We start from the raw sequence: 68368 nt of genomic DNA on the forward strand, positions 1-68368 counted from the left end.
GGCAGTGCAGTGGTTTGCCAGAATTTTATAGGATTGTCAGTATTTTGGTTGTTGACAACAGTGTATCATTTATCTCTGACAAACATTCATCCTGGTATTTGGAACATTAAAGGTTCTTCGAACTTGTTGAAAACATACATCCAGAGATAGAGATCCTGGATCCTGAATCTTTGAATGATCTTGGCCCACTACAAGCATATAAAGTAGAAGTAAAGATCATGGTATCTCTAAAAGTCTTACTTCTAGCAAGCAAGCAAGTTTTCTAAACAATTCGGTGAATATACAGAAAGCTTTGCAGCTTGCAAAGTTTGACATGTTAAGTTATTATTATGCCATGCGCACATGGAGAAAACTTGTTTATGGTTTCTTGTCCCCTCAGATAATGTTGCTTCGGGTCTTCATCTCACTCCAAAATATTCGGAAGGTCCAACTTCCACAACTGCCTGACTCGGTGGATAATTTAAAAGCAGAACTTAAAACAAATTTGGAGATTCAGGAAGACTTTTTCCTACAATATGAGGACCCTGACTTTGGAAATGAACTGTGCAATTAAACAGACATTTCTGAGCTGCCTGCTGAAAGGGCTGTGTTGAAAATTGTGTGGGACAAAGATTTATCTGTGCTTGAACAGTCCGATACAAAATCTGTTTCCTCTCTTGATACTGCCAGTGTGTCAGCATCTTTGCTCTTAAAGCATACCGACAGCCAGAGGAAATTGAAACTGTTGCTTCTGCACTTGTGTTAAAACATCCTTGCCTTACAGAGCCAGGTAAGGGCAAAGGATTTTATGGGTGGAAAATGAGCATAAAATACAAACTTGGCAATTACAGGTCCAAACTGCGATCAGCTGGTTGCCATGAAGTTGGTATCAACAGGAAAACAGGAGGAGGAGATGGTGAAGACAAGAAAAATAGGAGGAGAGGTTAATTACTCACCAGATTATCCTGCAGGCCAGTCTGATGATACTCTAGAGCAGGAAAGACTCATATTGGTAGAGGAGCTAAAGAAGAAGACAACAAATGAGATCATCAGTCAGAAAATGAGCCTGACGTTTTCACTTCGACGAAAAGAGATTGTGGAAGTGGTGCCAATGGTGTCTGAGGTGCTGGAACGATGGCCTGCTCTGTCTCTTCCTAATGAGGTAAAAGTAATAGTTTTAACAGGTATTTAGCTGTAGTAGTCGTTATAACTGAGCTTATTTTGTGATGTTTTTTTTTTTTTTTAAACAATTTTATAGCTGAAGCCTGTTGTCTCTTACATCAGATAGGTAATGAATTCAAACGCATTACCAATGTGGACCTCCTTAGTACATTCAGATCATCGTTACACCAACATGCACCACAACTTCTGAAGTTGTACAGAGCAAGACAGGGGGCTTTTGGAAAAGAGTTGGAAGACCTTCTTAACAAGCTTGATCTACAGGTAACCATACGCAATCCACACATCCTGGACATGTGGTCTTGTGCAACGCCCACATGTAAAACACAGACACTCCTACCTCCGTAATAAACAGGGAGATGTTAGTCCCGTCCGAATCCATACATGAAATGACAGACTTCGGCTGAAAAAACTCTAACTCGAACGACGTTTGGAAAACTAGTCCCGTCCGAATAGGGCTAATGACAACCATGTGTAACCTCTAAACTGTATGATTTATCAGATCCCTTTTGTGTTTTAATTGCAAAAAATAGCATTGTCTCACTGTTTTCAGGAGATAACTGATTGTGTATTTCTCAAGTGAATATAGGCCGATAAAACAAAATGCTGAATGTAGAATAACACATTGCTACAAAGATTGAAAGGATTTAGTAAATGCCTTTTAAAGGAGTCAATTATTTGACTCATAAGTAGATGTTTTATTGCTTAACATATTAGGCAAAAATGTAAACTCATAAGGTCTTGCGTAAGTTAAGGTGAAATAAATAACACAACATCTCATCATTTTTATTCTGTACCCATTTTTCAGACCTCAAATATCATTAATCACAGAAAGCAAGCAGTTCTGAAGGTCTCCCTTTGTTCCTCTGTGAAGATCCTTCTGCACTGTTTAGAAATGTCTGGTGAGTATGTTTCATTAATTCATCTGCTGATATAAAGCCTTGACAATGTCTTTCCACATAACCTTAGAAGAAATAAAGGGTAGTACATTTTTACATTGTGAAGAAATTGATTATGATTTGATTTAATTTTTTATTTTAGGATGATTTAATTTAGCATTAATCATTAGAATTCAATATACAGATATTCTGTTAAGATCATTATGAAGATTACTGATAGCCTCACTTACAGTCATCATTTACTTATATTCTGTAAATTTAAAAAAATGCAATTAAATGTTAATTAGTATTATTAAATGATATGAAACCTTTTTTTATGTATTTAGCTTTATATTATCTCTAACTCATGTTGTAGTCCAACTAATTTAGAATACAAAGATATGAAGCATGTGTTAGGTGTTTTGTTTATTCAATTGTAGGTCAATAGGATTCCAAACCTTTATAGCATACAAACATGTTGTAACAGGACAGTTTGTATGTACATTGCATTTACATCCACATCTAATTCACATGCAGATTAAGTCAAATGTTTACCATTAAATATTTTAGACTTCATAAACCAAATATTTTAGACTTCATAAACCACTAAAACTATTATATTTGGTTCTTTCATATAATTAGTTGTGTTTTTCAGGGAAAAAAGTTAGAAAACTGAGATCAGCTGATAATGATGTATTTGTTGTTTTATTAGGACACATCTCCAGCAGACCGACAGACCAGAGGGATGAAAATAGGAATTCTTGTTCTAACCGAGGATGATGTCGCTCCTAGCACACTGCCTACCATTACTAACTTTGCTGTTGTTTTGGAGGAGAAAGTTGTTCTGAAAGACCTGCAATCTGCTGTTGCTTACCTGTTTGGCCTTATCTTCGCCTTGGATTTTCAGTACCCAAAAGAACTCAAATATACTTTTGAGGTAATTGAGAAGGTGTTTATGGAAATGGGCACTCGATGCTCTGTAAGTGTACAGTCTTTGAAAACTAAGATCTTCCTGTGAACATTGTTGAACTGTGAATTGTTGAACTATGTTTTAAAATGTTTTAAGGCTGTTTTAAAAATGTTAGTTTTTTGGTGTTATGAAAATGGGGCTTACTGCTCTGCAAAGGTACAGTCAGTGAAAAGTAAACTCTTACTGGGAATGTTGACATTTTGGTGTGAGCATCTTTTGAATTAAACAAATATTAGCATCTTAATGTTAAAATGTTAATTAATAAAAGAAATTGTTAAACTGAGTTGTTAAAATGTGAATATAATGTCTTACAATGTCATTTTTATTTAATTTGTTTTGTTGATTGTGCGTTTATTTTTCATCTTTTCAGATTCTTTATTGTGCCATTTTATTTGAATTTCATTTATATTTGTACTAATTTATTCTATTGTTTGTTTGAAAATTGTCACTGATTGCAGTGTATTTTTTAAGGTACGTGTTGCCATTGTTGACAGTGTTTCATTGTTGAAAGGTAGGCAGACCATCCAGTGTTGAACTTCTATGTTTTAATGTTTTATTTTACATGTTTATTGGTGTTTTAATGTTTTAAGCATCTAAGGAATAGAGTCAAAGCCTTTACACATTAAAAGGTTAAAAGTAAATCTTCAGTTATCTTCAGTTTTTTTTTATTGATTGACATTTTTCCAGGATTTTTATTTTGACTTTTTTTTTTTTTTTCTGTTAGGAGTTATGGCTATTGTTTGACCTTGTTTGTATTCAAGACATTCAAGATAATAAACAAACAAAACTTAAAGTTTGCAGTTATAGTTTTATTTTATAACATTGTGTAAATGCTAACAAAACATCTTTGTCCATAAAACTCATAGAAAAATGTTCATATAATATAATTTATTGGGACACATTGGAAAATAATTACAAGTAATTTTAACTAGAAAAACTGTGTTAGCTGAACAAAAAGAGATATGTGACTTTACTCAGTGATTTGAGTTGAGTAAACAACTACACTGTTAGCTGAACAAAAAAGAGATATGTGACTTTACTCAGTGATTTGAGTTGAGTAAACAACTACACTGTTAGCTGAACAAAAAAGAGATATGTGACTTTACTCAGTGATTTTGGGTTGAATGGACAACTTGGTCCAAAGTTGAGTAAACTCAAAAAAGCTGTGCAGCAAGTTGCCTTGAGTGTCAACTTTTCATTTTTTACAGTGTACTGTTGCCTCATTAATGCTTTAGTGTTTTTACTGCCTGTAATAATTTTTTTTTGTGTGATTTTGATTTCGACAGCAGAGACACCTGGCGCATGTGGCAGGGCATCCAGGTGATCACAAACTAAAGGACAACTTTTAACTGCTTGTGACAGTGACGCCTCCCTCCCAGGTGCGCTGAACGGCTTCTTACACCTGGTTTAAAGTCCAGAACAACATGGCGTTCCTCCCAATGACCAGGTGGTCTGTCCAGTGAGAAAAGTAAGGAAAACTCTATGCAGAGTTAACCCACAAAAGTCTGCTGGACCAGACAACATTCCTGGTAGAGTGCTCAGGAAATGTGCAGAAGAGCTAGTGGATGTCTTCACTGATACAGAGGGGAGGACAAAGCTCTGTACAAGCAGGCCAGGAACCAACTGATAAAGGAGATCAGAATAGCCAAAAGAAGCTACTCTGAAAAGCTGAAAAGCAGGTTTTCAGCTAACGACCCTGCATCAGTGTGGAAAGGCCTGCAAAATATCACAAACTACAGGAGACCACCCCTCCCCACTGAAGCAAACAAAGACCTGGCTGACGACCTTAACACCTTCTACTGCAGGTTTGAGGACAATATCTTCACACCTCTCATCCAACCCAGCCCAATGTCTGCCCCCATCACACCTCTGGATTTCTCTCTTACAACTCCTTCCAGCACTCAAGTTGCGCTCACGATTTGTGAAAAGGATGTGTATCGGCTCTTTCAGAGACAGAAGACAAGGAAGGCTCCGGCCCAGACGGTGTCTCCCCCTCCTGTCTCAAAGCATGTGCTGACCAACTGGCTCCCATTTTCACCTCTATCTTCAACAGATCACTGGAGTTGTGTGAGGTCCCCTCCTGCTTTAAACTCTCCACAATCATCCCAGTCCCCAAGAAACCCTCCATTACTGGACTGAATGACTACAGGCCTGTCGCTCTGACATCTGTCGTCATGAAGACCTTTGAAAAGCTGGTATTGGCCCATCTAAAGAAGGTGACAGAACAGCTGCTGGATCCCCTACAGTTTGCATACCGAGCAAACAGATCGGTGGATGACGCAGTCAACATGGGGCTAAACTACATTCTGCAACACCTTGACTGCCCAGGAACATATGCCCGGATTTTGTTTGTTGACTTTAGTTCGGCTTTCAATACAATAATTCCGGGAATCCTCCACTCCAAACTCCTAAACCTTACTATACCCCCTGCCATCTGTCAATGGATCACCAGCTTCCTGACAGGCAGGAAACAACAGGTGAGACTGGGAGGTGTTACCTCCGGTATTCAGACAGTCAGCACTGGTGCTCCTCAGGGGTGTGTCCTTTCCCCACTGCTATTCTCCCTTTATACGAATGACTGCATATCAAGTGACCCAACTGTCAAACTCCTGAAATTTGCAGATGACACCACGCTCATTGGACTAATCCAAGATGGTGACGAGTCTGCATATAAGCAGGAGGTGAAGCAGCTGGTGCTATGGTGCAGTCAGAACAACCTTGAGCTAAACACACTCAAAACTGTGGAGATGATAGTGGACTTTAGGAAACATCCTTCAACACTACTCCCCCTCACAATATCCAACATTCCTGTGTCACCTGTGGAGAACTTCAAGTTTCTGGGCACTACCATTTCCCAAGACCTGAAATGGGAATCAAACATAAACTCAATTCTGAAAAAGGCCCAGCAGAGGATGTACTTTCTAAGGCAATTAAGGAAGTACAGTCTGCCACAGGAGCTGTTGATACAGTTCTACACTGCAGTCATTGAATCTGTCCTGTGCTCATCAATCACCATCTGGTTTGGAGCAGCAACAAAACAGGACAGAAACAGACTGCAGAAAACTGTTAAAACAGCTGAAAAAATCATTGGTGCCCCCCTGCCCACTCTCCAGGACTTGTACCATACAAGAACCAGAAACCGGGCAGGAAAAATCATTAATGACCCTTCACACCCTGGACACAACATCTTTCAGCTCCTCCCTTCTGGCAGGCACTACAGAACTTTGTTCACTAAGACTGCCAGACACAGGAACAGTTTCTTTCCCCAAGCAATCACCCTCACTAACAACTGACCATAATTAAATTCCATGCTCATATCTATGAGTACCACACAAAACTGTCACTCATCACATTATCTGTATATGTTGCACACACTATTGCTTCTATATACTGTACAAAGTTTTATAGTAACCTCTCTCATCATACCTGGCACACAATACTGTCATTTGCACTACCATGCACTCCCACACTTTATGTACATTACTGGTCTGTATCCCTATTTATTACCCACACTGTCTATACTGTCTCATATTGTCTGTATTCTCTTGTATAGTCTGTTTTTGTCTTGTGTCTGTTTTGTCATGTATAGGTTTTTATTTATGTCTGTACTTTTGAGAGTAACAAACAGCTGGAACCAAATTCCTTGTGTGTGTCAACACACTTGGCCAATAAACCTGATTCTGATTCTGATTCTGATATCTTCAACATCTCCCTGAGCAGTGCCGTTTTTCCTACATGTCTCAAGGCAATGATCTGTGCCAAAAAAAGTCTACAGTCTCCTGCCTCAATGACTATTGTCCCGTTGCACTCACACTCATCATCAGAAGTTTTTTCTGTTTTTGCACAACATTGTTTATAAATACATTTTAACAAATTATTTATAGTTCTCTTTTGTACATTGTACTGTATAAGATACAGTATACAGTAGGTTTACTGGTCAGCACTATGTGTTTGGTGTATATGTCCCACACTGTCCTGTATTGTCTGGTGCATTGTCTTTTGTCTTGCACTGTTTGCACTAGGTTGCACACAATGCAATTTATGTGGCTAGGACAACTTTGTCATTAGCTCTATGTTGTGTGAAAGAAATCGGCCACTTGGGGGCGACATCGAATTTTTTTTTTTTTCCACATAATCTCAATCAAGCCACTGGTACACAATACTCTGGACTCTCTAGTTGAATAATTATCAATTTATTTAGAATTTCGTCCTTTGGTTAGCTATAACGGGAACATTTAATAAAGGGGCATGATCAAATATACCCAAAAGCCTGTAAATCCTAAACAAAAACTCAAAACTTTATGACACTAGGTGAGCATATGTGACAGATTATTCTTAAAAAGCATCAACATTTTATGTAAATTCGACCATTGGTGGCGTTATAACAGTCATATTTATAAATCACAGTCATGTAAATTGTTATAAATCATTATACTTCTATAGTAAAATACTTGGATTTGCCAAAAATAATTCATTTGTGTGATTACAGCAATGTTAACACAATGTCTTAAATTAAGATCTTAAATGTCTTTGTTAGTATTAAGATGGGCCTCACACTAGTTCTATAAATACATTTAGATAATATATTTTTTATTTAGATAATTTGGCAAGATGGAGGGAAACTGTCACATCTAGAAATATTTTCGTAGAGATTCAGATGTTAAGGGTTTCTACCCTGCTCCTGGTTTAGATAACCCATTATGCTCTTCACTGCAACAGGAGGCAGTGCATTTAAACCTTAGAACAAAACTCAAGGAGGAGGTCCTCTAAGAAAGGGGAAGTACATCTATTAGGAAACAGATAGGCTTCCAATTACATGTCCTGTAAATCACCCTTTGCCTGTTGTGACTGACTGGTAGAAGTTTTTTCATAGGTTAACAATAGTTCCGAAGTTGCCTTCTAGGAAGTCAAGTCAAGTCAAGTCAAGTTTATTTGTATAGCGCTTTTCACAACAGACATTGTCTCAAAGCAGCTTTACACAAATCAACAGTGATGGTGAATGGTGTGAATTTGTCCCTGATGAGCAAGCCGTGGCGACTGTGGCAAGGAAAAACTCCCTTAGATGTTATGAGGAAGAAACCTTGAGAGGAACCAGACTCAAAAAGGGAACCCATCCTCATCTGGGTGACATCAAGAGTTTGATCATAAATCTTTCAACAATAAAGAACACTGGACAGTGAGAACTAACATGATTACTGGAGTATAAGATTATAAGTGATGTTCTTTCTGCAGTCTTATACAGTCTATATGGTTAGTAGCTCTGAGTTTTATGAGCTCAGCATTTGTGATCACCACAGATCCAGCATCAGCTTCTCCATGCCAGAGCCTTTAAACACTCCAGGAGGTCCAATGTCAAAACTCCACACATGTAGCGGGATCCAAATGGCACTGGTACGTCTCTAGATGGTTCGGGATGTTTGTGAGTTCGGCATCTACTTCTTCAAAGGTCCGTAATCATCACGAGGTGGGAGGTGACTGGAGCTGGCCAAACCTCAGGGTGTCTCGGGATGGGGAGAGAAAGAGAAGCAGTGGAGAGGAATTAGCGTAGCTGCTGTTCATGATATTAACAGCACAAGTTGATAATGTGCATGTGATCAGATGTTCTGGAGCACAAGGTTATGATGTGAGACGTATGTTATGTGTAGGCTTTGCTAAAAAGATATGTTTTTAATCTACACTTAAACTGGGAGAGTGTGTCTGAGCCCCGAACACGTCAGGAAGACTATTCCAGAGTTTAGGAGCTAAATGTGAAAATGCTCTACCACCTTTAGTGGACTTTGCTATTCTAGGAACTACTAGAAGCCCAGAGTTTTGAGATCTCAGGAAACGTGGCGGATTGTAGCGTGTTAAAAGACTGGATAGTTACATGGGTGCCAAACCATTTAGTGCTTTATAAGTGAGGAGTAATAGTTTGTAGTCTATTCAAAACTTAACAGGAAGCCAATGTAGGGACGATAAGATCGGGGTTATGTGATCATATTTTTTTGACCTTGTAAGAACTCTGGCTGCTGCATTCTGGACTAACTGAAGCTTGTTTATTAATGATGCAGGACATCCACCTAGTAACGCATTACAGTAGTCTATTCTGGAGGTCATGAACGCATGGACGAGCTTCTCTGCATCAGATATAGATAACATGTTTCTTAACTTAGAAATATTTCTAAGGTGAAAGAAGGCTGTTTTTGTAACTTGATTGATGTGATTTTTGAAAGACAAGTCGCTGTCTAAAATAACACCCAGGTCTTTTACCGTTGAACTAGTGGTTACAGAACATCCGTCTAAATGCAGGTTGAGATGCTGGAGCGTCTGTATACTAGTTTTTGGGCCGATGAGCAAAATCTCAGTCTTATCAGAATTTAAAAGTAGAAAGTTATGGGTCATCCAATCTCTTAGTTCCTTAACACACTCAGTTATCCGGGTTAATTGAGCTGTATCGCCTGGTTTAGATGAGGTTTAGGAAGAGATATGATGCATAAAATGGGAATGGAGATAGTGTTTTTTGGAAACCAATGTTTCTATATCTTTTACTTCTGTCTTCATGCTCTCAACTTAGTCACAGCCACATACAAAATATTTCCTCCTCAATAGCACAGAAGTCTTGCCTAATGAACCCAAATCTAAGTGACGTTAAGAGCCTCTCACAAGGATAAGGGAGGTTTAATCCAGGTTCAATTGTATTGTGCACTCATGAAAACACACCATCCAGTTTTTATTAAGCAATATGCATTGTCAGAAGAGAAGAATGCTGGCATTGCTTCAGTTATTGACAATTTATTGTCGCAAGGTGTTTTGATCGAGACACACCATAACAAACCATTTAATCCAGTCTAAAAAGCAGATAGAAAATGCTGGAGGCTAACACAAGATTTGGGAGGGATAAATAAAATACTTATTCTGTTTGGTGCCTTACGTAGTGACTATTAATTCGATACCAGAAACTCACTTTTTTTTTTTTTTACTGTGGTTGATATTTGTTCTGCCTTTTTCAGTATCCATTTGGCCTCAGAGACACAGTTGCTTTTCGCATTTACTTACAGAGGACATCAAATTCACCTGGACCCATCTTCCTCATGTGGGGTTATTGCTGTTTAGCCATAGGCTGTCTTTGGCTATACAATGCCACTAGAGGGGGAACGCCAGAGAAGTGGCGGCCGGTTGTGTTCACGACATGTTGAGGTTTTAATGGAGCAATGTATATAAATGCAGAGTGATTTAAAATTCAAAGAGACAAGATAGTCTATACATGACGTTCACGTATCCATGGCAATCAGTCACTGACTTGTCACGCGCCCTAGTATTGTAGCTCGAGTCGCATCCGTGGTCCCGCGCGCAATCCAACATTCGGTTTCGATGAGCTCAAAGCGGCAAAAACCGCTTCACTCCTTTTTTACAAAAAAGTCAAGCAGCGTAAGTTGGCATATGGTATCCGAATTGTGTTGCACAATGTTTAGTGACTCTGCCTGTTGCTCTTGTTGAATAATTAGCAAGTTTTAAAGGTTTTAAAGGATTATAAGGAAAAATACCTGCTTGGACAAACGTTCACTTTTTTCTGTGTATTTTCCTTAAACTCTTTTATAACGTCTTTTGTTTTAACAAGTGTGTTATCCACACTCTTAAAAGAAGAATAAAGATAATGTTGAAGTGAGATTTTACTGCATGTTTAACTCTGTGTGTCACGGTATGTACACGGAGAGACGAGGACGAAGAATAGTAACATTAAAGATGTGATTTTAATAATAAGGAGCAGATAAATCACACATACATACAACGTAGTGAAGACAGTGGTGATGAGTATAAATAGAGTCCGGGTGAACAGACAGGTGAAGACGGGAAACAAACATGGTGGATGACGGGGTGCAAAGGATGATGGGTAATGTAGTCCGGTGAATGAGGGTAGATGACAGGGGGAAACGTTAGAGTATGCTGATAGGAACGATCTTTATTTTATGGGCTGCTTATTCATTATTGCACAAATTTTACATTTTTATGTAAGAAACAGACAGCCTAGGTTTGTCAGGGCAGATTCAGGATGTTACACAAGAAACTTTACAGGTGAGAACAGATGTGGCTTTTAACACCTGGCTGCTATTGCATTATTTTTTTTTTTACATTTTATAATGTATAATCTATTTATACACAAGTGTTTTAAGGATTATATATGGACCAATCATAAAAAATGTAATTAGTAAAATATAGAAAAAAATATGTAACACATTAGTATGATGAACAACTGCACATTGGCTGTTTATTAGTAGGCTACTTAGAAAGCACATATCAATTCCTTATTCTTTATGACCATATTCTGCATCCCATAATCCTACCTAATACTTAAACTTAGCTACAACGACTACCTTAAAAGCTAATAAGCAGTAAATTAAGAGTTTGAGGTGTATGTCAAAGTTAATAGTGAATACGTGTTCCCCGTACTTAAGTGTTAAACAATTTAGGATACAAATTATTGGTTAATGTCCAGCAGTGTACTTAATTTTTTTTTTTTTTCTGTATGTCACTATTGACACAGTCCCGTCTAAACAGTGTTGCTGTGTGTCACATCCACAGTGACAAAATTGACAATATAAATAGGGAAATGATTGCTCAGCTGTTAGATGAGAAGGAACGTCGCATAAAACACTTTTGGCAGTTTTAAGTAGCTTTATATTTTGAGATATATGTTCGCTTTAACACTGTGTAAAAAACTACTACTTTTAAACAAACCAGCCAGGAAGCTTAAAAGAAGTGACACTAATTCTTTATTTTATCTCATTGTATAATTGATATCGGGTCTTGACATGTTTGTCAGTTGAGTTCAATACATATTTTCTTTCAATAGTTTGTTTTAAATTAATTGTTTTATTCCTGAAACATGGACTGTAGAATAGAACAAAATGAAGTATTATTTGAATGTGCAAGTATCCATTACTGTGTGCCATGTACTGTTCATACACAAAATACAATTTGAAATATGTAAATAATATACTCTTAGTACCATTATAGGGACATCTTTGTACTTTATACTCAAAAAGGTACACATTACTACCTTACTAACTGCATTTCGTTGCCTTGTACTTGTACATGTGTAATGACAATTAAGTTGAATCTAATCTGAATCTAATCTAATCTTAGAGTACCAATGTGTACCTTAATGTACAACTATAATTTGTTGGGGTAAATAAGGTACAAAGATGTCCTTTTAAGGGTACTGTCCCAGTGGCAAGCTGGGATTTCTTCTGTTCTTTCTGTTTTATAATCATATATAATCATAAAGCATATAAAGCAAAAAAGATTAAATAAAGCAAATGATTAAAAATAAAACCTGTCAATTACACAAGGGTTAACTGAAAAAAACAAACAGGTAACACTAGACATTTCATCCCCCCCACTTTTGAAATGATGGCTACGCCCCTGCCTATACATTGTCACATACATTGTCAGCTGTCAGAAGATAAAGCAGTGACTATATACACTGATTGATGATGACAAGTATGCTTATGGTGCTGTGCATGGTTTTGCCAGAATTGGTTTAGTATTTGGTAGAGGTTTGGTTTTCCTAGTGTGACTGAAAGTGACAATGGCACACCTTTTGCTTTAAAGGTATAACAAATATTGGCCAAAATCTTTGCAATTGATTGTTATTTTAATATTCCCTATCACCCAGTCAGCTTGTGTGGTAGAGAGAACAAACTAAACCTTTAAGGCTTAGTCAACCTTTAAACCTTTTAGGCAGAGAAATCGCTAGAATTAGTCATGGTTGAGGCACAAGGCACTGGTGGGACCAATAGCAACAGGGCGTGCAGGCTTTGGCTACTTCCTGGTCATGAGAATTGACAATGGTCAAGGTAAAGAACATCAACATCTTGTTCAGAAGGAAGTACGGGCAGGCGTGGAGGAAGAAAGAGCTAGCTGGATGGTGAGATTGGGACAACAAGGTGCTTGGACTAGATGGGTTAATGTTCGGCAACATAAGATCACCTGCATAAGATCACCATTTGGTAAGCAGATTTCTATCGTATCAGGTTCTTAATTAAAAACTTCTATGATGTCTTACCAAGTTCTGCAAACCTCCACCTCTGTGGTAAAAGCGAGACACCTTCCTGTCCCCTTTGTTTAGGGAAGGGGATCGCTAGAACATCTCCTTAGCAGCTGCCCAAAAGCCCATGGAGTCGGGCATTATCGTTCGTGCCATGACCAAGTGCTTAAGGCAAACAGAGAGCTGAAAGCTTAGCCAAAGCCATTAATGCCAACAAAGGACACCAAGCCAAAGAGCTGGAGAGAAGGCCTACCCACAATCCAGAGTAAAGTTCGGTCTTCTTACTTCTGCTACAGACTGGCAATTGCAGGTGGATCTTGATAAATGGCTGAAGATCCCTATCAGAATAACATCTACACAGCTTCCTCCAGACGTGATCACCGTCTTGGATTCCACCATGCAGTTGATTTTATTGGAGCTCACTGTGCCTTTGGAAGAGCGCATGGAAGAGGCTAATGAGAGGAAGTGGGCTAAGTACCAAGAGTTAGTTAAAGTAGAAGGCAGGGCTGGAAAACTCGTTGTGAGCCACTGGAGGTGGGCTGCATAGGTTTTTAGGGCGTTCACCCTGCAAACACTACTAAGCATCACTGGGTTTTTGTTTTTGTTGTGGCATAATAAAAATATTAGCTAATAATATAATAATATAAAAATAATATAGCTTGCAGCTATTCTTTGTATTTTAAGTATTTAAACCACCCCATGATTTTTTCGCTTTTTTCTTTTTTTAGGAGCTAGGGGGGTGGTAGCCCTATGACCCAATGGCTTTTCCATCAAGTATTAAATACAATTTCAATAAGTGTGTTAAAATTCTTTTTAATTGTCATTCCACTTAATTAGAAAAAAGATTTGCACTCTGGACATAGATGGTCTCCTTCACTACTCTCTCAAACCCTCTGTCTTCTCTGTCCAAGATGTGTACCTTTTCATCTTCAAAAATAAGTACAGTCAATCCCAGATAATTCGCAGTTTGGAACTCACGGCTCAGAAAATTTGCGGGTTCTCATTTGGAACTTAACTAACAGCAAGATGTGTATTATCTTAAAATCCGCGGGAATCCGCAGGACCAAATGTACAGGAACGTTAGGAATAACATTAAAAAAATGTTTTTGCCGTTCTGGGCCACTGTATGTCCTTTGTCCTTCATATGCAGGTGCACGGTTGATTCTGGCTCTGCCTTGTTTCTGATTCTGAAATAGTATTCAGACTCTTTGCAACAACACTTGAAATTTAGTTCAGGCACCTCCCATTTCTCTTGATTATTGTTTCTACACCTTAACTGGAGTCAAGTAACCAAACTGTGGTAACCAAACTGACTGGATATGCAACCTTTGATAACTTAACTGATTGGACATTGAAAAGGCAAACACCGCTCTATAGAAGGCCCTGTGGCTAACATTGCATACCAGAGAATAAACCAAGCCATGAGGTGAAAGGAACTGCCTCGAGCACAAATCTCGGAAGTGGAACAAAAAAATGTCTGCTTCACTGGAGATTCCCAAGAGCACAGTGGCCTCCATAATACTCAAATCGAAGTTTGGAACTAAGAGCTGGTTGCCTATCTAAACTGAGCAATAGGGGAGAAGGTCCTTAATAAGAGAGGTGACTAAGAATCTGATAGTCACTCTGACTGACTCCAGAGATCCTGTGTGGCAATAAGAAAGTTACAAACGGACAACCATTACTGCAACCCTCCACCGATCTGGGATTTACAGACAAACTTATTATTTTATAAAGTACAATCTTATTAATTCATCTTACCACATTATCTGTGTAAAGCTGCCTTAAGACAATATTGATTGCTAAAAGTGGTATACAAATAAAAATTAATTGAATTGAACTTAATGGCAGAGTGGCTGGATGGAAGCCTCTCCCTAGTGCAAAATACATAAAAGCCTGCTTGGTAAAGCCAGCACCTGAAGGACTTTCAGACTGTGAGGAACAAGATCTTCTAGTCTAATGAAACCAAGCTTAAACTGTTTTGCCTCAATTCTAAATTTTATTTCTGAATGAAACCAGGCACCATCATATGGTGGTGGCAGTATTGTGCTGTTGGGATGTTTTTCACCAGAAACTGGAACTGGAAGACTGGTCCGGGTTGAGGGGACGTTAAATGGAGCAAATTACAGAGATATCCTTAATAAAATGTTTGTTCTTCAGACTGGCCATAATATTCACTTTCCAACATGACAACAACACTAAGCACAAGACAACACAGTAGTGGCTTATAGGCAACCCTGGGAATGTCCTAGAGTGGCTCAGCTAGAACCCTGACTTGAACCCCATTGAACATCTCTGGAGAGAAATAAAGAAAAATGGCTGTCCACTGATAGTCCCCATCCAACCTGACAAAGTTTGAGAGGATTTGCAAAGAAAAATGGGCGAAAATCACCCATCCAGGTATGCAAAGCTTGTTTCGTTGTACCCAAAACAACCAAAGGCTGTAAAAGGTGCTTCAACTAAGTACTGATTAAAGGGTCTGTATACTTATATACGTGATATTTCAGTTTTTTCTTTTTAATATATTTACAGACATTTCTAGAATTCTGTTTTTACTTTGTCATTATGGAGTACTGGGTGTAAATTAATGAAGAAAAAAAAAGATTTTAAAAGATATAATAAAATAATAAAATTGATGGTCTGAATACATCCTGAACATGCAGCACATACTTATCAAAACAAAAAACAATAATTCACTGTTTAATTTAAAATATTTCTTTTGTAAATCTTTACTTTTTAATGAATTACTTTTAATGCTGTATTCACCAGTGTTTGCCAGGAATTTTATAGTGAAAATGCTACTGGCTTTGTTATCATGACCTTAAGGTCATTTATATGCTAATGTGCTATTTATAAATGTATATAATTATTACAAACATGTAACTGTAATTTTAACACAATTTACATTCTCTATCTTCCACCAATATGCATTTTACATATTGACTAAATAGTTGTGCATCAACTGTAGGCAATGGGCAGCTCACAATTTAATGAGCTACATGATTGAATCTTCTTCTTCTTCTTCTTCTTTTTCTTCTTCTTCTTCCTGCTTCTCCCATTAGGGGTCGCCACAGCTTTCATCTCCACACCCCCCAATACCCCCTTGTCCTCTACATCTGCCTCTTTCAAACAACTACCTGCATGTCTTCCCTCACCACATCCATTAAACCTCCTCCTTGGCCTTCCTCTTTTCCTCCTTCCTGGCGGCTCCATCCTCAGCATTCTTCTACCGATATTACTTTCTACTACTGACTTTTATTCCCCTTCTCTCCAGCGCATACCTCCATCTCTCCAGGCTCTTCTCAACCCGCTTCCTACTCTTACCACAAATAACAATATCAAATAACAAATAACAACGCCTCAGGGCCGATCCTTGATGCAATCCAACCTCCAACTTGAACCAGTCTGTCATTCCTACTGCACACTTCAATGCTGTCACACTGTCCTCATGCATGTCCTGCACCACCCTCAGATCCTTCTCTGCCACATCTGACTTCCTCATACAATACCATAACTCCTCTCTTGGCACCCTGTCGTACGATTTCTCTAAATCCACAAACACACAATGCAACTCCCTCTGACCTTCTCTATATTTAATTCAATTCAATTTCAATTCATTTTTATTTGTATAGCGCTTTTAACAATGAACATTGTCTCAAAGCAGCTTTACACAGATAATGTGGTGATTAAACGTAAATATGTTCTTTGTAAGTAAGTTTGTCCCTGATGAGCAACTGTGGCAAGGGAAAACTCCCCAAGATGGCATAAGGAAGAAACCTTGAGAGGAACCAGACTCAAGAGGGAACCCATCCTCATCTGGGTTGCACCAAATGTCCATTTGAAGCAGATATACAAAGTTGCGGGGTACAGTGATGACGATCAGAAGCAAACTGCACTCCCGAGTCAGTGCAGCAGACCGCCAAAACCAACTACAGTCCAATCCGTCCTCAAAAGCACCCGTTCTGGATTGGACTGTAGTTGGTTTACGGTCTGCTGCACTCAGTCAGTGCAGCAGACCGCCAAAACCAACTACAGTCCAATCCGTCCTCAAAAGCACCCGTTCTACTCCGGAATTACATGGAACCACCCAAGGTGTTGCTGAGATACCGTCCCAAGCTGCACAGAAGTGTGAAGATCCACGGAGGGGAGAGGGGCAGGAACAGTGGTCACTGGAACCTCAGGAGCATGTTTAACTCGACAGAGAGAGAGAGAGAGAGATGGATTATTAAGTGTCCCTATTGGTGTATGAAAGTTAATGTCACTGTGCAGTTTGGACTCCGGCAAGACTCGCTATGGCAGCATAACTAAAAGGGAGAACCAGAAGGTAACACAGACATGAGGGATCTCTGGGATAAGAGACGACCCACCACACCACCGTCAACAAACCCGAGTGAACGTGTGAATGTGAGGGGACGACAGCATACAAATATACCAGTTCACCAAACACTCTATATCCATGCTCCCTCCAGATCTGAGCCTTTACCTAAGAAAAATCTACTGATCAAAGGCTTGACTAAATAAATAAGTTTTCAACCTCGACTTGATCACTGAGACTGTGTCCGAGTCCCGAACACTGGTTGGAAGGCTGTTCCATAACTGTGGGGCTTTATAAGAGAAAGATCTGCCCCCTGCTGTAGTCTTCATTATTTGAGGAACCAACAGATAGCCAGCACCTTTTGATCTAAGTAGGCGTGGAGGGTCATACTGGTACAGAAGTTCACTCAGATACTGCGGTGCGAGACCGTTAGGTGCTTTATACGTAATTTTATAATCAATGCGAGATTTGATTGGGAGCCAGTGTAGACTGATTAAAACAGGGGTGATGTGGTCGTATTTCCTAGATCTAGTGAGGACCCTTGCTGCTGCATTCTGGACTAACTGAAGCTTATTTATGCACTTACTTGTACACCCAGACAGTAAAGCGTTACAGTAGTCTAATCTAGAAGTAACAAAAGCATGAACTAGTTTTTCTGCATCCTGTAACAACATCATATTTCTAATTTTAGCAATATTTCCAAGGTGAAAGAAGGCGATCCTGGTTATATTATTCACGTGAGACTCAAAGGAAAGACTCGGGTCAATAATCACACCAAGGTCTTTGACAGCCGTACATGCTGAAACAGAAACACCATCTAGAGATGCTACGTAATCGGAAAGTTTACTTCTAGCTGCATGTGGTCCTAGTAAAAGTACTTCCGTCTTATCTGAGTTGAGCAAAATAAAGTTATTAAGCATCCACTGTCTAATGTCCTTTACACACTTCTCAACATTGTTTAGCTGATCTCGCTCATCTGGCTTTGCTGAAATATACAGCTGTGTGTCATCAGCATAGCAATGGAAGCGAACCCCATGTTTATGAATGATTTCACCAAGAGGCAGCATATATAAAGAGAAAAGCAGTGGGCCTAAGACAGATCCTTGAGGAACACCAAACTTTACCTCATAGAGTGTGGAGAACTCACCATTTACATCCACAAACTGATAGCGATCAGTCAAATAAGACCTGAGCCAAGAGAGAGCTGTTCCTTTATTCCAACAACGTTCTCAAGTCTAGCAAGCAGTATAGTGTGATCAATGGTGTCAAAAGCTGCACTAAGGTCGAGCAAAACAAGTAAGGAGACAAAACCCTGATCAGAGGCCAATAACAGGTCATTTACCACCTTAACTAGCGCCGTCTCTGTGCTATGATGAGGCCGAAATCCTGACTGATACATTTCAAAATGTTATTCATAAGCAGGTGTGAGCATAACTGCTGTGCTACAACCTTTTCTAAAATTTTGGATATAAAGGGGAGATTTGATATCGGTCTGTAGTTGGACAACTGACATGGGTCAAGGTCAGGTTTCTTAATAAGGGGGTGGATAACTGCCAGTTTGAAGGATTTAGGTACATAACCAGTGCTAATGGAAGAGTTAATTATTTTTAAAACAGGTTTAATTACCTCTGGAGCTATCTGTTTAAAGAAACTTGTAGGCAAGGGATCAAGAATGCAGGTTGATGATTTTGATGAGGAGATTAATGAAATTAAGTCATTCTCATGAATAGGAGTGAAGCTTTGTAGTTGATTGTCCGTTATAATTACACTGCTGTCTACAGGGTTACTTGTAAAATAGTTTGGATTTATATTAACCGTCTGGATTTCTTGCCTGATGTTTTCAATTTTATTATTAAAAAAGTTCATGAAATCATTACTACCTAATGATGGTGTGCATGTTAGCGCAGTGCTTTTATTCCCTGTTAATTTTGCTACCGTGCTGAATAAAAATCTAGGATTATGCTTGTTATTTTCTATGAGGGTGGAGAAATATGCTGATCTAGCAGCACTAAGAGATTTTCTATAATTTAAGAGGCTCTCCTTCCATGCTATTTGAAATACTGTTAATTTTGTTTGACGCCATTTACGTTCTAATTTTCGAGTGGTCTGTTTTAAGGTGCACGTATAATCATTATACCACTGTGCTAATTTTTTCTCCCTGATCATTTTGGTCTTAAGGGGAGCTACATCATCTAGAGTGTAACGTAACATTGTTTCTAGATGTTCAGTGGCCCAGTCGAGCTCTGCGGGGTCTGACGGAGATCTATCTAATATCGTAATTTCGGGAAGATTATTAATAAAACGCACTGCTGTAGCTGACGTGAAAGTACGCTTAACACGGTAACGTGGTGAGGTAGAAATGCAATGACTTAGGCAAATTTTAAACGAGATTAGATAATGGTCTGAAATAGCTTCAGACTGTGGAATTATGACTAAGTTTTTTATTTTTAATCCAAATGTTAACAACAAATCGAGAGTGTGTCCACCACTATGAGTGGGTCTGATTGATTCCAACTGAATCTAGAATGGACACAACTGCTGCTCTTAAGGAGTCTTCCTGATTATCAAAATGAATATTAAAGTCACCAACAGTTAATGCTTTGTCTAAAGAAGTAGCTAAATTTGTAATGAAATCTGCAAATTCTATCAGAAAATCAGAGTAGGGCCCTGGGGGTCTATAAATAATAATTAGTGGAATTAACTGACTTGACCTGCTTTCGGACACTGAATATTTTATGTTGGTGTAAAGAACTTCAAATGTTTTACATTTTTGTTTAGTCTTTTGTGTGACGTTTAGATTATTATTATAAATAGCTGCTACTCCACCTCCTCTGCCATTTAGACGGGGTTGGTGTATGTAACTATACCCAGGAGGACTCGCCTCATTTAATGCTACATATTCATTTGATTTAATCCATGTTTCTGTCAAACACATTATATTAAACTCCTGGTCGGTAATAATTTTGTTTATAGTAAGCGCTTTTGGCGTGAGAGATCTAATATTCAACTTCTCTACTTCTATACTTCTCTATCAACATTCTGAAAGCAAATATTGCGTCTGTAGTGCTCTTCCTCGGCATAAAACCATACTGTTGCTCACAGATGGTCACCTGTTCTCTCAGCCTGGCTTCCACTAATCTTTCTCATAACTTCATGTTGTCACTGATCAACTTTATTCCCCCGTAGTTGCTGCAGGTCTGCACATCTCTCTTATTCTTAAAAAACCGGTACCAGCACAATCCTTCTTCATTCCTCAGGCATCCTCTTACCTTCCAGAATCTTGTTAAACAATCTGGTTAAAAACTCCACTGCTATCTCTCCTAAACATCTCCATGCTTCTACCAGTATGCCATCTGGTCCTACTGACTTCCACTCTTCATCCTCTTAATTGCTGCTCTAACTTCCTCCTTACTAATCCTATCCAGTTCCTGTTTCACCATCTCCACTCACCTCTTTTTAATCATTCATCAGCTGCTCAAAATACTCTCTCGACTTTCTCAGCACACTCTCCTCGCTGGTCAATACATTTCCATCTCCATCTTTTATTGCTCTAACTTAGCACATCCTTCCCAGCTCGGTCTCTCTGACTGAACAATCAGTACAAATCCATTTTTCCTTCCTAAGTGTTTAAATTCTCATACAGCTCCTCAAATGCCTTTTCCTTGGCTTTTGCTACATCCCTTTTCACCTGCTGACACATCTTCTTGTACTCCTACCTACATTTCTCATCTCTCTGCTGATCCCAATCCTGTTTTGCTAACCTCTTTCTTCTTATGCTTTCCTGTACTTTTTCATTTCACCACCACGTCTCTTTGTCTTCCTTTTTATTTCCACGTACCTTTCTAACTGTCTCCCTTATCACTTCTGCAGTAGTTGCCCAATCATCCAGCACCTCTTCACCATCAGCGAGCCCCTCTCTGACCCCTTCCCTGGATTTTACACTACAGTCTTTTTCCTTCAGTTTCCACTAACTTATTGATATTTCTGTCCTCACTCTCCTCCTCTTCTTCTTCACCTCCAGTCACCCTACAGACCACCATCTAATGCTGTCTAGCTATACTGTCCCCTGCCAACAGCTTACAGTCTCTAATCTTCTTCAGGTTGCATCTCCTGCATAGAACATTTATCATCACCCCTTCAGCTTTCAGCTTCACTTTCATAACTCTATCAGAAGCTCTCTTTACCTCCACTACACTCTTACTGTATTCTTCCTTCAGGATCACCTGATTAACAGTTTAAATCCACCTACAATGTTCCTGGCCTTACTCCCTTTCCACATGGTCTCCTGAAAACACAACATGTCTACTTTTCTCCTCTCCATCATATCAGCTAACTCTCTCCCTTTAACAGTCATAGTACCAACATTTAAAGTGCCCACCCTAACCTCCGCTTTCCTACACTTCTCCTTTCCCTGCTGTGTCTGTAGACATTTTCTTCCTCTCCTTCATCTCTTTCGGCCAACAGTAGCCAAATTTCCACTCTGAGTTACCCTGTTGGCTAACAACCCCACCTCGTGAAGTCAAGTCAAGTCAAGTCAAGAGGCTTTTATTGTCATTTCTACTATACACAGTGGTACACAGTACACAGTAAAAATGAGACAACGTTTCTCCAGAACCCTGGTGCTACACTAAACAACAAACAACAAAACAACATTAAGCTAAAACACAAGTTACATAAAGTGCATAGAGTGCAACCTGGTGCAAACAGTGCAGACAGACAGTGCAGACAGACGACACAAGACAAGACACAAAACCCTATATAGCGCCGACCAGTAAACCTACTGTATACTAGATTATACAGTACTGTACAAGAAAACTGTAAAAAACTATACAAAAATCTAAACTATATCCCAGAAGTGAGTGTAAACAGTGTAGTGCAAAAAAAAAATACAGCAGCAGTCGAAGGTGCAAAAACAGCATGTAAACAGAATAATACAGTGAAAATCCTAAATGTGCAAGAACAGCAGTTGAGAGTGGTACTGTTAAGAATAATAAATAATAAATAAATGAATGGTGGTGGAATGGATTGAGATGAGTGATGAGTGTGTGTTAGGTGTTAAGTCCAGGAAAAAATGTTTTCAGTTCGTTACACACATTTGAGTGAGTGTGTGTGATTAAGGACCTTTAAAGAAATAGATGCCAAGCCTGCAAAAAATCCCAAACCATCTGGAGACATACCAGCACCTTTTGGATTTCACTTTATGTAGAGTCTGGACATTGGACCTCTTTGAGTGTTTAAAGGCTCTGGCATGGAGAAGCGTGTGTCAGATCTATGATGTTCTCAAATATTATGCTATTTTATGAGTTGCTCAGTAGCTCCTGGTTCCATAACATCAACGGACTAAATAAGACTGTAGAAAGGACATTACTCATAATCACACACTCTGGTGCTCAAGTTATTTATTACTCACCAGTGTTTCTTATTGGTTATAAGATGTATAATCACACTCTTTATATCACCCAAAGGTTCCTCCTCTCATCATTCACCTTAATTCCTAAATTTTAAAAAGCTGATTTGAGACAATGTCCTTTGTGAATATATAAAAATAAACTATAGAAATAAACTTGACTTGACTTGACTTGTGGCAGTCATTGGTAACCCGGGGTTCGACCGATCCGGTATAAAATTTTGGTTCATGATCCGCACATTTGAATTAGCACGTTTTACGTGGATGGCCTTCCTAACGCAACCCTCCCGATTTATCTGGGCTTGCAACCAGCACTAACAGTGGACTGGCTTGTTCAACCCTAATGGTTGGGTAAGCTATATGATTGAATAAGCTAACTAATACCATGCTATTATGACATTATAACATTATGACCAGTGAAGTCAATAACACTGATTATCTTTTCATCATGGCATCTGATAGTAAGTGGGATATATATAAGCGAAGGCTAACCCATGTGGTCCGATCCAACAGACGAGCTCCTGTAGCTCACAATGCTGAAGAAAGTAATACTGTTAATGCTTGACAGGTCAGGACCATTTTGGCAGCAAAAGGGGGACCAACACAATATTAGGCAGGTTGTCATAATGTTATGCCTGTTCAGTTTGTGTGTATTTATGTATATATATAAAACCCAACCATTAGGATTGCACAAGCCAGTGCACTCTTAGTGCTGGTCCCAAGCACCGATAAATTGGGAGGGTTGCGTTAGGAAGGGCATCCAGCGTCAAACGTGGCAAATCAAATATGTGAATCACGAATCAGAAATTCATACCGGATCGGTCGAGGCCCAGGTGACCAACGACCACCACAGGTATTCTTAACAAACAGGGTACCAGTGGAAATTGGAGTACTGTTGGCCGAAGGAGGAGAAGGAGAGGAGGAGGACGTCTACAGAGACAGCAGGGAAAGGAGAAGTGGAGGAGAGTGGAGGTTAGAGTTGGTACTTTAAATGTTGGTACTATGACTAGTAAAGGGAGAGAGGAAAGGGAGAAAGGCCAGGAACATTGGAGGTGGGTTTAAGCTATTCTTTCATGGTGTGAATGGAAAGAGAAATGGTTTAGGGGTTATACTGAAGGAAGAGTACAGTAAGAGTGTAATGGAGGTGAAGAGAGTTTCTGATAGGGTTATATATGTGAAGCTGGAAGTTAAAGGGGCAAAGATAAATGTCATCAATTCCTATGCTTCACAAGGTGTGCCTAGGAATGAATGATTGGTGATTGGGGCAGACTTTAATGGGCATGTAGGTGAAGGGAACAGAGGTGATAAGGAGGTGATGGGTAGTGTCAGAGAATTAAGCTAAACAAATATGCACATGCAACATGTGTATGTAGCTTCTATTAAAATGTTCCTCTGATGTTTGTGTGTACAGGAATGTGACGTGTGGTATCTATGCATGAAATTTAACAGCTGCCCTCTAACACACAAGGGAGGAAATGTCCTGGACCTGGTTTTCACCCGCCCTACTCCAGCTACAGACATGACTGCCACTCCACTTCCAATCTCTGATCATCACCTGGTTTCTTTTTTAATCACTCTTCCTATTCAACCTAAAAATAATTTACATGTCTCTCTTATCCGTCCTGACCTTCACTCTATCTCTCCCTCCTCTGTAACTTTATGTACTCTTTCATCTCTTCCTGACCCCATCTCCTTTTCCTCTCTACCCTTAGACGTTGCTACGGACTCCTTCCTCTCATCTCTTTCCTAAACCATGGACCTCCTTTGCCCCTTGACTACAAGACCCAAGAAGACCTCTTGTCCCACACTGTGGCTGTCAGAAGTTTTGCGCAGCAATCGACGAGAACTCAGATCTGCAGAGAGGAAGTGGAAAAAATCACAACTTGATGTAGACCTCTCATCTTACCGTGCACTCCTGACCAAATTTTCTTTGGAGGTGACTTCTGCCAAAACTGCCTTCTACAAGGAAAAGCTTGAGGCCTCTGCACAAGATCCTTGTAAGCTTCACAACATCTTCTCTTCTCTACTAAACTCCCCTGCTGCACCTGCTCCATCCTCCCTGACTGCTAATGACTTTGCCTCCTTCTATGATGAGAAGATTAAGAAAATCTGCCAGACCTTCACTTCCTCTCCAACAATGACTACACAACACAGCCAACAATCCACTACGTCTCTGTCAAGCTTCTCAACCTTAACAGAAGATGAGATACTGCAAGTCATCCGATCTTGCAATCCCACCACCTGTCCTCTGGATCCAATCCCTTCAACTACGCTCCAGACCATCACGCAAGATCTACTGCCCTTTATCTCCACAATTATCAACGGGTCATTAACATCTGGCTATGTACCAACTACCTTTAAGCAAGCAAGGGTCATTCCTGTCTTGAAGAAACCTGCTCTGGATCCATCAGACATCAACAACTACAGACCGGTATCACTTCTCCTTTCTTTCTAAATCTCTGAACGCACTGTTTTAACCAACTGTCTGTCTATCTCTCACAGAACAACCTCCATGATCCGAACCAGTCTGGGTTCAAAGCGGCACATTCCACAGAGACGGCCCTTTTGGCTGTTTCTGAGAAACTACAAGCTGCTCGGTCAGCCAAGCTGTCATCTGTACTTATCTTTCTGGACCTTTCAGCAGCATTTGACACAGTCAACCACAAGACACTTTTGTCAACCCTCAAGAGCCTTGGTATCTGCGGAACAGCATGGGAATGGTTTGCTTCCTACCTGGAACGTCGCTCATACCAGGTAACATGGAGAGGATCCCCATCTGCCCCATGCCGACTCACCACTGGTGTCCCACAAGGCTCTGTACTTGGTCCCCTCCTTTTCTCCCTCTATACCCACTCCATTGGTGAAGTCATATCCTCACATGGGTTTTCTTATCACTGCTATGCAGATGACACTCAACTCATCTTTTCTTTCCCTCCATCAGATAACACAGCTTCCGCTCGGATCTCAGCATGCTTGTCAGACATATCTTTTGGATGAGTGCTCACCAACTTAAACTCAACCCCAGCAAAACAGAACTGCTGGTCATCCCAGGTGATTCATCCCCAGGTCAAGATCTCCAAATAACACTTCATGACTCTCTGCTCTCCCCTTCAGCCACTGCTCGTAACCTTGGGGTAACTATTGACAATGAACTGTCTTTTTTCCCACATGTCGCTAATGTTGCTCGTTCTTGTCGATTTCTTCTCTATAACATCCGAAGGATTCGACCATTTCTGTCCATACAGGCTGCCCAGGTGCTTGTTCAGTCTCTTGTCATTTCAAGACTTGACTACTGCAACTCTCTGCTGGCAGGTCTCCCCCTGAACGATATTCGTCCACTGCAAATGATCCAAAACGCAGCGGCACGACTTGTATTCAATCAGCCCAAGTTTTCCCACACTACCCCACTGCTGCACTCCCTTTACTGGCTTCCAGTAGCTGCACGTATCAGATTCAAAACACTGATGCTTGCCTACAAGGCCAAAAATGGACCAGCACCATCTTACCTCAGTGACCTCATCACATCTCGCACTGCACCACGCTGTCTGAGATCCTCCAGCACTGCTCGACTGGTACCACCTTCTCTCAGAATGAGAGGTAAGTACACTTCAAGGCTCTTCTCTGTTCTGGCACCGAGGTGGTGGAATGAACTTCCCCTAGATGTCCGTACAACAGAGTCCCTGATTATCTTTAAGCGACGACTGAAGACCTACCTCTTCCTGAAATACCTAAATTAGCACTTTCCAAGTTTGTAGAATTCGAGTTATATTTATATTGAGTTTGTAATCTTGCGTAACAGTGTAGATTTATTCATTACTAAAGATTTAAAGCACTTTTGTACGTTGCTCTGGATAAGGTCATCTGCTAAATGCCGCAAATGTAAATGTAAAATAGTATAGTTTGGTATGTGTGTGTCTTTACCTACACATTTGGGCACCACCATTGTATGTATAAGGGGGCCCAAATGAGACACAGATGTTGGGTGAACAATGTATGGATGGAGAAGTGGGATGTATAGACATGCATATGGGGTCCAGGTATAAAACAAGTTGGATTATGACTGGAGGGTCAATTGCTCGGTGGACCAAGTCCGGCTTTTGTTGAGTGAAAAATAAAGGCTGTGGAAGCAAAACCCGTGACTCTGAGTCATTTCTACAACAGTAGGAATGGACTTAAGGATTGATTGATTGGACAACTACTGCAGAAGTGATTAGGGAGACAGCTAGAAAGGTACTTGCAGAAATAAGAAGTAACAAAGCACAAATACTTCGTTACTGTACTTAAGTAGATTTTTCTGGTATCAGTACTTTACTCCACTATTTATTTTTTGGACAACTTTTTACTTTCACTTATTAAATTTTTACACAAATATTTTTACTTTCTTCTTCTTACATTTTCAAACCAGCCTCGTTACTTTTAGTATTATTTCTTCTCATTGAGCACTGTTTCCAGCCTATTAACCTTTCATTGTGTGGCTTTTTCACCATATCACTGGTGTATTATTTCCTGGCTACCAGATGTAGGCAAGTGGAGCAAACAATGAGTAAGGCAACAAGAGGAATGGTTAATGTGAACTAACCATTTGATGGTTAATGTGAAAGCACATACAGGTAATCTAAGGTTTTATTGTTATATTTTTTCTTGTCATAAGCCATTATAATGTTTAAAGTTTTTTCCCTACAATTTTGTTTGTCTTTTATATAAGGGATGCTGCCAAATGTTTTTTTTTTTTTTTTTAATTAGTATGTTCTTAATGTTCTTAATTTTTGTAGTATGTAGCTGTCATTTGAAATCTGAAGTTTAGTCAGATAGTTTCTATATGTTGTAGAACTGCTATAACCTGTATATATATATATATATATATATATATATATATATATATATATATATATATATATATATACAGTGGAACCCGGCTATGTCGATGTCCTAGGGGGTTGCCAAAAAGCATCGAGATAAACGAAAATAATATGGCGGCAGTATATTAACAAGCTTGAAATTTCTTTATGTACATGATGTGCGTTAATAAATGAGAATGTGCATGCACGTGTTTTTGGAGGGTTTTTTACACAACAGCGTTGCCGTGATTTGTTTGATGAAGGCATGCTATAAAAATTTACATACAGTACAGGTTCGTTAACTGTCAGGAATCCACCTGCCATGCCCCCTTCGGCGCCCCCCTCGGCGTGCAGGTGCTTTCTCGGCCGCTTTCTCTGAAGCTCCCGGCTTCAATCGCGCACATATGGTGCTCGTTTAGCATCATCACCAGCTCCTATTTAAACTTCCACACTCTCACCGTCCGTTATTGTTGCTATATGTTGGTTCACGGCGGTCGTTGTTATCGCTCATGCGTATCCCGGCGCCGATCGACATAACCGACGTTAAATGGCAAATTTTCCCCCCTTGCGCTCGAGATATCAGGGTTCGGCGACATAAAAAAGTTGACATAACCGATTAGACAAAGCGAGAATTTGGCGGTTCCACTTCAAAAACGTCAACTTAATAGGGTTGTCAAGTTAACCGAGGTCGAGATAAGTGGGTTCCACTGTGTGTATATATATATATATATATATATATATATATATATATATATATATATATATATATATATATATATATACACACACACACACACACACACACACACACACACACACACACACACACACACACACACACACACACACACAAGTATTGGGACACCTGACCTTTCCTGCTATATGTGGTTCTTTTCCAAACTTTTACCACAAATCTGGAGTCACTCAGTTGTACAAGTTGTTCCTTTAGATGTGCTATAATACAATTTTGCATTCACTTAAACTTGGAAACCCAAACTTGTTCCATCATGGCAATGCCCCTGTGCACAAAGTGAGCTCCTTGAAGGTCTGGTTTAAATGCTTTGGAGAGGAAGATCTTGAGTGGCCTTCTATAGAGCTCTGATCTCATCCCTACTGAACACCTTTGGGATGAAAGTGAATGCTGACTGCACCCAAAGCCTCCTCAACTTACCTACATCAGTACCTGCCTTTCGCCCTTGTGGTTGATGAACACAAATACATAAATAAGCACACTCCAAAGATCTAGTGGAACATCTTCCCAGAAGAGTGGAGGGAATTATAAGAGCAAATTGGGATTGATTGTTGAATTCAATGCTCAAAAATTACATACTGTACTTATGACCAGGTGACCCCCTAAGTTGAAAAGTTTTTCTTTGCTTGTATTTTATATGGTGGTTGTTCAGCCTGGATACATTCAGTTTTTTATTATTATTATTATTATTTTTTATATCAGTATGTTTTATAACACATTGATATAATGTGGGGTTCAGATTCCAGCGTGACAGGTAGTAGTAACAGCTACTTTTTACTTAAGTACATGTCAGAGCCCAAACTTCTTTACTTTAACTTGAGAAAAAAAGTGTAGTCAACTTTTACTGGAGTCTTTAAAAAAACGTGTGTACCTGTACTTCTACTATCTGTACTTCTACAAACTTTAAGTCAAAAAACTGAGCGACATATCATTAGACCAATGACATTTTCAAACGGAAACGAAAAACGCACGACAATGCCAAAAGATAAACTCTTGAGAGAAATAGTTGCCGGAGTCCAATAGTCCAATAGTCCAATAGTCTTGCCGGAGTCCAAACTGCACAGTGACATTAACTTTCGTACACCAATAGTTACACTTAATAATCCATATCCTTCTCTTCCCGTCACCTCTCTCTCTCTCTCTCTCTCTCTCTCTCTCTCTCTCTCTCTCTCTTTCGGTCGAGTTAAACATGCTCCTGAGGCTCCAGTGACCAGTGTTCCTGCCCTCTCCCTCCTTGGATCTTCACACTTCTGTGCAGCTCGGGACGGTCTCTTAATTCCGGAGTAGAACGGGTGCTTTGAGGACGGATTGGACTGTAGTTGGTGTCGGCGGTCTGCTGCACTGACTCGGGAGTGCAGTTTGCTTCTGATCATCATCACTGTACCCCACAACATTGTATATCTGCTTCAAATGGACATTTGGTGCAACCCAGATGAGGATGGGTTCCCTCTTGAGTCTGGTTCCTCTCAAGGTTTCTTCCTTATGCCATCTCGGGGAGTTTTTCCTTGCCACAGTTGCTCATCAGGGACAAACATACTTACAAAGAACATATTTATGTTTAATCACCACATTATCTGTGTAAAGCTGCTTTGAGACAATGTTCATTGTTAAAAGCGCTATACAAATAAAAATGAATTGAATTGAATTGAATTGAGTTGTGAAAGGAAGGAGAACGACAGTGAACAATGACTTACTTGGTAGGCTACAAGCCTTGGTTTAGATACAAGCCGTTGTAGCGCGTTTAATCTGGGTTAAGGGAGAGCTCGCTAACTCCAGTTGCAACAGAAATCATATAAGCACAGACAAGTTTCCAAAACTTGTGCTTTTTATTTTTTCTTGGCAACAGCATTATGGGTTAGTCAAAGAAACTCAGAAATCAGCATCAGAAAATAATAAACACATAATCCTGGGTCTTGCACACATGCAGTAATACTGGAAAAATACAGTGACAGTCTATTCCCAAAATACCGCTATGCTCCTAAAGGAAGCGCAACATATTTCACCCGTTAAAGCCTGTGTAAAGTTCATTAGTTTCAGTGTAGACACCTGCGGCTTATATACAGGTGCAGCTTATTTATGTTTAAAATAAAATTGCCATTAAGAAATAAGTTATATTAGGGCAAAAGACAAGTGTTAAACATTTAAAATGCTTAATAACTTCTTAGAGAACAATAAGATGATCGACTAAATTTTGACCACAAGGCTGAACACTTTCCAGTCGCACTTCCGTACACTGCTTTTCCATCTGCCTTTGCCGTAATAAATGTAACTATCATTTGTGTATATACGGTTAAAGGTGTGGGCTGCACACCAGTTATGTGGAGGGAGAACATACCTCTCGCTGTCATCTCGTAAAACTTCGTGCAATTCCGTAAATATGACCTCGTCCTTGTCTACATCATTATCTGCTTCATCATCAGCTGAAACATTCTGAACGCTTTTACAAAGTTCACGCTATTATCAGTGACCGTGGCAGTTTATCTTCCCACAAAGAGCAAATGAGCTGTGAATTACACACACACACATATTTAGTGCATGCAGATGTTTTTTTGTTTGTTTTTTTAAGTTGTATTTTTTGCAGTTGACAAGAGCTTTTCACCAACACAATCTACACTTAACCATTATTCCTTTCTCCTTTTTCTCGACTATTTCAAAATAATAAGAATACTTCCATCACAGTAATGTAATGCTCTGGTTTGCCATCTCTGCTTCTGACCAGCTTCCGTTCCTGCGGCTCGCACGTATGAGTGCGCGATTCTACGTGACTACGTTCATTTTAATTCAGTATTTATTTATAAAAAAGTAACTCAGATATTAATGTGTAAATTTATAAAGTAACGCGCTACTTTACTCGTTACTCCAGAATAGTAATTTTATTACGTAATGCACGTTACTTGTAATGCGTTACCCCCAACACTGCAGATTTATTAAAAAAGAAAAACTGAAATATCAAATGGTCCATGTGATATTTCAGTTTTTCTTTTTTAATAAATCTGCAAAAATGTCAACAATTCTGTGTTTTTCTGTCAATATGGGGTGCTATGTGTACATTAATTAAGAAAAGAAATGAACTTAAATGATTTTAGCAAATGGCTGCAATATAACAAAGAGTAAAAATTTAAGGCGGTCTGAATACTTTCTGTACCCACTGTATTTTAGAGTAGTCAGTGTGCAGCCTGTATAGCAGTATATATTAACTGTCCTCTGAAAATATCTCAAAATACAGTCATTATTGTCTAAATAACTAAGAACAAAAATGAGTACACACATCATCTGCATCAGTGTTGTCTGTTGCTTTTACTTATATGACCAGTAGTGATAGAACCACAGCATTGCACTGTACATGTGGTGCACTACAGTATATACTGTACCAATACTGTATACCTATTTTTCAATGGTCCGCTCTTAAACTGTATTTATACTTAATAATATTGCAAATCAAATCTACAGTTGAACACCAGTTTGTGCTGCAGTTGTGGGTCTGTGTTCTTATGTCCTGATGTTATTTTTTTAAGGGTAGATTATATAATTTGCCCAGATTGTCTGCAGTTTTACCTTAAATCAGGTTGACAGAGCATGAAAAATCGAAACCATATTGGCTCTTCCTCTTATTTGTGAATTTGAGAAATATGACAAGCTAAAAATAGAAATCTAGACTACATCACTCTTGCCAAGCAATTCGTAGGCTGTCGGCTAATAACTAAAACAAGGTTAACCTGTGCCTTTAAGAGAGCCCCCCTTTCTTAAAACCAGGGGGGTGCAGGAGGGGTAATCTAACAGGCTATTTTTTTTTTTTACAGATATACTTGAAAACGTTTATCCTGCCGAAGAAAGAATAGCTCGCAGACTATGGATAGCTGCATATTCAGTCACTGATTGCACTTATTAATGCTAGGTCCGTTTGAACAGCTTCATTATTATTAATTGAATCCGCTTTCCGAGGGGCTGTCACTCTGTACCGTCACTCTGTACCGTCGGCTCTGACTTCACCATCCCTTTAAGGAGATTTTTCAACAGTGCGAGTTGAGACTCGAGCCGTTGGAAGTTTTTGTTTTGGTTCCTGTGTTTGTTAGGGGTTTTTGTTAGTTATTCCCATTTGTTATTACTCTCGTTATTCTACTATACTACCTACACGGAAACTCGCATTATGGCTGAGATATCGAAAGGGGTTAATCCGGGGAAATTGGCTAGTAATGTTCAGAAAAGGATAAGCCGGGTTCAGGAGAAGGTAAGAGAATCAAAAATTTCTTAAACACTCCCTAATGTTCTTATATCTTTATTTTTAAGTAGGTAATTCAGGCGTTTACAAAGATCTAATATTTCACTATCTATTTCTACTGTCAGCTGGCAATAAGTCAAGAACAGACCGCTATGTGCTGGTCATTACTGTGGCTGGTAGTACATTTGCTATTTCAGGGACTTAAAGTCATCATATCCTGTTACTTTAGTTTGTGTGCTGTTGCATTATTGCTTACTTTTCAAACTTTATATATATATATATATATATATATATATATATATATATATATATATATATATATATATATATAAATAATTGTTCCCATTTTTGTCATTGCCTCGGAAAACATACAGTAGCAGTAAGTGAACAGTGAACTGCCATGCTTAGAGTCACACATAAACAGAAAAACGTCATTTATTTATTTATTTATTTATTTATTTATTTATTTATTTATTTATTTATCTATTTATCTATTTATGATGTTTGAAAGTCAAATATAAAAAAAAAAATAAAAACAAAACTTTTATTGAAATGTGATTTTAACAAAAAAAAAAAGATTTCTGATATATTTATTTGAATCTGATCTGAATATTTATTCAAGTTCACAAATAAATTGCAAGCTTGACATTAAGAAAATGTATTAACATATTATTTGCAGTGATTGGAAGAATATTTCTTTACTTTATTTAGTGTATTTCCTTCCATCAATCCCCACCGCAAAATTACATTTTTAAGTAGTTTTAAACCTGCTCCTCCACATGCTATTTTTCCAAGGATTTAAAACCTTATAATTTGCATTAAGGAACTACCATTCCCTATTACTTACATGATTTCTTTTTAAGTGTTTCACACCTGTTTCCTCTTGAAAGCCTGTTGTACTCTTAATGTTCAAAACATGCTTATTAATAAGACTTGGGTTAGCTCAAGCCTGATATTAGGCATTCATTTCACAGTGCCTCTGTTCCTTTTTTAGATACTCATCAGAGAGCAAATACCAGTTATAATACTGCCCCCCACTCCCAGTGAACAGACTTTATGTCAATCAAAGTTGTCCCTATATACACCCACACACCTGTCCTGTCTGAAAATTGCCTTGTGGCAGGACATGAATAGAGGCTATGAATAGCAGATAGGCATCCCTAACAGCTGTTTAAATGTGATCAGTTTTTTGGATCAAGTGAGGTTGGGTGTATTTTAAGATCTGCAGTTGACAGCTCCCACTAGTTAGGGCCTGTAACACATTAAAAGTATATGAATACACAAACTTTGTTCTTCTGTCAGTCTTCTATCTAACAAACTTGAGCCTTGTCAGTGTGATGGTGAAATGTGTGAACTGTGCAGGAAGAGTGGCATGTATGTATACAATCTTAATAAACATAAACAGACCTATGAAATAAAGCTAAAAAATTTGCAGAATCAACAATTACATTCTTAAAAAGGAGCTTACTAACACCAAAAGACCTGGAAGGACATATCATTTCTAAAGTCTTTTGTTTGTGCAGAAAAAGATGCATCACAGAATCTAGAAAGATCTTAAGATACAAACCACTCAAGAACAGGCCAAGTTAAAATGCTAGGACATAAAAGTCTTAAAAGCAAAAGTCTGCTCAGTTCTGATTCAAGATTAATTTAACAGTTTAGAGAAGGTAAGGAAGGGCTCATGTTCCAAAGAATACCACATGATCTGTCAAACATGGCAGAGGCTGTGTTATAGCATGGGCATGGATGGCTGACAATTTATCTGGGTTACTGGTATCTATTATTGTGACTGCAGATAGAAGAAACAGGATGAAATCTGAAGTGGATAGAGCATCACTTTCTGTTCAGACAGAGCAAAATGCTGCAAAATCTATAGCATGGTTTATAGCTTTCTAGGGGCAAAGAAAGGGAAAGTTCTTAAATGGCCAAATCAGTGACATGACCTTACCCCAGCCAACTTTGCTTTTATTTGTACTTACTTACTTACTTACTTACTTACTTACTTACTTACTTACTTACTTACTAAAAACAAAACAAAAGCCATGGTGAAGGCCTGGCAAAGCACCTCAATAGTCAGTGATTGTAGAGGACTGCAGAGGACTATATTAAAAAATCCTAATATTTATGATTTATGGTAGTTTAATTATTTCTTATTTACTTATTTCTAAGCCAGTGAAAATGGATGGACTATTTATATAATTCTAAAACAGTTAATTGTATATTTTTAAACACCTTTCTTTAAAGCTAGGCTACACTCCAATTACATCATGATTGCTTCATTTCAAATCCATATGGGTGTTATACCAAGGCCAAAATGACCAAACTGTATAGTTCCTGCAAAGTGATTGCTGGCTTTTCTTACATGTCTACTATGTGTTGCAGGGCTGTATTTTAATGGATAGCATTTTCTTGCCTTTCCCTGGGTGGAGTTTGCAGCTTTCACTTCCTAATTATTAATCCAACTGTGCTCATTGGCATATTCACAGCCTCACAGTCTTTCAACAATGTTTTTTTTTTAATCCAGAAAATGTAATAGCAACTTTAATGATGCACAGGTGGTAAAGTGATTGTGTCCTCATTAAGGCAATTTCTTTTATCAGTATAATGTGCCAGATTCCACATCACAGCAAGACATTTTAGTTTTTTTTTCATAAAAATATTTCCAATCAAAAATAATGTCACCTACAATAATTGTTTTTGAGTTCCAGAACAAAGGGAAATTTCACTTACCCATTTGTAATTCAGTAATATGATATAATTGAGTTTTCAGACCATCACTGCCCACCTCAACATTGTTTATCTGTAATAAATGGATATTTCTTTGCAACCCAAATCAGGATGGGTTCCCTCTGGAGTCTGGTTCTTCTCAAGGTTTTTCCTTATGTCATCTCAGGGAGTTTTTATTTTCCACAGTCGCCACCGGCTTGCTCATCAGGGACAAACTTACACTTATAAAGATCATCTTATTCATTTTTTACCACATTATCTGTGTAAAGCTGCTTTAGACAATGTTCATTGTTATAAGCTCTATACTAGGGGTCACCAACATGGACCGCATTTTCTAAAAATAGCTGTTTCCTACTTTGTTAAATCATTGTTGATAATTATTATTAGAAATCATTAACATGATCAGTGTCTTCACATAGATGAATATCATTAATTATCAATGATAACATATAATAAAATGTAAATTGAGAAAATGTGTTATTTCAGATCAAACTGAAAACTGTGTGAATCAAACTGGTAGCCCTTCACATTATTCAGTACCCAAGAAGTAGCTCTCAGTCTCAAAAAGGTTGGTGACCCCTGATCTATACAAATAAAAAATAAATTGAATTAAATTTTTGGAAGTGGAAAGATGCTGTGGTAATATGTGAATCTTCTTACCATAGCACCTGTCAAGGGGGGGGGAATATAATAGGCAAGTTAAAGTTGGTGTGTAGGAAGCAGGAAATAAGGCACCTGGATCTAAGCAACGTTGACTTGGGCCAGATAGTGATTGCTGGACAAATGGGTTTGAGCATCTTTAAAATGTCAAGAATTGTGTCGTGCTCTCTGTATGCAGTGGTTAGAGCCTACCAAATGTGGTGCAAGGAAAGACAACCTGTGAACCAGTTACAGGGTCATGGATGCCCAAATCTCACTTATGCTTCAAGGGAAGCAAATGTTAAATTGCACAGAAGAGCTTCTATAGAATAAATTAAAGGCATTTTTTTGTGTTAGCATAGCCCATCAACAAGGGATCACCACACAGAACTGTTTTTGTGGAGTGTTTGGTTTGTGAAAATCCCAGCAGATCAGCAGTCTCTGAACTACTGAAACCAGTTTTCTGAAATCAGCCAGCTGAGTACCAACACTCATTGAATAGTAAAAGTCACAAAAATCACTTTAAATTCATGTATATTACATTCTACTATGTTCAATATACGCGTACAGTGCATGTACAAATCCATGTGTAGTGATGTTAGGCAGAATAGAAAGATAGAGTGCTGCATTTGATAAAGTAAAATAAATTAAGTGCATTCAGAAAGTAATGATAGCACTTCACTTTTTCCACATTTTGTAATGTTACAGCCTTATTCCAAAATGGATTAAATTAATTATTTTCCTTAAAATTCTACAAACAATACCCCATAATGACAATGTGAAAGAAGTGTGTTTGAAATCTTTGCAAACTTATAAAAAAACAAAAACAAACAAAAAAAAAAAACACATACGAGTGAATGTATCACATACATAAATATTCGCAGACTTTGCTCAATACATTGTTGAAGCACCTTTGGCATCATTACAGCCTCATGTCTTTTTAAGTATGATGCTACAAGCTTGGTACAAATATTTTTGGGCAGTTTCTCCCATTTTTCTTTGCAGAACCTCTCAAGCTCCATCAGGTTGGATCAGTGCACAGCCATTTTCAGATCGCTCAAAAGATGTTCAATCAATTTAAGTCTGGGCCTTGGCTGGGCCACTGAAGGACATTCACAGAGTTGTCCTGTAGCCACTTCTTTGTAATCTTGGCTGTGTGTTTAGGGTCGTTGTCCTGTTGGAAGATGAACCGCCATCCGTGTCTGAGTTCCACCAGCGCTCTGGATTAGATTTTCATCAAAGATGACTCTGTACATTGCTGCATTCATCTTTCCCTCGATTCTGACTAGTCTCCCAGTTTCTGCCGCTGGAAAACATCCCCACAGCATGATGCTGCCACCACAATGCTTTACTGTAGGGATGTGATGAGCGGTGCCTGGTTTCCTCCAGAATGGACATTGACCTGGCATTCGGGCCAAAGAGTAAAAAAAAATTCTCATTGTCTGTGAGTCCTTCATGGCAAGATTCTATGGACTGTCTACATGAGACGGTATTTAATCCGATATGGTGTTTACACGTGCCGGTGCTTTCAATCGTAATGACTTTGTGACGTGCACATTAGCCTATGTCCTGTCCTGTCAACATGGAGTTCCATTGTTTCTTATTCGTGCTATTTTTATGTAAAGTGTTGCTCTTAATCAGGCAACAGTGTAAATTTGTAGGCATACTACTGCTGGAAGGTATGAGGAAAACTTTTTTTAAAGTTATCTCAAAGGAGCATCTCAATAAAACACCTCTTTCATACAAAAAGATGAAGGTCTATAGTAAGGACTGGTGGGAGAGAGTTGTATGATTGGAATTTAATGACCTGGAATGAAAACTAAACTTTCTCATGAGTTGCCAGTCATTCACAATTTTGTGTGGACTGGTAGAGGGATTAATGGTCCCAGAAGAAGAGACCATCAGAAATCCAATTGATTGTTTTATACAAACTCGGAAGCTGTGCAGAATATTGTGTTGTGGCAAATCAATTGTTCACAAGAGCACAGTAAAAATGTTTTTGTATATCTTCTGCAAGGGTATGGTGAATGGGCCGATACGAGATCTGATACGAATGGCAGTTGAATAGAAGCACCCGTAGTCAAACTCAAGTAATGGGACTTATCAAAGGCAGTAATCGGTTTAACGCGTTTACATGGCAGATTTTAAATTTTGTTCGGTTTATTAAAAGGTTTATCCCACCATCTCATTTTATTCCGATTGAGGTGTTTATATGGATCGTTTTAATTCAGATTGGACTTTTAAAATGATTACAATGCTTTATGTAAACGTATCTACTGTTAACTGTAGGACCTTATATAGACAGGTGTGTGCCTTTTTAAATCATGTCCAATTAACTAAATTTACCACAGGTGGACTCCAATCAAGTTGTAGAAACATCTCAAGGATGATCAGTAGAAACACGATGCACCTGAGCTCAATTTTGAGTGACATGGCAAAGGTTGTAAATACTTATGTACATGTGATTTATTTTGTTTTTGTATTTTTCTAACAAACTTCTTTTATGTTGTCATTATAAGTTTTGTTTGTGTAGAATTTGAGGAAAATGAAAAGGAAATGGGGAAATGATTTTAATCCATTTTGGAATTAGACTGTAACATAACAAAATGTGGAAAAAGTGTTAATAATTTCCAGATGCACTGTATCTATAGAAATAAAATATTAACTGCTGTTAAAGTTATTTTGTTAAGATGTTTATTTAATTCATTTTTATTTTGTCATTACTAAGACGCTTTTCTGTATTCCTCCTTGGTTTTCCTTTATTGTTTGTGTACATACACACTGTTTTCATCTATACTAGTCTACAATGGGTAAGGCAGGAGCTTGGAGGTTGGGTGTTTATCTAAACTTAGTTATAGTTATATAGTTATATATTTTGTACATTTCAGATCTATCACTGCTTACAAAACCAATAAAATAAAAGTTCTTGTTTTAAAAAAAGAGGCAGCAGCGGTACCTGAAGTAATAAGGTGGTGTACCAATATTTTTTGCAGAGCCAGGAAATAGAGCAACGCTCTCTGCTAAATTAAGAGGTATAGTAATACTTACTCTAAAAAGCAAGGGGCAGACACAGGTCAGCCAAGCTGGATTCTTCAGGTAACTGAACACTGGTTCAGGAAATCAGCATGCATATGGATGTATCTGGTGGACACTGACTGTTTAGAATTTTTTTTTTTAAGACAGGTGAAAGAACAGTGAAAATCAGGCGGACACAAGCAGCAAGTAATATCCTCCTGATGGTCTCATGATCATCCTTCCACAGAGGTCATAATAAATCCTAAATAAAGACTAAAGCAAAGGGGTTGCAAGCTTTCATATATATATATATATATATATATATATATATATATATATATATATATATATATATATATATATATATATATATACAGTACAGACCAAAAGTTTGGACACACCTTCTCATTCAAAGAATTTTCTTTATTTTCATGACTATGAAAATTGTAGAGTCACACTGAAGGCATCAAAACTATGATTTAACACGTGGAATTATATACATAACAAAAAAGTGTGAAACAACTGAAAATATGTCATATTCTAGGTTCTTCAAAGTAGCCACCTTTTGCTTTGATTACTGCTTTGCACACTCTTGGCATTCTCTTGATGAGCTTCAAGAGGTAGTCACCTGAAATGGTTTTCACTTCACAGGTGTCCCCTGTCAGGTTTAATAAATGTGATTTCTTGCCTTATAAATGGGGTTGGGACCATCAGTTGTGTTGTGCAGAAGTCAGGTGGATACACAGCTGATAGTCCTACTGAATAGACTGTTAGAATTTGTATTATGGCAAGAAAAAAGCAGCTAAGTACAGAAAAACGAGTGGCCATGTACTCCTTAATAAGCTTTATAAAATGTCAAAATTAAAGATAGTTAAACTTAATATGTGGCTTTTGCATTTTTTTAAATACACCTTTATACATAAATACCGTGAATTAGGGTTTTAAATATTTATATAGTTTTATATAGCAAAACATCTAATTAAATTTTTTTTTTTTTTTTATTTGATTAATCGATTAATTACACACACACACACACACACACACATACAAAATGCTGTCTTGGTGTTATTTTACAGAGTAAGGTGAAGGTGAGCTATTATCTCAAGTGGACATGAGGTGATTTAAAAAAAAGCAGAAAAATTATAATAGAGCAGTTATTTCATATTTGTAAATGGGAACACATTATTGTAATACATAATTTTATAGAAGTTTCTTGCAAGAATAGTAAAAGCAATGTGTGGATTGTACAGATTTTTCTTTGTCTGATTTCTAGATGATGCAGAAGCTGGGAAAGGCTGATGAAACAAAAGACATAGCATTTGAGGAGGGTGTGGTTAACTTCAACAAGCAAATGGTGAGACTAACATTTTTTTGGCTATAACATGAATTTTGTACATCTGAATTAGTTCAAGTTGAATACAATTATTCTAAAAGAAGTTCTTTTTTTGGTTGCAAAATAAAATAAAAAACTGTAAGCCTACTAGGAAAATTGCTTTAGTGTAAAATTTCTACATTACATGGTGTGAAAATCAGACATGTGATTACACTCAGATTGTACAAAGCTCTAGTTCTTAAAGTAGTTTAAATATTTTGGATGTGGCATATATTCTTACAGGCAGAGGGCATAAAATTGCAGAGAGACCTGAGAGCATATCTAGAGGCAGTCAAAAGTAAGTTGTGGGAACTGTGCTTGGTCTGTCTGTGCGTCGGTATTTTATGCAATGTTTCAGCTGTTTAAATTCACTCAAATAAACTCAGCTACTACCTGACCTGCAACTAACAATCTTACTTAAAATGTTTCTGTTTCTTTGTAATGATTACAATTGTAATTTAAGATAACATTTTGATAAGATTACTATTCTCTGTTTTGCTATTATCTGTTTAATTAACACTAATAACCTAGATGCCATAAGTAAATGTTTCAAGTAAAAAGACAATTCTACAGCATATACTGTTGCATCTGTTAACTACAGTTTACTGCCATATTTCATTCAGGCTATGCAAAATTGTAAAAATTATAGTAAATTGGTCCATAGTGCCCACTAACCTGGATTTTTCTGAAATATCTAGAATTTGCACCAGACCCACATCAGAGCAGAGTGTGTTTTCTCTTTAGTGTGTGTGAGCTTGCATTTCAGGCCAAAATAATTTTTCTGATTTATATTTTTACTTCTATATTTGTATTAAGGACACAGAAATTAGATACTTATGCTTAGTCTAAGCATGTCCAATAAGTAGAAGTTTCATTTGTAGCACACCATGTTTAATGGTTTATTGTTATTTAAAAGGTTGATCTCTGCACTGTATTGTGTGTGCAGGAAAGACCTATTCACATTTTAGAAGCCCTTTTCCAATTAAACAAAGACAGAGATAAATATATACATTTATATAAATCAAATATGTGCTGCTTGCTGCACTCTTTACATAACAGAACATTTTGTGCAATTATACACAATATTAGATGGGTGGATTCAGTACCAGGGATACAAAAGTGGAGCTATAATGTCACTGTGGCTGTCTAGTGTACTTTTAATTTTTTCTTTTTATCAATATGTTTTATGCACATTATATATATATATATATATTTAAAAAATATACATGACCATGGTTGATGAAGTAAGACTTTCTAATGCTTTTCTTTTAAACACACACCTGACTCTTATAGGGTCACTCAAACCACATTCAGAGATTGCAGCAACAAAGGACCAACTAATTAACTATGTCTTTGCCCTGACTAGAAAATATGTGCTTGGAAATAGCACCGAACAGAAAAGCTATATGGTGCCAGACTAATAGATAAAGATAATTGTATGAAAGCAGAAAAAATCAGTTGTATTTCATAGTTCCATTTATAATCTTTCAGTTGAAACTTTTGAAATGTTCAGTGAAAATGTTCAGTGAAATGTCACCCGGGGTCAAATATTCAAATATTAGCAAACTAAATCTTTTTTAGAACATTGCTTTGTGCTTTCATATAGAGAACTCCTCTAAAAGATTTTACTTGTACTATAAATGCATTACTAATGCAGTAGTTTGCCAGCTTAGTTTTATTTAGAAGCTACTAGTTAGCAAACCCACATTAATGGGTAATCAATGTCAAACATTAGTAGGAAATGACAATCTTTTACCATCTTTGTATAGTGTATCATTGCTGCTCTCTTCCAAGATCTCATACAGCAAGGAAATGTCTCTCTGTTTCTTCTCAGCAATGCATGAGTCCTCAAAGCAACTACAAAGCTGCCTAGAAGACATCTATGAGCCAGACTGGGTTGGGAAGGAGGAAATGGACGTCATCACTGAGGTGTGTAAATGTGATTATCAAGCTTTTATAAAAGAGTTGTTTATGTGGACTATATTTGAGGTAAATGGTAAAATGCTAAGCGATGTATTTAAATAATAAATATATAAAAATAAGTCGTTCCTGCATAGCATTTTAGTAGAAGTCGAAAGAACTATTAATGTTAAGTTTCAGCTTTGCCATAAAGTCTTTCTTTGTCTTGATTGTACTCCCACCTTGAAGGAGATAATAGAGAATGAGATGGATAATAATTATTAGGTAAATTCCTTAATCTGTAGGGAGTTTTATTGTAGTGTAGCCACTGTTTTAGCATTAGCGCTAACCCCCTAGCTCTAGCAAAAATACATAGCCAAGAGTATATGGGCCTTCCCTTGTTTGAATTGGAGTGTATGTTCTGATTCCTTTTCTTTCGCAGGAGACAGATGTTCTGTGGGGAGATTTCCATCAGAAGCTTGTGGACAGTGCACTCATCTCAATGGATGCCTACATGGCTAAGTTTCCTGAAATTAAGGTTGATTTTGGCACTATTTATTAGAATGCGATTGCTCTATAAAATAGCAGTACAATATGAAATGAGAGGATAAAACTACAAAAAGTGTCATTTTAAAAATGATACAAGACAAGATTAATATAATGTGTAGCAGCTTTTAACCAACTAAATGTTGGTGCATTAATGTACCAAACCCTTACTCTTAGCCAAAGCACTCATTGTCCATTTATCATTCAGAGTTTGTATAAAGAAGGGAGACAAGTTACCAGGCCTATATATTAAAAAATAGAACTAACCATTGAAGCTTAGTCTTGTAATAATCTTTCGCTTTCTGTACTCTTTGCTTTTGTGATCCACTTTAATGTTTATAATCTAAAGATATTCTGATGAATTTGCCAAGTAGGCTGGATGGCGTTTGCCCTAAATTTAAAACATTTATGTAAATGGACTAACCATTAGAGACTTCTAATTTCTAGATTACATTTTATTCTAATTTCTTGTTAGATATATTGTTGGGGTCATAAATTTACATAAGAATCTGCAAAATGTCAATAATTTAAAAGATATATACAGTGGAACCCGGTTATGTTGATGTCCTAAGGGGTCGCCAAAAAGCATTGAGGTAACCGATGATCGAGATAAACGAAAATCAAAATGGCGGCAGTATATTAACGTGCTTGAAATTTCTTTATGTACATGATGTGCGTTAATAAATGAGAATGTGCATGCACGTGTTTTTGGAGGGTTTTTTTACACAACAGCGTTGCCGTGATTTGTTTGATGAAGGCATGCTATAAAAATACATACAGTACATGTTTATCTGTCAGGAATCCACCTGTCACGCCCCCTTCAGCCCCCTTCAGCGTGTCAGGTGCTTTCTCGGCCGCTTTCTCTGAAGCTCTGCTTCAATCGCGCACATATGGTGCTCGTTTATCATTATCACCAGCTCCTATTTAATCTTCCACACTCTCACTGTCCGTTATTGTTGATATATGTTGGTTCACGGCGGTCGTTGTTATCGCGCATGCGTATCCCGGTACGTGCCTTCCCACCGGCACTCTCTCAACGGCTGCGCTTTGGGAAGAAAAGGAATCCCCGTCGCTTCCTCCGCGCCGCGCTTCCTCGATAACGCACCGTTGATGTTATTATTGGACTGCCGTTTGCCGGATTATCCCGATCTACGCGGGTATTATGTGTTGGCGCTGCCTTTGTTAAATAAAGTTTATGTTTGCCGTTACACCGGCTTACGCCTCTGCACCACGCCTAACACCAGTATACAATACAACACCTGTAGCAGCTGTAAGACTTGATTTTTCCGCCACTTCCGCGAGTTCTTCTGCGGCTGCACCGAGATAACCGACGTTAAATGGCAAATTTTTTCCCCCTTGTGCTCGAGATATTAGGGTTCGCCGACATAAAAAATGCTTAGAAAAAGCGAGAATTTGGCGGTTCCACTTCAAAAACGTCGACTTAATAGGGTTGTCGAGTTAACCGAGGTCGAGATAACCGGGTTCCACTGTATTACTTTTTGTTCTTTTACTTAGTACTGCCCTAAATAAGTTTCACATAGCAGATGTTAACACATAGTCAACTAGACACAATAATAGCTAATATTATAAAAATGAGTCAGTTTAAAATTTTGGACATGCTTGATACTGTGCATATAGCAAATAGTAAGTTGTAGCTCCCTTATTAAGAAGTTAGATTTTAGATCAGAATGCTGTGAGTTCTAATCTTAGCACCACCGAGCTGCCACTGCTGGGCCCTTGACCAAGGTCTTTGATTATGTATAAAAGTTTATATACTTAAAATTTACATGTAGAATTAAGTGTATGTTAATTTTTCAACTGGTTAATTTGTGTAAATTCAGTTCTTATCCATATGTCAGCAGTATTTCTTTGCTGTCATAATTTTTCCATGTTTGCCATCTAGTCTTTCCTAGTAGCTACTGGGTCTTTAGATATTTAAAATATGATGAGTTCTTTGTATCTTCTGTGTATTAGGTATAATATAACATTATACTGTAACTATTAAATCTAAAATGTTATATGTATATATTTTATTGTAAATAATAACAAACATTTGATTGTCTATTCCTTTTGAATGTCCCCTGTCTTTACATTCAAGATTAAAGGGTTGTCAGTCAATTTTATGAACATAACAACTTTTGTCGCCACAGGCACGCATTGCTAAACGTGACAGGAAGCTGGTGGATTTTGATAGTGCCCGACATCATTTTGCTTCTATACAGAAAAGTAAGAAGAAGGATGAAGCCAAACTTGCCAAGGTACCTTAGCATACCATTTGTGGGGCTGGAGTGCATATCTAGTATAAAAATCAAATGTATCCAATAAATCTAATTAATCTTGTAATGTTACATTCACACATATCGATTTTATCGCTGCAAGTAACCTATTACTGTACTATAAAGTCCTACTTCTATTTTCATTGGTTGATGCAACTGTGTGTGCATGTGCACATGTGTATATGACATCTATAAACAGGTTATATTAATTTGCGGTTAATTCTTAAAATGTGTGTTAACAAAATTGCTTGTCTTGCTTGCAGTCTGTCTTTTTTGAACCTTTGAATGTCCAGCCCTTGGCCAAGATAGAGAAACTGCTCCAGGATGGGCTCAGAGAATATTTTGAGCGCATCAGATTGCTCAGACTAACCTTGCCAGATGCCAGGTGACAGACCTAGCACCTCACTAACTACAGATTAATAGCTCAACTTCTGCTTGCCTGATTCACAGTTTTGGCCAAGCATCTGCATCAGTGTGTTAGAAATTTACTGCAGGATGCCTTACTTATGCAAATGGGGTTTTGATTTGGCTGTAACTGGAGTAATATGCTTGTGTGTTTACTGTCAGGCAGAGGAAGAGTTGGGAAAAGCCCAAAAGGTTTTTGAAGAAATCAGTTGTGACCTTCAAGAGGAGCTCCCGTCTTTGTGGAACAGGTGTCACCAAATTTCTTATTTTCCCATTCTGCTTCTTTTTTAAATACTATTTTCTAATAATGCATTTTTGGATCATTGTTCTGCATCCTGTGACAGTTTGTTTTTGCCATATGTAAGGGCATATGTACATTTTCATTCAGAAATCACATACAATTATAAAAGAGTCACACCTGACTGCATATTCAGAAAGATTTACTTTCCATGGTGCTTATCAAGGGTTTCAAAGCAACATTGCTTAATTTAAGCTCTAAAGTATAAACAAAACAATTTATATACATCAGATCACAACAGAAACAGATAAAAATTCATTCAAAATATGTTTTTGCCAAATCACAATGTTAATTTATTAGACATTAAACTTTCTCTACTGTGATAAAACTCCAGCATTGAACAGTTACATAAAAGCACAAAGGAAGATCAGGGTTTTGCCTTCTGTGTTTCATGTTTGCTTTACATAAAGATTTATGTACAAAAACAACAATTATAGTATTGTGCATAAGTGTAAATATAAAGTGTAAGGCTTTATCCTGACTGCTTTTTATATTAGCCAGTTTACAATTTTTTCACAAATGTAAGTACAGCCCTCACATTTCAGCAGCTATTTTAGTAAATCTTCTTAATGGACAATACTATAGACAGTAAACAATATAACTTGGATATATTTAAGTCAATGTGCAGCTTGTACAGCAGTATAGATTTACTGTCCTCTAAAAATAACTCAACATTCAGCCAGTACTGTTAAAATAGCTGGCATGAAAAGTGAGTACACTCTAAGTGAACATGTCGAAACGGTGTTCAAAGTGTCATTATATTGTTTGAGCACCATTGTAGCACTGCCATGATTCTCCTGGGCATGGAATTCACCAGAGCTGCACAGTTTGTTGCTGGGATCCTCTTCCATTTCTCCATAGTAACATCACAGAGCTCCTGGATGTTCGACACACATCACTTCTCCACCACCAACACCAAGGCAGTTGCCATCTTGGCGTTGTGTTTGGGGTCATTTTATGTTGGAAAACTGCCGCTCAGCTCAGTTTCTAAAGGGTGGCCATTCTGAATGTTCTGCTTCAGAATGTCACAGTACATGTTGGAATCCATGTTTCAATGAACCGCAGCTCCCCTGTACCAGCTGCACTCATACAGCCCCAGACAATGATGCTACCACCACCATGCTTTACTGTAGGCAAGTCAAATCTCTTCTTACTCCTCACCAGGGTGTCATCACACATGCTGGACACCATTTGATCCAAGTCCTGGTCCTGTCAATGCAGACAATAACATTAACATGTTGACATGTTATCATGACAGCTCTTATCACTTTGCTGCCAGTTATTTAGACAATAATGGCTGTATTTTAAGTTATTTTCAGATGGCAGTAAATCTATACTGCTATACAAGCTGCACATTGACTATTTCAAAGTTTCACTTTTCCAAACAAAATTAAATGTATCATTCCTCCAGCTTTTCTGATTTACTCCTACCTCTGATTTAATCCCACCTATGTGCATGCATGATGCCTTGTGATTGACTGCTTCACATTTTGCATTTTGTTTTTCCTTTGCTCAATGTTCTCAGGATGCGTTCTGGATCCACTGAAACCCTGAACAGGATAGGACATAGTAGTTACTAAAAAGAATGAACGAATTAATTAATTCATTAACTAATTATTTTGTAATATAAAATAACTACATATAAAAAAATAACACAAATTAAAACATTTCTCAGTCAATTAAAAAATTTATACATTTTCATGAAACATGCCAAATGATAAGAAAATGGAAAGAGTATATTGTACAGTACATGTGCAGCAATGTTCTATTTAATTTTCCTTTAGTACTTATTTACACCATTATTTTAATGATTTGTATTTAAAATGACTTACCTTTAAAGTGACGCGTTAATGCAAATTAATTTATCGCACTAAATCTATTAACATGGGATTAATGCAGTGCACATTTTTTGTTTGTCTATTTTTATAAAAAATATAAGTAAACAAATATAAAAGTGGGACACACATTTATTCACAATGTCCTTTCTGTACTCATATTTATAAAAAAAATATAAACTCCACAAAAGAAAATGTTAATCACTAAACATTTGTTTCACTGATGCGTCAAGTCTTAAATCGGCACCAAAATCCTACAATTAAAACCGTTCGTGTGGAAACATAGCAAAAGTTTTGTTTGGTGTCCTGATGACTTAATAATTTAAAATTTAATTTATATTTACTTTAAAACATTTACAAGAACATTTTGTCTTCATGCTCTATGTTGAGTATGGTTTCACTAATAATAAACATACATTTCTTAAAGCTTCCATGTTTGTCCGTGCCCGTGTTGATTAGAAAACTTTTAGAAACTTAAAAAGTGTTAATATAAGGTACATTTGAAACAGATAAAAATGTGCGATTAAGTTGCGATTAATCACGAGTTAACTCATGACAATCACAATCACAAAATTTGTGATTAAATATTTTAATCGATTGGCACTCCTAATTTAAATAATCGAGAAGCAGTGGCTTTTGTTTTTCTTTTGTTTTCCTATGACTCATAATACATTTCTCTTTTCATTCCTCAGTCGTGTGGGTATCTATGTGACCACCTTTCAGAGTTTAGCTGGGATGGGGGAGAAGTTCCACAAAGAGATGTGCAAAGTAAGAACTCCTCTAACAATCAACGTGTTTATATTAACACGTTTTAAATAAAAATGGACAAATAAATAAATAGGTGCATCTAGGGGATTAAGGGAAGTAGCTTTTTGCCATTTCTTAGAATAAATCTTTTTTTTTTTCTTTCAGCTGAACCACAATCTGTGTGACATTATCACCAAACTTGTGGAAGAACGACAGACTATGTGAGTGTTTTATTTTGCTGTGACCTAATAGATCTAGTGTGTCCATTCTGACTGTAAACCCAAGTACTTTGTTAATACTAAAACAACAAATTCCCCACAGAAATGCTACTGTGAAAGCTACTGAGAAGAGGTAATTAAACTGTGGCTGTGTGTGTCTGAGTGTGTGTGTGTATGTGTGTGTGTGTGTGTGTGTGTGTGTGTGTATTGATTAGACAGACATATATAGACATAAGGTAGCATTAACACATTTACTGAAAGCCTACTTTACATCTGTCACTACTGTCATCTGTCAAAATATTTATAGCTTCATTGATTCTTTTTACCTTCCTGCAGTGAGGTAGCAGCCAACCACAATGTCACAGCAGAGTCTGAGTCTGACGAAAATAAACCAGCATCTAAGGTACTGTCCTCTATCTTTCTATCTTTCTATCTACCTATCTGTCTGTCTATCTATCTATCTATCTATCTATCTATCTATCTATCTATCTATCTATCTATCTATCTATCTATCTATCTATCTATCTATCTATCTATCTATATTGTTTATATACTAGGCAGAGCTGACAGCATGTATGGGGATGTATGTGGGATATACGTATATCTTTCTTTTTTTTTTTTCTATCTCTCTCTCTTTCTCTCTGTATCCCCGTATCCCACCACAATGCTCCACTCCAACACCATACAAATCATTAGCAACCTTCCATAAAAAAACGTTAAACAAATGTTATAATAATAATTGCAAAATTGCCTAAATTCAAGTATTGTAACATATACTGTATCTTAAACTTCAGCAGAAAACTGTTAAATAATTTAAATAGTCAGCGGCAGAGCGTTCTCTGTGTGTTTAGATAAAATGTTTCAAATATCTTATTTCTGCAAAAATGTGCTACACTAATGCAAATGTTATTTAATTGTGTAAAAAAATATATTCATTTTGAAAACCTTTATAGTTTTACAAATACACATTTTTGCATTTCACTAATCTGTGTGCAATTTCCTTAATATTCAATCAAGTGGATTAATGATACTATTTATTATATCACAACATTATATTTTCCCCTTATTGTGCAGCGCTACTGGAGTCTATACCTAATCTCTTCGAACACCATTTTAATTGGTTTACTCTGGCTACACACTCAAATGTATTATAGGTACGGGTGTAAACAATGCAATGAACTGAACTGTTTAATTGCCTATTTTGATTGGTGGGGCATTTGTAGTAATGTCCATTAGGGGTGTGTAGCATGTCGCGAATGTCAGCTGGTGAATCCACTTGCCACCCAAAAAGTGCCACCAGCTGACATTCATATAAAGATTTTAACAAAATGTAAACTATTTGGTTAATCTGTCATACATTTTCACATTTAAGGTGCCATCTAAGGCCTGTAGAGTCTTAATGTACCTAATTTTAAGACATGCTAATGGCTATATGATTTGTATTATGACCTGATACATCAAACCATAAAGAGGGTGTGCATTCTTTTTCACACGATTATACATTTGAGACATATAAATGGCGGCTAAAACATATAAATAATTGCAGTAATTATCTAATGGAAGGCGAGTTATCTAACCCTAACTAATGCAGTAAGTAGCTTCTTCTTTTTTAAACACCCTTGCTGAAAGCAAAGTTTTACTCCTACATTAATCAATGGGGAGTAAATACAATTAGTTACAAACTATGAATACCTTGGAATAATGCTGGACCAACTTAGGTGGGATGCACGGACTGATTATATAACCAAAAAGCTTAATCAGAGAATGTATTCCTTAAAGAAAGTACTTTCTTTTAATGTACAAAGCAGAATGCTTTTGATGTTTAAGAGGGCTTTTATTGAAAGCATTTTGACATTTTGTGTGATTGGCTAGTATGAAAATGCTTACAAGCCTCAGATGAGGTCACTGGTGATGGTGATAACAATTGCAAGTAAATTGTTAAGGATAAAGTTACAAAGCATTGAGAGTATATAGAAATAAAAAGTGTTGTAAATTAAAAAAGTAAAAGTAATCATGAATAATAAGAGGCATTCTTTATCTTACAGTTTTAAATTGTTACAGTCTGGCCAATGATATTGTGTTCCGTGATACTCGAAATTAAAAGGTCAAAATGATCTTTTATAACCCAAGCAAATAAATTCTCATATTCTTCTTACTCTAGTTTAACTATCAGTTAATGGTTATTTTTTATAAAATGTATCAAGTTTTAAATTATATTCTTATTTATTCATTTATTTATTTGTACACATGCTAATTGTGAACTGTTAAATGTCTGTGCCGCAAATTGCTGCAAATCCCTATATGGATAAATAAACAGAACTAAACAAGGAGACATCCTGTGGTTGTAGAAAAGATGTAATTCTGTTTCAGAAGATTCATATTACTGGCCTGCATCACGCAAAGACAACAGTGAAAAAAAATGCTGCTAAAACTACTAAAATTGGGTTAAGAACGGTCTGTAAGGATGGTCAGATCCTTTTATGAGCCCAGACCCTGAGAACTGTCATGCAACTTCATAAGGCTTACATGTCAATGCATTATTTAAACCTGGAAGCGTAGTGGTGAACCATGATCTTTGAGGAAATTTGGTCGGAAAAAGTTTTGAATGATCGTGATTTTAGATCACTTAAATGTTTGGTGAGTTGAACTATAAAAAATATACTGAATAGCCATGATTTTCCATCAATGGATTTTTTCTTGTCTGATGACTTCTTCTTCTTCTTCTTTCGGCTGCTCCCATTAGGGGTCGCCACAGCGGATCATCCGTCTCCATATCACCCTGTCTTCTAGATCTGCCTCTTTCACACCAACTACCTGCATGTCTTCCATCACCACATCCATAAACCTCCTCCATGGTCTTCCTCTTTTCCTCCTTCCTGGTGGCTCCATCCTCAGCATTCTTCTACCAATATAACATAATATGTCCCTCCTCTGCACATGTCCAAACCATCTCAATTTCGCCTCCGTCACCTTGTCACCAAAACGTCCTACATGGGCTGTCCCTCTAATAAACTCATTCCTAATCTTGTCCATCCTCGTCACTCCCAATGAAAACCTTAACAACTTCAGCTCTGCTACCTCCAGCTCCTGTCTTTTACTCAATGCCACTGTCTCTAATCCATACAACATCGCAGGTCTCACCACAGTCCTATACACTTTCCCTTTCATTCTTGCAGATACCCTACTATCACAAATCACTCCTGTCACTCTTCTCCACCCACTCCATCCCGCCTGCACTCTTTTCTTTACTTCCCCAACACACTCTCCATTACTTTGCACTGTTGACCCCAGGTACCTGAAATCCTCCACCTTCTCCACCTCTTCCCCCTGCAAACGCACCACTCCACTGCCCTCTCTCTCATTCACACACATGTACTCTGTCTTACTCCTACTGACTTTCATTCCCCTTCTCTCCACCTCCACTTCTCCAGGCTCTTCTCAACCTGCTCACTACTCATACCACAAATAACAATATCATCCGCAAACATAATAGTCCAGGGAGAGTCCTGTCTGACCTCATCTGTCAACCTGTCCATCACCACTGCATACAGGAAAGGGCTCAGGGCCGATCCTTGATGCAGTCCAACCTTCACCTTGAACCACTCTGTCGTTCCTACTGCACACTTTACTGCTGTCACACTGTCCTCATACATGTCCTGCACCACCCTCACATACGTCTCTCATACCTGACTTCCTCATACAACACCACAACTCCTCTATTGGCACTCTGTCGTACGCTTTCTCTAAATCCAAAAATACGCAATGCAATTCCTTCTGTCCTTCTCTATACTTCTCCATAAACATTCTCAAAGCAAATAAGGCATCTGTGGTGCTCTTCCTTGGCATAAATCCATACTGTTGCTCACAGATTGTCATCTCTTCTCTCAGCCTGGCTTCCACTACTCTTTCCCATAACTTCATGGTGTGACTGATCAACTTAATTCCCTGTAGTTACTGCAGGTCTGCACATCTCCCTTATGCTTAAAGATCGGTACCAGCACACTCCTTCTCCATTCCTCAGGCATCCTCTCACCTTCCAGAATCTTGTTAAACAATCTGGTTAAAAACTCCACTGCTATCTCTCCTAAACATCTCCATGCTTCTACCGGTATGTCATCTGGTCCAACCGACTTTCCAATCTTCATCCTCTTAATTGCTGCTCCCACTTCCTCCTTACTAATCCTATCCACTTCCTGCTTCACCAACTCCACATCATCCGAACTTCTCTCTCTTTGATTTTCCTCATTCATCAGCTGCTCAAAATACTCCTCCACCTTCTCAACACACTCTCCTCACTAGTCAACACATTTCCTCTCCATCCTTTATTGCTCTAACTTGCAGTACATCCTTCCCAGCTCGGTCCCTCTGCCTGGCCAATCGGTACAAATCCTTTTCTCCTTCCTTAGCCTCCAACCTCTTATACAGCTCCTCATATGCCTTTTCCTTGGCTTTCGCCACATCTCTCTTTACCTGCTGCTGCATCTCCTTGTATTCCTGCCTACTTTTCTCATCACTCTGTTGATCCCACTTCTGTTTTGCCGACCTCTTTCCCCTTATGCTTTCCTGCACTTCCTTATTCCACCACCACGTCTCTTTGTCTACCTTCCAGATGTCACACCAAGTACTTTTCTAGCTGCCTCCCTCATCACTCTTGCAGTTGTTACCCAATCATCCAGCACCTCTTAACCACCACCGAGCCCCTGTCTGACCTCTTCCCTGAACCTCACACTACAGTCTCCTCCTTCAGTTTCCATTATCTTATTCTTCTTTCAGTCCTCACTCTCCTTCTCTTCTTCTTCGCCTCCAAAACCATCCTACGCCTGCCAACACCTTACAGTCTCTAATCTCCTTCAGGTTGCATCTCCTACATAGAACATAGTCCACCTGTGTGCACCTTCCTCCACTCTTATACGTCACCCTATGATCCTCCTTCTTCTTAAAATACGTATTCACCACTGCCATTTCCATCCTTTTAGCAAAATCTACCACCCTCTGCCCTTCCACATCCCTCTCCTTAAAACATACCTACCTATCACCTCCTCATCACCTCTGTTCCCTTCACCTACATGTCCATTTAAATCTGCCCCAATCACCAATTGCTCATTCCTAGGTACACCATCCACCACTTCATCTAATTCACTCCAGAATCTTTCCTTCTCCTCCATCTCACAGCCCACTTGTGGAGCATAGGCACTGATGACATTTATCATCACCCCTTTAACTTACAGCTTCACGTTTATCACCCTATCAGAAACTCTCTTCACCTCCACTACACTCTTACTGTACTCTTCCTTTAGGATATCACCCCTACACCGTTTCTCTTTCCATCCACACCATGATAGAGCAGTTTAAACCCACCTCCAATGTTACTGGCCTTACTCCCTTTCCACTTGGTCTGCTGAACACACAACATATCTACTTTTCTCCTCTCCATCATATCAGCTACCTCTCTCCCTTTACCAGTCATAGTACCAACATTTAAAGTACCAACCCGAACCTCCACTCTCCTACACTTCTCATTTTCCTGCCATCTCTGTGGACGTCTTCATCCTCTCCTTCTCCTCCTTCGGCTAACAGTAGCCCAATTTCCACCGGTACCCTGTTGGCCAACGATACCTGTGGCGGTCGTTGGTAACCCGGGCCTTGACCGATCCAGTATGAAATTCTTATATGTGATCCACATATTTGATTTGGTACATGTTTTACGCTGGATGCCCTTCCTAACGCAACCCTCCCCATTTTTCCGGGCTTGGGACCGGCACTAAGAGTGCACTGGCTTGTGCCTCCCTAATGGCTCCCTAATTGCCTGATGACAATGATAGGATTTTGGTAAAATTGTTAAAGGAGCGTAAGACATAATTTTCACACATGGATTGGCCACCACAGATTTTATACCTTAACCCCATTATTAATCTTTGGGTTGTGCTGGAGGATAACACATTAGTCAATGGTCCAGCTCTACTATTAATTCAAGCTCTTGGCAAGAAATTCATACAATTCAGGACGGAAAAAATGTGCTATTGCAAAAGCTTATCGAAAAAATGGCACCACAAATGCATGCCATAATTGAGCAAAATGCAGGAAATTGCAATATGTAATAAGTGAGTACAAAATAATTGAAACAGCTGTATGTTGTTTAACTATGCAGAGGCACATGTCTTATTCATCATGTTCATGTTTTTGTTTGCTTGACAGGATCATAGAAATTTGTGTATCTTGTATTAGAGCATTACAGTGGCCAGGGTCTTACAGAGGTTTTCCAAGACTGGTTTTTACTTGGCTCACAAGGGTCGATCAAAAAAGTTAAATCCTCGTGCTGTGCGTCAGGTGCAGAAGCTGTCTTAAAAAAATCAGAATGAATTGTGGAAACGGAATGGTGCTTCCAGCATTGCTTTAGAGGTTGCAAAAGCGGAAAGTCCGCTTGTCAGTGCTTAGACCATACGCCAAATAGTGCATCAAGTCAGTTTGCATAGCCATCATCCCAGAAGGAGGTCTGTTCTGAAGCTGTCTCACAAGAAATTCTGCAAACAGTTTGCTGAAGACAACCTAAAGACAACCTGTCTAAGAGTACGAATTACTGGAACTATGTCCTGTTGTCTGAAGAGACTAAGATAAACAACGCCCTGTTCAGGAGGACCAAGAAAATTGTGTTTTTTGCTACAGCCAAGCATGGTTTTGGTAGCATCATATTCTGGGGCTGCATGCTGCTGGTCTTGGGGAGCTGCGGTTAATTGAGAGAAACATGGATTCCAACATGTACTCTGACATTTTAAAGCAGAACTGCAGTTTTCCAACATGAAAATTACCTTAAACACACCGACAAGATGACAACTGCCTTGCTGAAGTTGAAGGAGATGGTGATGGAGTGGCCAAGTATGTCTCCAGACTTACACTCTATTGAGCACCTGAGGGACATCCTCAGCATCCAGCAGCTCTGTGATCTCATTATGGAGTAGTGGAAGAGGATCCCAACAACAACCTGTTCAGCTCTGCTGAATTCCATGCCCAGAAGGATTAAGGCAGTGCTAAATAACAATGGTGCTCATACAAAATATTGACACTTTGGACACAGTTTTGACATGTTCACTTAAGGTGTACTGACGTTTGTTGCCAGTTATTTAGACAATAAAGGCTGTATATTGAGTAATTTTTAGAGGACAGTAAATCTGTACTGCTATACAATTTGCACATTGACTACTCTAAAGTATATTTAAGTTTTATTATTATAGTATTGTCTCTTGAGAAGATATACTAAAATGGTTTCTGAAATGTGAGGGGTGTACTCACTTTTGTGATATACTGTAGTTCATTTTGCAGTATTGACCAAGCTTATGTGCATGGTTATGTGAATACCAGAATACATAAGATAAGAATATAATAAAATGTACTGTGACTGTATTTTGTCTTAAAGAAACAACTCCCGTTCCCTGCTAAGTATTTTTATTTTTTTGCATTACGCGAAACATATGACTGCGTGGTAGTGTGACCAAACACTCATCATCTGCTCATCACATTAATGAGGCTGGCTGTGTGTGCTGTAATACTAAGCAAAAAAAAAGTATGTTTTCTTGTACTCCCAGCCATGAATAGCTGTGACATCATTGGGATGTGAACTTGAGATCTCTGGATGATAGGGTGAACATTATTTTTGTGCATATCTTTGGTCTGTCTTGATTATTGCAGTGATATTACAAGAAGCAAATTGACTTAAAAAATGTGTTAATTAAAGAAATGTATAATTCAAAAAAATCATTAATGAGATTGATGCCTAATTATATTGATTTCCTAATGAGACTGATTAATTACATTTACCACAGCAACATTTCTGTTGTGTACCTTGTATTTCTCGTGCTTTTAGTATAAATATTTTCCACTTGTTACAGTTGTTAACTTTGAATCTTCAATCAAATTTTATATAATCAACATACTACTTATTATATGTAATTGTATTCAATCAGTTATGTAATGGATAAATAGAATCTCATCCAATAGGTAGTACAATTGTCAAATATGTAAAAAAAAAAAATTGTCAAAGAAATGTCAAAAATCAAGATTACATGCTATTTCTATTCTCAGACACATGTTGACACATCAGTGACGAATGGCACATCTAATATTGAGCTTCCCTCAGGGGTTCTATACAAGGTAAGCCGCTAAATTCTCCAGTGAGGATTCAAGGTAAAGAATAAAAGATTTTTATTTGTGTGTATTTGCATAATGACAGGTGAAAGCAATACATGACTATGCAGCCACAGACAATGACGAGTTGGATCTCAAAGCTGGGGACATTGTGCTTGTTCTGCCCTTTGTTAGTCCTGATGAGCAGGTCAGTAATAGTAAATACATTTCTTAATTTTTTTTTAATACTACTGTACTTTTACACGTATAACACAAAATATTGTCAATGTAATTGCCAAATATTAATTTCACGTTTGTGCTGTTTATGGATGTGCAGGATGAAGGATGGATGCTAGGAGTGAAAGAGTCATACTGGCTTCAAAATAAGGACCTTACTGCTAAAGGTGTTTTCCCTGAAAATTTCACCCAGAGGTTGTAAACAGGATGTCTATATTTAAGCCTTTTTTTGTTTTAACCAGTATATTTTTTCATTTGCTTACTTTGTGTTTTATTCCTTCTGGTTTGTATAAATTAATTCAGCTCTTATGTCCTGCTTTGTAATATATCATGGCTAGGGGTAGAGTGCATCCCATTTTGCAGTAATCTCTGCATGCAGCATTAATACAACCCACATGTAAAAAGATAAAATCCTTTGTATGTAATTGGCTATATCGTTAACATAAATACATCCAGAAAGCAGTGAAGAAATATGAGTTATTAGTGAAATTAATACTTGGAATTTGTTACTGGTTGACTGGATTTTTTTCATAACTTCTCCTCTTACCTTACTTATATTTAAGGGTTCTTTTTCACTCCTTGGAACCACCTGGAGGTTCCACATGGACATTTCTCTTGTGCACATATACACACTTGCTGGAACTGAACCACAAAGTCACGTGGTGGCTGTATAAAATGCCACTGTCAGTGGCTGTATGTCAATTTTATTCTTGTTTTAAACAGAGGCCAGATCTTTTTGTGTTTTGGAGGTAGCTACATGACAGCTTGTGACTGTCAGCATAAGTCACTTTTTGTGGTTAATCGTAGAGTTTGATGTTTTACACTATATACACAGCTTCTGATTGGAGTGATTACAAGCTATCATGCAGAATTCAGGCATGTGCAGCCAAAATTTAAGCCCTCTGGTGCCATTGGATGAACACCAGCTATGTGTCTGTTTTTGTATTTACAGTTATTGACCTCTCCTATCGAAATCTCACTCAATTTGGCACATAGGTCAAGCTGAATAAAGGCTGTGCATCACATTGGGTTATGGGTGTCACAAAGTGTGGCTGGCATAGTATGAAGTGGATGGACACATGCAATCAACCCTGAAAAATCTAGCTTACCTGCTCAGTGTGCTGGCAGCTATCTTCTGGAGGGAAGAATTCAATTCAATTCATTTTTATTTGTATAGCACTTTTAACAATGAACATTGTCTCAAAGCAGCTTTACACAGATAAGAATGCAGGGTTCACAATAAGGAACCAGAACAACTAAATGGATCAGCCATTTAGCATCCTCAAATTGCCACAAGCTGGCATGGTGGCTAGACACATGGAAAAGCTCAGCTGGCCTGAGCCAGGATATATATTTATGCTGTCATAGTCAGCCTCACAAACTCATGTCAAACTTCCTATCACAAACTGTCCAACTGACACCAGTGGTGGTGAAAAGGATCTGGGGAATCTGGTCAGGCACAAATGACAGAAAACACTTGATAATTGTTAGGAAAGGCTGAGAACCTGCACCCATTTAGTGTGCACCCTTTGGTACTATTTGAACTGCTGGGCTGCATTTTTTGAAACAGTTAAGATTTTTGTTGAAAGCTCATCATCATGGACTTCAAAAAGGTTTGGCATTACTGTACAGTGCATTAATTAATTGCAAACACCATTCTGGTTAGTTCTAGGATTAATTGGTTCCTTGTTGTAGTATAGGGATCAAAAACTTTTAACACTTCCCTGGTGGTCACACAAATCCAGACACCACACAAACCAGTAGTCTGGGCCAGATAGCCAAGTATTTAACATGCTATATTGTAAGATTTACATAATAGAGGACATGCTACATTAAACCATCATCATGTGTCAGTGTGTTAACATATGTGTGCATAAAAAAACATCACCTACTGTCAGTTATCCGTTGTTTAGACACCCATGGTTATATCTGTTACTAAAGTTTTTAAGTTTGGTTTAGTTATTTTATTGTATTTTATTTTAAATATCAATAATGCAAACATTGTGACAATAATTATCAAAATGTGTGTAACAAAACCAAAGCAATTATAAAGAATTAAAAAGGATTGCTTTAAATATTTGTAACAGTATTCATAAATGTTGTGTATGTTCATTTTATCACCTTGTTCAATGCACAATAAGCAATCTTCTTTTTTTTAAATGTAATTTGATCATTTCAAATGTCTCCTCTTGATAGTTAACTGGTTTCATTTACATTTATTTTTCATACTAAGAAATAATTTTCATTAATAAAACTGATATTAATTGATTAGCTACTGATGTTCTTTGAAAAAAGAGGTTGTTTAACTTTACCCTAATGTTGACCCTAAATTGAGCTTTTAATGCATTTCATGAATCTCAGTAACAACAACCAGAAATTAATTAGATAAATGTATACATTTTTTCTTTTACTTTTTGTATTTCAGACTTTATATTTTACAAACCCTGAAGAGAAAATCTCTTTTAGTAACTAGATAAACCATTATTTGAATATTATGTATTACAGCTTGTATATTAATATTACTTTTCAACTTTTTGGGGATGACAATTGGAATCACTGTCACACTACAGTTTCTGACAACAAAACCTACAAAACTTACATAATAGATTTAAATGTTTATATATTGAACCTGTATAAACAGGCATATTTAACAAACATTGGTGTAACATAGTTAACAGCAAATTTTAGTTAGAAATAATTAAATGAAGTGATTATATTAAGTGTATGATAATATTACAATACATATCATCATCCAAAGATTTCTTTCTAGTGTAATGGCATATTTACTTGAAGTTTATGAATAAAGTTTTGGAGTGGTTTTATAAATCCAGTAAGTACGCTTTTATTAAGTCCTTATATAATGTAATTATGGGACATTCAGTTTTACTTTAAGTAATTTGTGTGTGTGTGTGTGTGTGTGTGTGTGTGTGTGTGTGTGTGTGTGTGGAGGGGGTTCAATTTTGTTTTGTTATTTTACCTATTAAAAATCAGTGGTGGGCCGTGCATTTGATTCCTGGGCCTTCAGTGGGGACTTACCCAACTTAATCCACCTCTTAATACCACCACTATTACATTGCAATTATAGAAACCATTAATACTATACAAAAACGCAATATAACAAAGCGTGGCATTACAGAGAGAGAGGCATTTTGGCTATTAAAAATGTAAAAAAAAAAAAAAACCCTACTCAACAGAGATGTATAGTCATAATTTGCACCGCTCCTCAGAGGCTGTAAGACAAATGTACCACTTGTATTCACTGGTTTGGAAGTGGTAAACAAACCCTTTCCCAGGCTGAGACAAGCTAGCTAGCTTTGGGGTTGGCCGACCTCTTCTCACAATGTCTAGTTTTTCTTGAAAATTTATTTTTAAGTATTTCCGAGGCCAAATCAATTTCTCTTCCTCCGTAGGCATAAAAAAAATCAAACTCAGATGAATTACTGTGTGCAGAGCGCTACAGACGTGTTTTGCCAGTCGAACCTGGCTGTAACAGTTTCCCTCTAAACAACCAATCAGAGGACGCAAAAATGCTGAAGGTATTCTGGGCCAGCTAGCTGGCCCTGTGAGGCAAATTTTAAATCTGATTGGTTAAAGAAACAGACCAATTGCTAATAGAGACTATGGTAAAAAGGACAGCAGAACAGACTTTGAAGGCCCTGGGCAGATTAGATTGACATGGCAGCACGTACAGGCTGAAATCTGATTGGACAAAAAATCTAACATCCATATACACCTACTGGAAGCAGTGCAGCCAAGAGAAACACTACAAAATGAAGAGAATAAACTGTTGGGAATGAATTAATACAATTTCATGGAACAAATATTAGAATTTAGGTTGTAAATGTAGGTCAGTGCTTTTGATTGTGTTTAGGCCAGCAGAGAAGGCTTTGCTGCCCCTGACCACCCACCACTGTATAAAATGTTAATCTAAGGAACTCTTTTAAATCATAAAAATATTTAATGAAGTTCTTTCATTTTAGGAAAAATGGGAAATCAAAGCGAATTCATTCCTATTATGCTAGATTATATATCTCTTTGAAGACCTGTTCTGACTTGGTCTTTTGAGCTGACTTAAAAAAATAATATATTTTATGAAAGAATACATTTAAACAATAGTATCAAAATTAGATCTTTGGGGATGGAATTTCAAGTCAAGTCAAGTCAAGAGGCTTTTATTGTCATCACTGGTACACAGTACACAGTAAAAACGAGACAACGTTTCTCCAGAACCCTGGTGCTACACTAAACAACAACAAACAAAACAACATAGAGCTACAACACAAGCTACATAAAGTGCATCGAGTGCAACCTAGTGCAAACAGTGCAGACAGACAGTGCAGACAGACGACACAAGACAAGACACAAAACCCTATATAGCGCCGACCAGTAAACCTACTGTATACTTGATTATACAGTACTGTACAAGAAGACTGTAAAAACTATACAAAATAAAAAACTATATCCCAGAAGTGACTATAAACAGTACAATGTAGTGCAAAAAATACAGCAGCAGTCAAAGGTGCAAAAAACAGCATGTAAACAGTATAATACAATGATAATGATAAAGTGCAAAAAACAGCAGTTGAGAGTATGGTACGGTTGAGAATAATAAATAATAAATAAATGAATGGTGGTGGAATGGATTGAGATGAGTGATGAGTGAGTGTTAAGTGTTAAGTCCAGGAAAAATGTTACAGTTCGTTACACACATTTGAGTGAGTGTGTGTGTGAGAGTTCCGTTTCATTTCTGTGTATTGAGAAGCCTGATGGCTTGAGGAAAGAAACTGTTGCATAGTCTTGTAGTGGCGGCCCGAATGCTTCGGAACCGTTTTCCTGATGGTAGGAGTGTAAAAAGTGTGTGTGAGGGGTGTGTGTGATCGTCCACAATGCTGTGTGCTTTGCGGATGCAGCGTGTAGTGTAATGTTCATGATAGAGGGGAGAGAGATTCCGATGATCTTCCCAGCTGTCCTCACTATCCTCTGTAGGGACTTGCGGTCCGAGACGGTGCAGTTCCCAAACCAGGCAGTGATGCAGCTGCTCAAGATGCTCTCGATGGCCCCTCTGTAGAATATGGACAGAATGGGGGGAGGGAGGTGGGTTTTCCTCAGCCTTCTCAGAAAGTAGAGACGCTGCTGGGCTTTCTTGGTGATGGAGCTGGTGTTAAGTGACCAGGTGAGATCACTTTAAAACTATATGCAATTATTTAGTGTGACACAGTTAAAAAAAAATAAAAACATGTGTAGCTTGTAGCAGGGTTCTTTGTCATATAAAAAAAGATTAACTACATCGTACACTAAAATGTCAAAATGCAAGTTTTGTATTGGCTAGAATCGTGTGACTATGCCAGTTTCCAGCATGAGAGCATTTGCTGCTGAAAGATTCATACTTTCCATTTTCCCCAAACACAAACATCGTCAGTGGCCTACATATTTACAAAGGAAGCATTTCAAGCATTACATCTTAAGAACTCCATTCATTGTTTCTACATGAATTAGACTTAAACTCTCATTATCACATAACAAATAATTTTGTTTACAAAGTGAGAATGTTTTCTTCCAAAAGAAAAGAAAGTTAGAGTTGCTTAATATGATATATTGAACAATATCCACTAGAAGTTCCACCAGGGTAAATGGAAATGAAAAGTTTCTCTAGTTTAGCCCCCAGAAGTCATCTGAATATTTCTATATGATGTTTGCGGAAGATATTGTGATTTGTGGTGAGTGTAGGGAGCAGGTTGAGAAGAGCGTGGAGAGGTGGAGGTACGTGCTGGAGAGAAGACTAATGAAAGTCAGTAGGCGTAAGAGTACATGTGTGTGAATGAGAGGGAGGGCAGTGGAGTGGTGCAGTTGCAGGGCATAAAGGTGGAGAAGGGGAAGGAGTTCAGGTACCTGGGATCAACAGTGCAAAGTAATGAAGAGCGTTAGAGTAGTAAAGAAAAGAGTGCAGGCAGGGTGGTGTGGGCGAGGATGGACAGGATTAGATATGAGTTTATTAGAGGGACAGTGCATGTGGGACGTTTTGGCAACAAGGGGAGGGAGGCGAGATTGAGATGGTTTGGACATGTGCAAAGGAGGGACATGGGGTATATCGGTAGGGGAATACTGAGGATGGAACCACCAGGAAGGAGGAAAAGAGGAAGGCCAAGGTGGAGGTTTATGGATATAGAAGCAAACTGTAGTCCTGAGTCAATGTAGCAGACTGTTGACATTAACTACAGTCCAAATCTATCTTTAAAGCTCCCGTTCTTATTCCGGAATTTCATGGAACCACCTAAGTCGTTAATGAAAAACCATCCCCAGGTGCACAGAGTGGCCTCCAGTCAAAGAGAACACTATCCAGAGGCAGGCCTGGACGAAGTGGGAAGATCCACGGAGGGAAGAGGGGCAGAAACAGTGGTCACTGGAACCTCAGGAGCATGTTTAACTCGACCGAGAGAGAAATAGAGAGAGAGGAGAGAGAGAGAGAGAGAGAGAGAAACAGAGAGAAACAGAGAGAAACAGAGAAACAGAGAGAAGAGGGGTAACAGGAAGAGAAGGATATGGATTATTAAGTGTCCTTATTGTTGTATAAAAGTTAATGTCACTGTGCAGTTTGGACCCCGGCAAGACTCGCTATGGCAGCATAGCTAAAAGGGAGAACCAGAAGGTAACACCAACATGAGTGATCTCTGGGACAAGAGACGACCCACCACACCACCGTCAACAAACCTGAGTGAACCAGTGAGAGTGAGGGGAATAGAAAAAGACCATTTATATTTTTTCCCAAAGTCAAATATTTAAAGTAACGGAAATTTAAAATAATGCTTGTTTTTTTTTACCCAGGATTTCCTCAATAATAATTTACTTAGGGCCTCAATTTTTTCAACTATAAATCTTAAATGTCAGTCAATTCTGGATTTAAAAGTCTCTTTTGGCTTAAACCAAGAAAATTGTTTTGAATTAAAATTGACCTCAAAGCACCCACCATGTCTTTGTTTATAGAGAAGTTTAAGAAATTTGGATTATAGAGTGGATTATTAAATCGAAGTGGAACATGTTTTAAAAACTCATCCAGAACCATGCTTATATCACCTTCAAATATAATATCAGTTGGCTTTAAGTATTTAAGTTCAGAGTACAGTAGTGCAATTAAACAATATACATTTAATTTAATAATAAACATATACCTCAAAATAAACAGAACATCTTCAATATTAATAACAACCAACAACAAGTGATCATTAGAGCCTCCTTTTTCCAGTACATTTTAAATTGAAGGTTATTCAACAAAATTGTGACACTTGAAGATTGGTCATAAATTTGACAATTCCAAATAATATCAGCTGGGTTGAAATGTGTTTCCTGCAGGAATGTACAATGGAAACCAGTCTAGTGAATCCTCCCAGCACTCAAGCTGTGAATTTGTGAAGGAGCTGTGAATCGGCTCTACCAGGGACAGAAGACAAGGAAAGCATCCGTCCCAGGCAGTGTCTCCCCCTTCTGTCTCAAATCATGTGCTGACCAACGGTCTCGTATCTTCACCAATATCTTTAACAGATCACTGGAGCTGTGTGAAGTGCCCCCTGCTTTAAACTCTCCACTATTATCCTGGTCCCAAAGAAACCCTTCATCACAGGACTGAATAACTACAGGCCTGTCACTCTGACATCTGTCATTATAAAGACCTTTGAGCAGCTGGTATTGCCCACCTAAAGAATGTAACAGAACAGTTGTTATATCCCCTACAGTTTGCCTACCGAGCAAACAGATCGGTGGATGACGCAGTCAGTTGAGACTGGATGGTTTACCTCCAGTATTCAGACAGTCAGCACTGTGCTGCTATTCTCCCTCTATACCAATGACTGCACATCCAATGACCCAACTGTTAAACTCCTGAAATTTGCAGATAATTCTACGCTCATTGGACTCATTCAAGATGGTAATGAGTCTGCATATCAGCAGGAGGTGAAGCGGCTGGTGCTATGGTGCAGTCAGGACAACCTAGAGCTAAACATGCACAAAAATGTGGAGATGATGGTAGACTTAGCACCCCTCAACACCACTCCTCCTTACAATATCCAACAGCACTGTGTCATCTGTAGAGACCTTCAAGTCTCTGGAAGCTACCATTTCCTAAGACCTAAAATGTGAATCCAACATAAACTCTATTCTTTAAAAAAAAAAAAAAAAAAGGCAAAGCAGAGGATGTACTTTCTATGCCAAATACAGAAGTATGGTATCTGTTTATACAGTTCTACACTGCGGTCACTGATTCTGTTCTGTGCACATCTATCACTATCTGGTTTGGAGCAGCAACAAAATAGCCCAGGAACAGACTATGTTCACCAAAACTGCCACAATAACAGTTTCTTTCCTCAGGCAATCACCATCATTAACAACTGACCTTAATTATATGCCCTGCTTTATATTTATAAATACTGTATTTTTAGAAGCAAATCATCACTTAATCCTTTCATGTTACACACACTATTGCTGCTGTATATTGTACAAAAGTTCTAAACCTCTTCATCTAACATGACGCACAATACTGCTATTTGCACTCCCATGCACTCTCACACTTTATGTACATTACTGATCTGTCATATACTCTGTATATTGAGTTCTTAATTGTCTATTTTGTCTCGTATTTTCTTATATAGTCTAAGCTAAATGTATAATGTTATTAATGTCTGTACTTTTTAGAAATGAGAGATAGAGAAGGTTGGATGATGTAGAGATGGTAAAGCAGGAAGTGGATAGAATTAGTAAGGAGGAAGTGAGAGCAGCTATTAAGAGGATAAAGAGTGAAAAGTTGGTTGGACCAGATGACATTCCAGTAGAAGCATGGAGATGTTTGGGAGAGATGGCAGTGAAGTTCTTAACCAGATTGTTCAACAAAATTGTGAAAGGAGACAGGATGCCTGAGGAATGGAGAAGTTGTTTGCTAGTACAGAATTTTAAGAATAAGGGAGATGTGCAGACCTGCAGTAACTACAGGGGAATAAAGTTGATCAGTCAGAACATGAAGTTATGGGAAAGAGTAGTGAAAGCCAGGCTGAGAGGAGAGCATCTTTGAGTAACAGTATGGTTTTATGCCAAGGAAGAGCACAACAGATGCAATATTTCAATTCAATTCAATTAATTGTACTTGTATAGCACATTTGACAATTAACATTATCTCAAACAGCTTAACAAAGATAATGCAGTGATAAAGAACATTCTTATTTATTCTTTATGTGTAAGTTTGTCCCTGATGAGAAAACCAATGGTGACTGTGGCAAGGAAAATCTTCCCAACTTTACAACTTTATTGTCATTGTGCAATGTACATGTACAGCGCCAATGAAATGCAGTTAGCATCTAACCAGAAGTACATGTGGCATAGTTACAATAAATAAATAGCAGTGTGATAAATAAGGGTATGGGGTACATATTTACAGGGGTGAGGGTGAATAATGTACAAAAGGTCCAGTGGGTAATAATGTATGTATATATAGTAATATATAATATACTGTGCAAAGATTGTGCATAGATGTTAAGAGATGACATGCTCAAATAACATGATATAGTTATATACAAGTATGAATGTTGTATTATACATTATATACAGAATAAATATGGGTGGAATATACAGTAGTGCAGTGGTAAGGTATGGATGGTGCACAGAGGTGGAAAGTAACGGAGTACAAATACTTTGTTACTGTACTTAAGTAGATTTTTCTGGTATCAGTACTTTACTCCACTATTTATTTATTTTATTTTCAACTTTTTACTTTTACTCATTAAATTTTTACACAAATATCTGTACTTTTTAATTCTTACATTTTCAAAACCGGCTCGTTACTTTAGTTTTAATCCACTGATTTGATGAAATTTTTTTATTTTCACTGCGTGCCGATTTCAGCCGAACAACCGATTTCCTGTTACTGCGCGTCTTTTTCAATCCGCTGGTGAATAAAGTCCTGACTCTCACTCTTTACGAAGATAAGAATCAGCAGGGTAAAAGGCAAGGTAAGAAGTTAAGGGTTAATGTGGATGAGACAGAGGGAGTCAGTGATTAAAAATGACTGAGAACAGACACATTCCTGATCATCATATTTTCTCTGCTTGTGTTCTATATGTGGATCTTCAGCCTGGATACTGTTAGGCGAGGTACGGCGGCGGAAGCCGGAGTAACGGCAAACAAACTTTATTCAGCAAAAGGCAGAGCCAACACAAAATACCCGTGCAGATCGGGATAATCCGGCAAACGGCAGTTCATAGATAACATCCACGGTGCGTTAAGGAGGAAGCGCGGCACGGGGGGAAGCGACGGGGAAGCGTCGGTAGTCCGAGGTGTGCTGGGGAAGCCAAACGCGGCCGTGGAGTGAGCGAGGAGTCCAGGCGAAGAAGGCATGCAGCGGGAGAAGCACAAACGAACACACACCGGCATGAACCTGCACGACCACGCATAAACGTACAATAACGGACCCCGAGTGTGGGTGAGTGAGTGGTTTATATGGAGGCAGGGAATGAGTCGATAATGCGCTTCAGCTGTGTGTGATTTGCGCTGCACACTTGGGAGCGCGCAGAGGCAAAGGCAGCCTCTGAAGGAGCACAACAGTAACCCTAACCCTAACCCTAACCCCCCAAAGGGGCGGCACCGGACGCCCCCAAACCGCCCACTGCCCGGGGGGCCCGGGCACTCGGAGGAGGGCCCCTCCAGTCCTCCAGGGTCGAAGGGGACCCAGCTGGAACCGTCACAGAGCCAGGAACAGCAAGGAAGGGCGAAGCGACCACACCTGCGGAGAGCCAGGACGGAACACAGCCCCATGCGGAGGCCAGGAACGGGGTGAAGTCCTCGGCGCAAACCAGAGGCGGAGAGACGTCCCCCACGGAGACCTGGAGCAGAGCGCTTCCCTCAGCGAAGGTTGCAGGCGGCGCGACGACCCCCCTGGAGACCCGGAGCGTAACGACGTCCTGTGTGCTCCGGGATCCCATTGGATGAAGAGGTGCATGGGCGTGGAACCGAGCTCTCCTTGGGACTTCGGAGCAACGAGGAGCTCACGTCAGGAACCGGGAGCGGAGCCAAGTTCTCGTCAGGGACCTGGAGCGAAGAGGAGCTCTCCTGGAAGCCTAGGAGCGGGAAGGGATCCGCCTGGAAGCCTAGGAGCGGAGAGGAGCTCGCCTGGAGACCCTGGGACGAAGCTGAGCTCTCGGGGACTCTCTGCGGCGGAACCGAGCTCTCGGGGACTCTCTGCGGCGGAACCGAGCTCTCGGGTTCGCTCGGGGACAGAGAGGAACTCACGGGTTCGCTCGGGGACGGAACGGAGCTCTCACAGAGGTCCTGGGACGGAACGGAGCTCTCACAGAGGACCTGGGACGGAACGGAGCTCTCACAGAGGACCTGGGACGGAACGGAGCTCTCACAGAGGACCTGGAGCGGAGCTGGGCTCTCCTTGGAGACCTGGAGCGGAGCTGGGCTCTCCTTGGAGACCTGGAGCGGATCTGGGCTCTCC

The 68368-nt window shown here is 38.5% G+C and overlaps 2 protein-coding genes across 3 annotated transcripts in view; both read left to right on the top strand.

Moving 5' to 3' along the window:
• LOC124395026 overlaps nucleotides 1–3718 on the top strand; it is an 11677-nt gene extending 7959 nt beyond the window's left edge. Inside the window, exons 2-5 of the mRNA XM_046863617.1 lie at nucleotides 831–1141; nucleotides 1264–1422; nucleotides 1967–2060; nucleotides 2749–3718. Of these exons, the coding sequence (XP_046719573.1) occupies nucleotides 857–1141; nucleotides 1264–1422; nucleotides 1967–2060; nucleotides 2749–2816 (606 nt within the window). The 5' untranslated portion in view covers nucleotides 831–856 and the 3' untranslated portion in view covers nucleotides 2817–3718. The remainder of the gene's footprint in view (nucleotides 1–830; nucleotides 1142–1263; nucleotides 1423–1966; nucleotides 2061–2748) is intronic.
• A 28399-nt stretch (nucleotides 3719–32117) lies between these two features.
• Nucleotides 32118–59702, top strand: bin1b (bridging integrator 1b). 2 transcript variants are annotated; one of them, XM_046856081.1, is made up of 14 exons: nucleotides 32118–32569; nucleotides 40215–40295; nucleotides 40557–40611; nucleotides 42148–42242; nucleotides 42655–42750; nucleotides 44909–45016; nucleotides 45602–45687; nucleotides 48265–48340; nucleotides 48485–48540; nucleotides 48641–48670; nucleotides 48874–48940; nucleotides 56614–56682; nucleotides 56762–56863; nucleotides 56993–59701. In XM_046856081.1, the coding sequence occupies exons 1-14, from the start codon at nucleotides 32489–32491 to the stop codon at nucleotides 57092–57094; spliced, it is 1104 nt and encodes a 367-aa protein (XP_046712037.1). In that variant the 5' UTR covers nucleotides 32118–32488; the 3' UTR covers nucleotides 57095–59701. The 2 variants fall into 2 exon arrangements, with proteins under 2 accessions (XP_046712037.1, XP_046712045.1); XM_046856089.1 differs by lacking the exons at nucleotides 32118–32569; nucleotides 40557–40611 and having other exon boundaries at nucleotides 56993–59702.
• The last annotated feature ends 8666 nt before the right edge of the window (nucleotides 59703–68368 follow it).

The sequence above is a fragment of the Silurus meridionalis genome, chromosome 1, assembly GCF_014805685.1.
Source record: "Silurus meridionalis isolate SWU-2019-XX chromosome 1, ASM1480568v1, whole genome shotgun sequence".
NCBI lineage: Eukaryota > Metazoa > Chordata > Actinopteri > Siluriformes > Siluridae > Silurus > Silurus meridionalis.

Coding starts and splice junctions, on each gene's coding strand:
- bin1b (XM_046856081.1), top strand. CDS start 32,489: ATGGCTGAGATATCGAAAGGGGTTAATCCGGGGAAATTGGCTAGTAAT. Junction 42,751..44,908: donor CTAAGTTTCCTGAAATTAAG/GTTGATTTTGGC, acceptor TTGTCGCCACAG/GCACGCATTGCTAAACGTGA. Junction 45,688..48,264: donor CTCCCGTCTTTGTGGAACAG/GTGTCACCAAAT, acceptor TTCATTCCTCAG/TCGTGTGGGTATCTATGTGA.